Source organism: Prionailurus viverrinus, chromosome A1 (genome assembly GCF_022837055.1).
Source record: "Prionailurus viverrinus isolate Anna chromosome A1, UM_Priviv_1.0, whole genome shotgun sequence".
Taxonomy (NCBI): Eukaryota; Metazoa; Chordata; class Mammalia; order Carnivora; family Felidae; genus Prionailurus; species Prionailurus viverrinus.
The window spans coordinates 199304446-199374381 of record NC_062561.1 but is presented as its reverse complement, the minus strand read 5'-3'; the positions used below and the strand labels follow the sequence as shown (position 1 = coordinate 199374381).

Here is a 69936-nt window from a genome sequence, read left to right as displayed (position 1 = left end):
TAGTAAAGTGGAAGTTATGCTTACACCAGCTCTTTGAATTATTTATTCACCTAGACACCACCAAAAATGCCTGTGGAAGATCAGGCTCTCTGGTGCAGGGTATTTGGGGCAAAAACAAACTGAGTCTTAGAGCTGATGCTGCAGGCAAGATGTTTATACTGAATACAATGGCTCCCTTCTTCTCTGTATTTGTCAGCAGGGATTAGGATCAGGACTTCTCAGCAGAAAGCTTGCAGGACAGAAGACAGTGGATGATAAATTTAAGGTATGAAAGAAAAAAAAACCCTGCTAAGTAAGAATTCTGTATCTGGCAAAATTGTCCTTTGAAAATGAGGGAGAAATTAAGACATTCCTAGAAAAACAAAACATGAAGGTGTTCATCACCTTTTAGGTAGCTACCCTACCAAAAGACAAACAAACAAACAAACAAACAAACAAACAAACTGTGATGAAGAGAGACTTTCAATTTGAAGTGAAAGGCCAGTAGACAAGAACTCAAAATGATATGAAAAAGTTCTCCAGGAAACATAAAACTTGACTGGAATACGTGGACAATTATAAAACCTCATATTACTTTAATTTTGGTCCATACATCCACTGTTCATCCTTTGTATAGGATTGAAAAGGCTAGAGCATTAAAATTAATTTTAAATATATGTTAGTTGAAAAACTATCTAAGAAAGGTATAATTGTGACATCCATAAAATAAAGTGAGGGAGCAGAGCTGCCGTGAAGTAAACTTTATGCAATTGAAGTTAAGTAGTTATCCATTTGAAATAGATTGTTATAACAATAGTATATTTAAGTAGGTTGAATACTTGGGATTAAAAATTTTAAACTCCAATAGCATATTTATAATTGTAGAATGTCATATGTAATCCTCGTAGTAGCCACAATGAAAATATCTGTGGAATATACATAGAAAATCAGAAAGGAACTAAAATATGTCACTACAAAAAAATCAACTAAACATACATACAAAAAAAGGTAATAAGGAAGGAAATGAGGAAGAAAAGACCTATGAGACAGAGAACTCTAACACGTTTAGCTAATAATTTCTTCATTATTAGAAGCTTCTTTAAATGTAAATAGATTTTGATCTCCAATCAAAAGGCATAAAATTGGGACTTCTGGGAGAGACGGCATAGTAGGAGGACCCTAAACTCACCTCATCCCATGAATACAACTAGCTAACACTCACAATAACCCAGAAAAGAACCCAAACACTGGCAGGACAACTGCACAATTAAATGTAGAGAAGAGGCCACACTGAAGGGATAGAAAGGGCAGAAACGGTGGGGAGCTAACCCTGCATGTCTGGCCACAGGAGGGAGGGAACCAGGGTGCAGAGAAGGGCAAGAAACACTGTCACACCCCTGCATAGGGAAGATGAATCTCCATAGCATTGGGCTATGAAAGTTAGAAGTGCTGAATTTTGTGAGCTTTTACCAACCAATGAGACTTAAAGCCTGGAACTTAAAAAATCAGCGGCACTGGACTCTGGGAGAGCTCAGCTCTAGCATACTGTGGAGCAGCCCTGGCTGGCCCCGGTTCCCACAGCAGCTGCCCATCCCCTGTGGAAGAGGACCAGCGCCACCTTGGTAAAAGTGGCACCCACTACTTTTAAAAACAGAAGTAGCTGACTTTCCTAACACTCAGAAAGAGACACAGAGAATTAGGCAAAATGAGGAGACAGAGGAATATGTCCCAAATGGAAGAACAGGACAAAAATCACAACAAGAGACCTAAGCAAAACGGAGATAAGTAATATGCCTGTAGAGAATTTAAAGTGATGATCATAAAGATACTCACTGGACTTGAGGAAAGAGTAGAGGACATCGGTGAGACTTTTACACAGAGATTAAAAAAAGAAGCAATCCGAAATGAAGAACACAGTATGTGACATTAAAAATACACTTGATGGAATGAATAGCAGGCTAAGGGAAGCAGAGGAATGAATTAATGTCCTAGAAGACAAAGGAGCGGAAAGTAATCAAGCTGAGCGAGTGAGAGAAAATATAATTATGCAAAATGAGAACAGACTTAGAGAACTCGATGACTTTCTCAGGTGTAGTAACATTCACTTTAGAGGGATCCCAGAAGAAGAGAGAGAAAAGGTGGCAGAAATTTTACTGGAAAAAATAATAGCTGATACTTTGCCTAATCTAGGGAAGGAGACAGATATCCAGATCAAAGAGGCACAGAGATCCCCTAACAAAATCAATCCAAGCAGGTCCATACCAAGACACTTGGTAACTAAAATGGCAAAAAGCAGTGACAAAGGAAAAAAATTAAAAGTGGTAAGAGAAAGAAAGCAGTTAATACAAGGGAAACCATAAGGCTATAATGAATTTTTCAGCAGAAACATTGCAAGCTGGAAGGATGTGGCATAATCTACTCAAAATGCTGAAAGGGAAAAATCTGCAGCCAAGAATACTCTATCCAGAAAGGCTATCATTCAGAGTAGAAGGAGAGATACAAAGTTTCTCAGACAAACAAAAACTAAAGGAGTTCATGACCACTAAATTAGCCCTACAAGAAATATTAAAGGGGATTCTTGGAACGGAAAGGAAAGATGATAAGTGAGAGTATGAAAAGAAAGAAACACAAAAGCAGCAAAATTAAGTATATCTGTAAAAATTAGTCAAGAGATTCGCAAAATAAAACAGTGTAAGAGGGAAGAGCAGTAAAGAATGGGTTCAAACTTAAGCAACCATCAACTTCGTATACACTGCTATAGGCGTAAGATGTTATACACAAACCTAATAGTAACCACAAATCAAAAACCAGTAATAGATATGCAAAGAATAGAGAAAGGAATCCAAGCATGTCACTAAAGGAAGTCAACAAACCTTGAAGGAGAGCAAGAGAAGAAAGGATCAGAGAAAAACTACAAAAAACAGCCACAAAACAAATAATAAAATGGCAATAAATACTTATCTATTAATAATTACTTTGAATGTAAATAGACTAAACACTCCAATCAAAAGACCTAGGGTGACAAAGTGGATAAAAAAAAAAAATAAGACTCACCTATATACTGCCTACAAGAGACTCACTTTGGACCCGAAGTCACCTGCAGATTGAGAGTGAGGGGATGGAGGGAAATGTATCATGCACATGGAAGTCAAAAGAAAGCCAGGGTAGCAATACTTATATCAGATAAAATTGACTTTAAAACAAAGGCTGTAACAAAAGACAAAGAAGGACACTAGATAATAAAAATAAAAGGGGACAATCCAAAAAAAAGACATGACAATTGTAAATATTTACGCAGTCAACATAGGAGAACCCAAATACATAAAACAGTAACAAACAGAAAGGAACTCATCGATACTAATACAGTAATAGTAGGGGACTTTAACACATCATTTACATCAAGAGACAGATCATCCAAGCAGAAAATCAACAAGGAAATAGTGGCTTTGAATGACACACTGGAACAGATGGATTTAACAGATATATTCAGAACATTCCAACCTAAAACAGCAGAATGCACTTTTTTCAAGTGCACGTGACACATTCTCCAGAATAGATTACATATTAGACCACAAAATAAGTCTCAGCATATTCAATAAGATTGAAGTCATACCATGCATCTTTTCTGACCACAATGCTATGAAACTAGAAGTCAACCACAAGAAAAAACCTGGAAAGAGCACAAGTACATGGAGGCTAAATAACACAAAAAATGAATGGGTCAACCAAGGAATCAAAGAAGAAATAAAAAATTACATGGAAAGAAATGAAAATGAAAACACAATGGTCCAAAACCTTTGGGATGCAGCAAAAGTGGTCCTAAGAGGGAAGTATACAGCAATGCAGACCTACTTCAAGAAGCAAGAAAAATCTCAAATACGCAACCTAACGTTACACATAAAGGAGCTAGAAAAAGAACAAACAAAATCCCAAACCAGAAGAAAGAAGAAATAATAAAGATAAGAGCAGAAATAAATGATATAGTGGGGTGCCTGGGTGGCTCAGTCGGTTAAGACTTGGACTTCAGCTCAGGTCATGGTCTCACAGTCCATGGGTTTGAGCCCTGCACCAGGCTCTGTGCTGACAGCTCAGAGCCTGGAGCCTGCTTCCAATTCTGTGTCTCCCTCTCTGTCCCTCCTCCACTTTGTCTCTCTCTGTCTCTCAAAAATAAATAAATGTTAAAAAAAATTTAAAAAGAAAGAAAGGGTATAGAAACCAAAAACAAAATAAAACAAAATTGATAGAACAGATCAATGAAACCAGGAGCTGATTCTTTGAAATGATCAACCAAATTGATAACCTCTAGCCAGACTCATCCAAAAAATAAGAAAGAGGACCCAAACAAAATCACTTATGAAAGAGGAGAAATAACAAGCACCACAGAAATATAAACAATTGTAAGAAGATATTATGAAAAACTTATATGCCAACAAATTGAACAACCTAGAGGAAATAGATAAATTCTGAGAAACATACAGCCTACCAAAACTGAAGCAGGAAGAAACAGAAAATTTGAAGAATGACTATCAGCAAAGAAATTGAATCAGTAATCAAAAGACTCCCACAAAACAAAAGTTCAGGACCAGATGGCTTCACAGGTGAATTCTATTAAACATTTAAAGAAGAGTTAATGCCTATTTCTTTAATTTTTTAATGTTTATTTATTTTTGAGAGAGAGAGAGAAAGAGAGAGCATGAGCAGGGAGTGGCAGAAAGAGACTGAGAGAGAGAGAAAATCCGAAGCAGGCTCCCACTGTCAGCACAAAGTTCAACGTGTGGCTCAAACTCATGAACCAAGAGCTCATGGCCTGAGCTGAAGTCGGATGCTCAATGGACTGAACCACCCTGCTACCTCAAGTTAATACCTATTCTTCTCAAACTATTCCAAAAAGTAGTAGAAAAAAGAAAACTTCCAAATTCATTCTATGAAGCCAGAACTACTTTGATAACCAGATACAGATACCACAAAAGAGGCACCTGGGTTGTTCAGCAGGTTAAGCATCGACTCTTGATTTCAGCTCAGGTCATGACCTCATGGTCATGTGATTGAGCCCCCGCATCTGACTCCATGCTGGGCACAGCCTGCTTAGGATTTTCTCTCTCCCCCTTTTTCTCTGCCCCTTCCCCATTCACACACACACACTCTCTCTCTCTCTCAAATAAACAAACCTTTAAAAAGCCACCACAAAAAAAGAGAACTACAAGCCAATATTTCTGATGAACATAGATGCAAAAATCTTCAACAAAAATACTAGCAAACCAAATCCAGCAATACATTAAGAAATTCATTCACCACGATACAGTGAGATTTACTCCTGGGACGCAAAGTTGGTTCAATATTTGCAAATCAACCCACGTGATACATCACATCAATAAGAGGAGATTTTCAACTTCACTAGGCATTTGGGAAATGCCAAAAAAATAATTTTACCTATACCTCATGCCTACTAAGATCACTACTATTAAAAAAAAAACAGAAAATAACAACTGTTGGTAAGGATGCAGAGAAATTAGAATCCTTGTGTTTTGTGGGTGGGAATGCAAAATAGTACAGTCATCTGTGGGACACAATATTTGGGTTTCTCAAAAATTTTAAAATAGAATTACCATACGATCTAGCAATTCTACTTCAAAATATGTTTCCAAAAATAATGAAATGAGGATCTTGAACGAATATTTGCACACTCATGTTTATAGCAGCACTATTCTCAATAGTCAAGAGGTGAACATAATCCAAGTGCCCATCAATAGATGAACTGATAAAAAGAAATGGGGCATGTCCTACAATGAAATATTTCTCAGCCTTAAAAAGGAAGAAAATCTTGACACATACTATAACATGGATAAATCTTGAAGATATTATGCTACGTGAAACAAGCCAGTCACAAAAAGATGAACACTGCATGATTGCCCTCCTATAAAATTCATAGAAATAGGCAAATTCATAGAAATAAAAACTAGAACCCTGACTGCCATGGGCTTTGGGGAGGAGAAATGGGCAGTTGTTCAATGAGTGTAGAGTTTTAGTTTTATAAGATAAAAAATTTCTGAAGATTAGTTTGTACAACAATGTGAATATTTTTAACATTGCTGAATTGCACAGTTGGAGGAGGTTGAGATGATGAATTTTGGTTATTTGTTTTTTACCACAATAAAAAATAATTTTAAAAACTATTAGAGCAAATAAAAAAGTTAAGGAAAATTAGAGAATATAAAATCAATATTTAAAAAATCCATTGTATTTCTATGCTCTAGTGATGAATAATTCCCCCCTGAAATTAAGAAAAACAGTTCCATTTACCACAGCATCAAAGGAGAGAAATATTTAGAAATAAATTTAAACAATGAAACTACTTGTACACTGAACTTAAAAAATATGTATTACTAAGAATCAGACCTATAAATACAGAGAGCAAAGTGATGGATGCAAGAGAAAGACAAAGGGACAAAATGGGTGAAGACTGGGAGATATAGGATCCCAGTGATGGATGAATGAGTCATGGGAACAAAAGGCACAGCATAAAGAATACAGTCAATGTTACTGTAATAGTGCTGTTTCATTGAGAGATGGTAGATACACTTGTAATGAGCATAGCATTAAGTGCAGAGGTATTGAATCACTATATTGTACACTTGATTTTTTTTTTAATTTTTTTTAACGTTTATTTATTTTTGAGACAGAGAGAGACAGAGCATGAGCAGGGGAGGGACAGAGAGAGAGGGAGACACAGAATCTGAAACGGGCTCCAGGCTCTGAGCCGTCAGCACAGAGCCTGACGCGGGGCTCGAACTCACAGACCATGAGATCATGACCTGAGCTGAAGTCGGCCGCTTAACCGACTGCGCCACCCAGGCGCCCCTATATTGTACACTTGAAATCAATCTTGTGGGGCGCCTGGGTGGCGCAGTCGGTTAAGCGTCTGACTTCAGCCAGGTCACGATCTCGCAGTCCGTGAGTTCGAGCCCCGCGTCAGGCTCTGGGCTGATGGCTCGGAGCCTGGAGCCTGTTTCCAATCCTGTGTCTCCCTCTCTCTCTGCCCCTCCCCCGTTCATGCTCTGTCTCTCTCTGTCCCAAAAATAAATAAAAACGTTGAAAAAATATTTTTTTTAAATAAAAAAAAAAAAAGAAATCAATCTTGTGTGGCAACTATCCTCAATTAAAAACATTTTTTTTAAAAGAAGCATATACATACACACTGGGTTTTTTGAGAGACAAAATTTTTTAAGAAAATTAAAAGGCACTGCTAAAAGAAATTAAAGAAGACCTAAAGGAATGTAAAGAGATCACATGTTCATAGCTTGGAAGACTTCATCTTGTTAAAATAGCAATAATCCCTAAAACATTTAGGGACATTTAAGGTAATCCTAATCACAATTCCCACTGTCTTTTTTTTGCTGAAATTGACAATCTAATACTAAAACTCATATTGGATTCCAAGGGCCCCTGTGTAGCCAAAACGATCTTGAAAAAACATAAAGTTAGAGGATTTACATATCCAGATTTAACACACACTACAAAGTTATAGTGATAAAAAAGGTGTGGTACTGGCATAAGGATAGACACATAGAGCAATAGAATAGAGTAAGGACTCAAAATAAATTCATACGCATATGTTCAATTGATATCTTATGACTTTATTGTCTTAGTGCAGCTTTGGGTTTACAATGAAATTGAGAGGAAGGTACAGAGATTTCCTTTACATTCTCTGCCCCGACACGTGCATAGCCTCTCCCATTATCAACATCACTCACCAGAATGGTGTATTTCTACCAAGGGTAAGTCTACACTGACACATCGTAATTACCCCAAATCCATAGTTTTCCTTATGGTTTACTCTTGGTGTTGTACACTGTATAAGGATGGACAAAAATTTAGTGACATGTATTTATCATTGTAATATCATAACAGATTCTTTTCAGTGGCCTAAACATCCTCTGTGTTCTACCTATTTATGCCTCTCCCCTGATGACTACTGAACTTTTTACAGTCTCCATAGTTTTACCTTTTCATGAATGCCATATGGTTGGAATCATATAATATATGCCTTTTCAGATTGTGTTCTTTCACTTAGCAATATGCATTTAAGTTTCCTCTGCGTCTTCATAGCTTGACAGTTCATTTCTTTTTATTGCTGAATAATATTCTGTTGTCTGGATTACCATAGTTTTTTTTTTTAACTCCATTCACATATTGAAGGACATCTTGGTTGCTTCCAAGTTTTGGCGATTACGGATAAAGCTACTACATTAAGATGTTTATGTAGACATAAAATTTCAACTCCTTTGGGTAAATACCAAGGAACACAATCAATGGATCATAGAGTAAGAGAATGTTTAATTTTGTAAGAAATGGCAAAATTGTCTTCCAAAGTGGCTGTAGCATTTCGCATTCCCATCAGCAACGTATGAGAGTTCCTCTGGCTCCACATCTTCTTCAGCATTTGGTGGTGTTGATAGCCACATGCAAAAGTTTAACTGTGTACCCATAATTCGTTCCATATATAAAAATTAACTTAAAATGAATCAAAGGTTTAAATGCCAGTACTGATACTATGAAACTCTTAAAAGGAAGCCTAGTTGTAAATATTCATGAACTGGGATTAGGCAGTAATTCTTACATATTAACACCAGAGCGCAAGCAACAAAAGAAAAAACAGATACGTTGGAATTCATAAAATTAAAAAGAAATTGTTGCATCAAAGGACACTATTAAAAAAGTAAAAAAGACAACCCCCCATTGGAATAATGGCACATTTGCAAGTCATATATCTGATAAGGGTCTAGTATCTAGACTATATAAAGAATACTACCAAGTCGAAAACAAAAAAGACAAACAACTTAATTTAAAAATGGGCAAAGGATTTGAACAGACATTTCCACAAAGAAGGTACACAAATGGCCAATAAACATGTGAAAAGATGTTCAACATTGTTGATCACAAGGGAAATGTAAATCAAACTAGAATTAAATTATGCTTCAAACCGGCTAGGGTGAATATAATTTTTAAAAAAATAAACAATTGTGATTTGGATGAGGATATGCAGACATTGGAACATTCATTCAATCCTGGTGGGAATGTGAAAGGGTGTGCCCACTGTGGAAAACAGTTTGACGTTTCCTCAAAAATGTTACAGATAGTTATCACATGATATTCCACTTCCAAGTATATGTCCGTGAGAAATGAAAATTTATGGTCACAAAAAAACTTGCGCAAGAATGCTCAGAACCACATTATTCATAAAAGCCAATTAGTAGATACAATCCAAATGTCTATAAACTGATGAATGGGGAAACAAAATGTGGCATATCCATAAGATGGAATATTATTCAGTCATAAAAAGGAAAGAAGTGCTGATACATGCTACAATGTAGTTAAACTTTGAAAACACTGTGCTGAGGGCAGGAAATCATTCACAAAGAACCATACACAGTAAATAAATAAATAAATAAATAAATAAATAAATAAATAAATACGTAGATTTTCATATGAAAATCAAATACATATTGTAGGATTCCTGTATGTGAAATGTCCAAATAGGCAAATTCATAGAGACAAGAAATAGATGAATGGTTGCCAGGAATTAATAGGTGGGCAATTGGGAATTATGTGGTTGTTTTTTTTGTTTTTTGGAAGGAAGTAGATGATGGAAAAGTGTTGCAATTAGTGATGATGATGGCACAACATTGTGAATGAATATATGCTATATAATATGTAATCTTGTGTTTCCAAATGGCAAATTTTAAGTTTTGTGAATTTTATCTCGATATAAGAAAACACTGTGTTTTCTTTATCACATGCCAAATTTTAAATATTGTTAAATTTCCTGTGTCTCACTTTTGTTATGGCTAAAAATACAGAGCTGATGTCACGAGATTCCTTTAAGAACTAAGCTGCATAACATGGGGGATGTGGGGAGCTAACTTACAAAGCTTATGTGGAAAATAGTTATGCAGGGAGGCAGAATTCCCATCACTGATGGATACTAACTTCCACCAAGTAACCCAAAGTTCCTAGAAGACAGTAGGAGTATCTGTTTTGCTTACCCACTTTTCTCAAGATAGGAGTGATTTTTTTTTTTTAATTTTTTTTTTCAACGTTTTATTTTATTTTTGGGACAGAGAGAGACAGAGCATGAACGGGGGAAGGGCAGAGAGAGAGGGAGACACAGAATCGGAAACAGGCTCCAGGCTCTGAGCCATCAGCCCAGAGCCCGACGCGGGGCTCGAACTCACGGACCGCGAGATCGTGACCTGGCTGAAGTCGGACGCTTAACCGACTGCGCCACCCAGGCGCCCCAAGATAGGAGTGATTTTTAAAAAATAATATGTTAAATAAGAGGGAAAACAATACATGTGTGCATTTACCGGCATTCACTGAATGACATTTTTTATACGTGTCCTCTATAATGAAAAAGGCTATGAAAGCAGCTGAATGCACTTTTATGACATAGCTCTAATGTCTACATTCTACTGGACACTTTCATTAAGAATTAATACTAAAGACGTATGGGGTGCTTAGGCAGCTCAGTCGGTTAAGCATCTGACTCTTGATCTCAGCTCAGGTCTTGATCTCAGGGTCTTGAATTTCAAGCCCTATGTTGGGTTCCATGCTGGACATGAAGACTACTTTAAAAAAAAACAACAGGGGCGCCTGGGTGGCGCAGTCGGTTAAGCGTCTGACTTCAGCCAGGTCACGATCTCGAGGTCCGTGAGTTCGAGCCCCGCGTCGGGCTCTGGGCTGATGGCTCGGAGCCTGGAGCCTGTTTCTGATTCTGTGTCTCCCTCTCTCTCTGCCCCTCCCCCGTTCATGCTCTGTCTCTCTCTGTCCCAAAAATAAATAAAAAGACGTTAAAAAAAAAAAACCAGAGAATTAATACTAATGATGTATATGAATATGTGACTCCCACATAGATCACTCTTCTAGAGGTAGAAATGTTTAGCGAAAAGGAGAGCAGGCCTGATAATGTAGTAGATTGATACTTATCTTCTAGTAATCAATCTACATTTCTGCAAATGTACAGAATATAATTCTACATTACAATCAAACTTTATTATTTTTAAAAAAAAATTTTTTTTTCAACGTTTATTTATTTTTGGGAGAGAGACAGAGCATGAACAGGGGAGGGGCAGAGAGAGAGGGAGACACAGAATCGGAAACAGGCTCCAGGCTCTGAGCCATCAGCCCAGAGCCCGACGCGGGGCTCGAACTCACGGACTGCCAGATCATGACCTGGCTGAAGTCGGATGCTTAACCGACTGCGCCACCCAGGCGCCCCTACAATCAAACTTTAAATGAACACATGGCCACCCAAATAAAGCCTGCTTCTTTTGGGCTGAGAGATGAAAGAAATGGAGACACATCAGACTTGGACAACAAATGGATAGACTGCATTGATGAAGGCAGAGTTGCCTGGTACCCCAGGATCACCAACCTATCTCTTGACTGATTTGTAAGAGAGAAAGAATATAATTTTTCTCCCACACCTCAGAAATTTTATGATATCTTTGAATAGGATCTCCAAGTCATGCAATGATAGACAGACCTATGTTTTAGAATTTAAGTCCTTGTTGCCTAACGTTTGTAATCATAAGATTAACTGGGAGTACATATTAGAACTCAAGTTCTCAGATCCCTCTCCTGGAGGTTTTGATTCTTTAGGATATAGAGGAGCCCAAGTGTCTGTGTTTTTAATAAATGCACAAATAATGTATTATTTATTCATTTTTGAAAAGATTTCTTTAATTATAGTTACTAAAAGCATTCATGTCTTTTCACCCAGTAACCAAAGAAGGAAAAGGTATTTTAATAAGGATAATATCACTGAACATTGGATTGATTGAAATATTTATTAAGTTGTATTAGGTTTTATGTTAAGAAACACAAAATTAAGATAGTTTTTCAACTGTCATTGAATAATTGAACATAGAGAAGGAAAACCTTTCAATCATGGGCTCATGGAAAAATTCTTCAACATCCTATATTCCATCTTGTATGCCATAGAAGTCTTTGTATGATTATCTAGGAATTTAAAACTCTGACTGAGGATGTTCTAATTGGTTGTAGAATCTACCACAAAAAATTGGATCGCAATAAAAGGTATTGGAATGTGTAGCGCAGGCAGAATCAGCATCTACCATAATGACTAAAATCAAACGCTCCACCACTTTCGCTGCAAAGAAAGAAAAATAGAAAGAAAAAGAAATCATTAAAAGAACATTTAAAATTACCCAAGCATTTCACTAAGTGCTTCTTAATGAGGAGCATTTGAAAATGGGACAGTGTGGAGACGCTGTGCCACAAGCAGATGGGCTTCTGCTCTGCAACCCTGCCCATGTTCCCTCCACCTGAGGCTGCTTAGCTCTTCCTACACACTCAGTCCTGACTCGGTCTTGGAACCCGCAAAGAGCCAAGAGAGGAGAGGATTAGAGATTTTCAGATTAAACGAGAGGAAATATCTGTGATATTTGCCATTTTGGCAAGGCAGAAAGCTTGACAAAACTTCACTCCTTTTGAGTGAAGGATACATGAAGGGGGTTTAGATGGAAGGTTCCAGAATGCCCTGCTTCTAAGAAGGGTTTGGAGTAAGTCATGGAGGTCCAGAGACAGAGGAGAGCCTCAGAGGAGTCCTTCTTAGCATGAGTGGGCTAATCCACTGTGATGGATTTCAGAGTTCTGTCACTATAGGACATAATGGGATTTCTTGCTCAATTATGCTCAAGTTAGCTTGCAGCCACATCATGGAGATTACCATTTATCATCTGGACTTTGGAATTATATCAGTCATTAGACTGCCATTAGTAAATAATAATAATTAAATTAAGTTCAATATATTGATTTCTACATTTACAGAATACCAGCAGAGTTATATTTCAGAGGTCTAATACAAAACTACTTTTAGAAATGAGAATTTCAGGAAAAGGCACAAGTGTGTTTCTGAGGCTTTTACAGAGATAGTAGTTATTTTCTGTGGCGAGGCTATCAAAAACATGGGTTTTTTATTTTAGCATGGTTTCGTTATTATTTCGGAAGAGCCATATTTAGTCTTGTGTTCTTACAATAGTTCACTGCAGAAAACGCATGTATTGGAATAAGTTTGGCCATTGGTTGCACAGACTGGATCCATTTCTCTTGTGCAAAAATGTAATTGATGTACATACACGTCACAGTTTGGCTGTTAAACACAAAGAGACAACAAACAATGCATCAGGAACTTTTTAAATCGAATGTTCTTTATTCTTAATACAAAACGCCATACACCAAAATGAAATATATTCTATATTGAGGTTTAAAAATAAACATCAAGGTACCCACGGTCCACTTACACATAAAATATTATTAGTATATTTCTACGAACCCAACACTATTTTTATAAAAAAACATACAAATCGCTGAATATGTTTTTGGAATTCAGCCACTCTGCCTCCACTTCTTCTCATACTTGGATCAGATTTTCCCCAGTTGAACCTTGATCAATGAGGGTCTTAGAGGTATAGACCCTCCCCTCCCACACAGTTGAAAATCCACATATAACTTTTGACTCCCCCAAAACTTAGATACCAATACCCTACTGTTGACCAGAAGCCTTAGGATAATATAAACAGCCAGCTAACACATACTTTGTATGTTATATATACTATATATGATATTCTTACAATAAACTAAGCTAGAGAAAAGAAAATTTAAGAAAATCATAAGATTGCACTGTCTTGTAAAAAAAATGTGTGTATAAGTGGGCCCATGCAGCTTAAACTTAGGCTGTTTAAAAGTCAACCATATTTCACACTGCAAGAAATCATAAAACAATTTTTTACAATTCCCTTGTCTTTCTCAATAGTTTCACTATTAGATAATCTGGTAGTTTCAGATTATCACCACACTTGTATGAATTCATACATACGAGTGTTTGCATATTTGCATATGTGTATGTAACCGTATAGATATGCATGTAATGTGCATAATGAGGCAACACTGGCTATTTACATAAATAAACAATAATATGTGTATTCTTACACAACCTGCTTTTTAAACGTCTTTGTAACTTTTATCTGCTCACACATTTGGAACTGCAGCTCATTTTCCTCATTTCTATGTAAGAATCCACTCCGTGAATGTATGATAATTATTATTTTACCCACTGTTACGTGAAAAATTGGGTTGTTGGTTTTTTAATCTTCCTGTTTTGCTAGGATAAACAATTCTACTTTAAACAGCCCTTAATCCATAGCAGCCACTTGTCTATAACAAGGCTTATGGCCAGTAATGGAATTTTTAAGGAATGGGATATTTTTACCTCGTCTTTAACGTCAAATGATTTTATATGGCTGGCAAGATTCTGTTTCTTGAACTCAGCATAAGAAATAACACAGTTTGTTTGTTGCTTTTGAAAAATCATCCTGTTGTACATAGCATAACTTGCTGTTAAAACTTACAGTATAAAACTTAAAGGTTTACCTTTTCAATTCCCAAAGTAATGAGTATTAACTTACGAGTCTACGAATTTCTGGTGAAGGTTCAAAACCAGTTTCTGCAACCAACCCACAAACACACAAATTAAAAATAAGAAGAGGAAGAGGGGAAAACCATTAGAGTCTTTGGCGAGAAGTACCCATATATTTTAGTAGCAAAGTATTATGCAAATTGCCTAATAAGGACCCTGTAAATAATGAGATGAGCCTTTTACAGCAGTATCAAAACAGTAAATTCATAAAACAAATTCAAATATATAAACATAATCCCAAATTAATCTCACTCTGTGAAAACAGTCTTATGTATTATTTAATAATCACCAAACCCTCCTGTGAAGATACTATAGTTGTGGTTTGTTTCCATTCCCCGCCCCCCCATTTTTATAGATGAGACATCCTAGTTGGAGAAGACAATGGCTTGCTTGGTGCCATTTACATGCTTTGCAAAAAGTCACTTAATATGAAAATTAATTATTATTTAATTAATTAGTACTCAGGTATAATATCAGGGATCTACCCAATACCTCAAAGCTACTTTATTCTGAAATTTATGGGCCACCTTGGGCTTTAAGGAACATAAGTTGTCAGCAGAGGAATCAATGAGTTCTCCCCTTACACAAGGCCTTGATTTAGAGCTGGCAAACAACAAATTAGATTTTCAAGGAATGTCAGACCTAGAAGACATCATTACTTTTCACACTCTGCTTTTAGCAACCATGGAATCTGACCTCCAAAAAGGAAAAAAAAAAAAGGTAAATATCTTTATTTGTAGATGAACAAAATCTAAGTTCTACCACTCATTGTAACCCACCTCTTCGTCTCCACCTCTCTAAGGTGGGAAATGAGATAAAGCAAACCGCTGATGCAATTTTATAAGATATTTCTAACATACTCTGTTTCATTTTGTCAATGTAAGATTTATACACCCTAGGGGCACCTGAGTGGCTCAGTCCTAATATCCGCTCCGGTAATGATCTCATCATTCGTGACATCAAGCCCTGAGTTGGGCTCTGTGCTGACAGTTTGGAGCCTGCCTAGGATTCTCTGTCCTCTCAATAAATAAGTAAACATTGAAAAAAAATTTAAAGATTTATAAACCCTATAAATCAACCTCCTCCATTTCTAGATAATAGCAGTTGTTTGCTGCATTTCTAAGATAATGTGAAATGCTTCATCCAGTACTAAAAAATGTACTCACCAGAATAATGAGGAAATGCCAGGGCAGTGATAAAAATAGCTTTGATCCATGTCAAGAAGAAAGACATTTTACCAAGTCTGTGGAAGAAACCCATAGAGACGTTTATAACACACGGCACAGGGACAAACTGCCCATTTCCAAATGAAGCTTTCTTATAGGTGAAGGGGCTTTTCCACGTTCCTCAATTCCTACTTAGAGTGGACTTTTCCCTTTTTCCTTCCCACAGCCCACAGTATCAACAAGACATACATAGTAACAGAAGACCTTGTAGGGGATTGAGAGGAACACCAGGAAAGTCCTCTGTGCATACTTAAGTAGGAGCTGTTTACTCTCCCAACCCTTGGCTCAGCCCACAAGGAGCCGTGCTGCACTTAAGGAAATATGCGCTTTGGAATCTTAGTTTTTCACTAGAAAATAGAAACCATTATTTCGGGAAGGACTGACCTAGAGCAGTCCTCCCATCCATGCTACATACCACAACTCTCTTCACAGAGTCCCCACCTGACCCACCCGACACAGAGAAGACAGTGGCAAGTGGGATCTGCACGGTCAAATAGGGACTGTGCCTATTTGGTTCATCTTCCTTCTCAACTAGCTCCACCCAGCTGAGGAATCTTCTTTATTAATCTGATGGTAAGGACCTTAATGAGGATGAGTTGGCTCACGGCAGGTAAGATGCTGAGGTACTCTGTGTTCTGCCTAGAGGCTGTAAAATAGCTGTGAAAGATGCCTCACACGTGAATTCTCAATAGATCTTCTCTAAACAGGAGGTTTGGGACAATTTGAGCAGAGGTATCCCCAAATATGGGGAGGAGAGAGGAATAGTGCTTTGAAAACCCAAGATAGAGAAGAGATGTGAAAGCTTTCTATGCTATTGAGTTGGGAAGAAAAGGAGAATCAAAGCAAGAAGAGGAGAAAGCGTTTGGGGAGCTATAATTGGACACATAACCTAGCCTCTTAGTATTTTGCAATACCAGAAGCACATTGGACTTAATTGGATATTTGATTTGCAGTAACCTTTTTATTTTGACATCAAGGGAGATTCTTTCCTAAAGCCTTAGGAGTTCTCATGTTCCTTTTAACCAATTTCCCCTAATGGGAACATCTTGTAAAACTAAAGTACAAATTCACAACCCAGAATGTTCAAGAAGCTCCTACATGAGCATCAGAACAGCCTGCCTTAGCGACCTGGGCTAGAGGACAGCATGTGCCCTGAATTATATGATGAATAATTTGATCTTTACCTCAGAGTGAAGCGAAAGACCCTATAGGGTTTGAAGTAGGACGAAACTGAATCAGAGATATTTAATGAATCTTCTTTGCAGTCTGGCTCAGTGGCAAGAGTTTTGGCAGATGAAAGTCTTGAGTTCAAATCCCATTTACCACTGGGTAACCTTGACAAAATATTCAGACCTTCTGGTCCAAAACTTCCTAACTTTAAATGTGAGAATAATTTCTGTCTCATAGGTTTGTCATAAATATTGAGGATAAAGTATTAAAACAGTCTGCACACTGGTTGTGCGTCAGACTTAACATTTGTCACCCTAATCTAACCTGCCTTTTTTTTTTTATCAGTGAAGAAAGCCAGGATTTAGAAAAGAATCTTGGAGTCTACCACTGTTCCATGCCGGCTTAGTGGGAGGGTACAAAATCTGCTAAGTGCAAGAACTTTTCCCCTATTATAATAAAGTGACTATTTACATTAGTTCTTGGAAATATTTACATAGACACCATCAGAGATATTTGGGCAGGCAAATCCTTTTGACACATTTGTGGAGAAACTAAACTGAAGTTGAGTTATCGTGAAGCCTATGTCTCACCCACTGGACTTTTTCTCTTACAAGTATTGATCAGCAGAGATTAAGAGCCAGAGACACTGCCTATGATGCACAATAGGCCACACGTTTTTTAAAATTAACCGTGAAAGAGAATGCTAAAAGTATGGATTATTTAATGTAGATCTGTCTTTCTTCAAACTGTTTAATATGCATAAATATTTGAATATATGCATAATGTACAAATATTTTATATACAACTACACTAAAATCACACAAATATATATATACTTGTATATATAGCTAATGCATGTGTATGTATATTTATGTGTTCATGCATGTATCTATATCTACATATAATATATGTAAGAACACATATATAATAACACACATATATGCAATAATATGCATTGGTGTTATCTACATACCATATAGATGTATATATACTTATATACATATACACATACATATAAAAATAGTATATGCACATATACCATGTACTATACATACATATAGATGATACACAGTACATACACACACTATATAAATATATACACACAGATATACACATATGTCTACATAAATTGTCTAAGTGAGCCCTAATGTTATCCCAAGTATCTTTACAAAAGAAAGACAGAAGGATTTTTTTTTAATGTTTATTTTTGAGAGAGAGACAGAGCACAAGCTGGGGAAGGCAGAGAGAGAGAGGGAGACACAGAATTCAAAGCCGGCTCCAGGCTCTGAGCTGTCAGCACACAGCCTGATGTTGGGTTTGAACTCACAGACTGCAAGATCATGACCTGAGCCAAAGTCAGAAGCTTAACTGACTGAGCCACCCAGGTGCCCCCAAACCCACCAGATTTGAATAAAGACATCATCCAAAGAATTCAGACACAATTAAAGTTTGTTTTAAATATTTCTTTGGGAGAGAGGACACCTCACAAGACAGAAGAAGGTTGGATGCAGACCCACCAAAGAAGAAGGCCTTATGCAGATAGAGCTGAGAGAGAGTTGAAGATATTGGTCTTAAAGAATAGATAATAGATAGATACAGATGGATGATAGAAGGATAGATAAAAACAAAAATAGAAGAGTAAATAAAGATATTTCTCTGTAACTAACTTTCTTCACTTAGCAGTTCAAGGCATATCTTCATAAAAATGTACACAGATGTACACAATTCCTTTTAAGATGTTCTTGTTAAATACTTTGCTAACAATGTTGTAATGAACGTGATCATACAGGTCATTATATGCTCATTCAATTCGTTCTAGACTTTTAAAAGTCTCATTTTGAGTCCAATGACATATGCAGCTTAAAATTTATAGAAAAGAGAAAATTGCTGTCCAACATACTTGTAGTCTTTTACTATGGAAAATATAAATTACAAACATGACTGTTCCTCCAAACCTCATCAAATGAATGTCTTCTGAAATATTCATGTTTCCACATACACATTTAAATACACACAGACACACAAAATATATATATTTGGATGATTTTGTTCAGTTGCAGAATTTCGTCATTTGGGAATCAAATTAAAATTACAAGTTAATGAAGCCACAATTTCTATTTTTTTTACTTTTAAGCATTTTTGTCTGCCAACATGGTTTATCTTGTTATGAGAGTTCTGAAATGTGAAGAAATTATTCTTGCTAATTAATATAATTCATTGTGATTTTCTCCTCTGCAGAATGAGAAATTTTTGAAACTCTTTTCTGGAACCTCTTGTCATACATGGGATGTACCAGTGAACAACTTGTTTGGAAGTCATAATGTGTGCACTTTGGACACGCTGCCTGTTGTATCCATTTAGATACTCTGAATATTAAGTCTAGCTGGAAAATATTGACTACATGTTTATTTATGTCTCCTCTCCAATATTTATGGTGCTTAGGAGATCCTGTTAGATGCTGGAGGCAAAATATCCAATATATAGACACAAGAATTGACCATGGGATTGTGTAGAAGCAGGCAATTTCCAATATCTAGGAAGCAAAAGAAACTATAAACCTTACAATCAGAGGCAGGTTTGGTAATCACATCTTGTAGATGGGTACAATTGAAAAACTATGGTCAGTCAGTGAACTTTATCCTTGAAGAATTCAGAGGTAAACATGCTTAGAGTATCTCTTATGGGAAGGCATATGTCATTATCCAAATTAATAAAGTTGAAAATATTACTTTCTTCTGAAAAATCAGATTCACTGATGCTCTCTGTGGGATATATTGCCTCACTTTCCAACTGTGCATAAGTCTGAATTTGTCTTCAAAGCAAATTGCCTTGTCAAATAACAGGTAGTATAACAATGAATTTTACCATAAATAATTTAATTTAAAAACTAAATTAGAGATTTCCATTTAAAAAAAAACCAAGGTGATGCATTTGTTGGAACCAACTATTTGATCTTACCTGAAAACAACATTTAAAAATTTGTAGCTATTTAATAGAGACCACCTAATTTCAAATAGCTTTCTCATGGTGTCACTTAAAAAACAAAACAAAACCAAAAAAACCTGACATCTAGAACTATATAGGAAATACGTTAGATTTGACCTCAAAGGGCCCATATGTTAAATCACATTTCTTTCCCTTCATACCTAGAAATACAAATTTCAGTGACATATATAGGGAACCACCTCATTCGCTTGTGAAACTGTACCCACCGACCCAACCAATGCACAGCAGGGGGCAGAGAAAGCAGTCTCCCCTTCCCGCAGTTCTCCCCTTCTCTTGGAACTCTTGCCTCTACAGCAGAGTTGGAGGGATTCCCACATAGACACAGTGCTCCTTACAAAGCCAGTGATATTCAAGAATCTTCCTCCATTCTGGGAAATTAGTCTGCAGGTTAGGGCAGTGGTTGCTGGTGGCAGGGTCCATTTGGTTATTTCTTAGTAAGCCCGTAGGGTAGGGAAGTCTGACTGCCGTCTTTCTTTAGAATATGTGGTACTTGTGACTTTTTGACATCAGTTTCGCCTTGGTTATCAACAAGAAACTCCTACTTAGTGTCCTACTATATTAGAATAGCCTTGCAAAGCAATAGGACCACAGGAGAGGGACCCCACGACATCCTGCAATGCACGTGTTGTAGCCAATTCAATGTCAGCATTTGGTGGGGGGGGGGGTGGGTAGGGAAGGACAATGCATTAAGGAATTCAGGGTGCCAGCAGAGTCTCCTTGACATAGCTGACAAGTTCCTCAGACTGGATGATCCTTGAGGACAAGATCATATAGTTCATTTTACACTGGCACAAGGTGCTCAAAGTGTATGTGTGTTTGTGTGTGTGTGTGTGTGTGTGTGTATTCCAGCTTTATTGAGATATAATTGATATATATCATTAACTTTAAGTTGTGCAGTTTTTGATTTGATACACTTTTATATTGCAGAATGATTACCACTATAGCATTAGCTAACACCTTCATCACATCACATAATTACTTTTTCTTTTTTTTTTGGATGGGAATTATACTCTTAGCAACTTTCAAGTGTATAATAAGTATCATTACTGTATCACCATGCTGTACATTAGATCTCTAGAACTTACTCATCTTATAACTGAAAGTTTGTGCCCTTTGACTAACATCTCTCCATTCTCCCCACTCCTCAGCCCCTGGTAACTACCATTCTACTCTCTATTTCTTTGAGAATGAGTTTGTTTGTTTGTTTTTTTTTTAGATTCCACATATAAGTGATATACAGTATTTTCATCTACATTCTCATAGAAAACAGAATTCCTTCCTTTCTCATGGCTGAATTATGTTACATTGCATATATACACCCCACATCTTTATCTATTCTTTTTAATCTATTCATCCATTGACACTTAAGTTGTTTCATATCTTGGCTATCATGAATAATTCTGTAGAATGGGAAAAAATATTTAAAAATCATATAGCTGACAAGATATTAATTTCTAAAATATATAAAGAACTCATAAAACTCAATAACAACAAACTGAAACAAAAATAAAATCCTGCAAGCATCTGATTTAAAAATGGGCAAAGGCACCGAATAGACATTGTTCCAAAGAAAACGTAGAAATGGCCAACAGATACATAAAAAGGTGCTCCACATCACAAATCAACAGGGTAATGCAAATCAAAACCACAGTGAAGTATTGCCTCATACCTGTTAGAATGGCTATCATCAAAAACACAAGAGATAGTAAGTGTTGGCAACGTTGTGGAGTAAAATGGAACTCTTGGGCAAAGTTGGTGGGTATGCAAATTAGTACAGCCATTATGGAAAGTAGTATGCGGGTTCCTCAAAAAATTAAAAATAGAATTACCATACAATTGGGCAATCCCATTCCTGGGTATATAACCTGAATACATTGAGTGCACAGCACCATATTGTTACCTTAGCCATTAAGTTTCACAGTAGGCATCTAGAACTTTTTCATCTTGTCTAACTATAACTTTATACACCCTGAGCAACAGTTTCCCTTTTCTCCCTCCCTCAGTCGCCTGGCAACCACCATTTTCTTCCCTGCTACTACAAGTTTGACTACTTTAGATAACTCGTACAGGAGAAATCATGCCAGTATTTTGTTCTTCTGTGACTGACTTATTTCACTTAGCATAATAAGTGTCCTTATTATCTGCCAGGTCCATTCACGTTATAGCAAATGGTAGCATTTCCTTTCATTTTAAGGTTGAATACAATTCCATTGTATGTGCATATCACCTTTTCTTCATCCTTTTGTCTGTTGGTGGACATTTGGCTTGTTTCTATATTTTGATTATTGTGAATAATGCTGCAGTGAACACTGGAGTGCAGATATCTCTTTAAGATCCTGTTTTCAATCTTTGGGATATTTACTTTGGAGTAGAATTGCTAGATCATATGGTAGATTTATCTTCAATTTTTTGAGGAATCTTCATTCTGTTTTCCATAGCTGCACCATTTTACATTCTCATCAAACATCTTAGTCCATTCATGTTGCTATAACAAAATATCACAAACTGGATAGCTTACAACAACAAAATATTAACAGTTCTGGAGGCTGGGAAGTCTGATGTCAAAGCGCCAGTGTGGGTTCCACCTGCATTACTTAAGAACAATCCCAAAGGTCTCATCTCTGAATATCATCACCTTTGGGAGTTAGGATTTTAAATTCTTTTTTTAATGTTTATTTATTTTTTTGAGAGAGACAGAGACAGGATGTGAGTGGGTTAGGGGCAGAGAGAGAGGGAGACACAGAATCCAAAGCAGGCTCCAGGCTCTGAGCTGTCAGCACAGAGCCTGACGCGGGGCTCGAACTCACAAGCTGTGAGATCATGACCTGAGCCGAAGTCGGACACCCAACCGACTGAGCCACCCAGGTGCCCCGGGAGTTAGGATTTTAATGTGTGAATTTGGGGAGAACACATTCCAAACATAGGACTAACAGTATACAAGGGTTCCAATGTCTCCACATCTTTGCCAACACCTGTTATCTCAAGTGATTTGTTCATTTCTAAATCTTGTTATTTGCTTTTTGCTATTGAGTTGAAGGAGCTCCTTTTCTATTTTGAAAACTAACACCTTACCAGATATATGGTTGGCAAATATTTTCTCCCATCCATAGGTTGTATTTTCACTCTACTCATAGTTTCCTTTGTTGTACAGAAGCTTTCTAGTTGAGGTAGTCTAACTCATCTACTTTTGCTTTAATTGTCTGTACCTTTCGTATCGTATCCATGAAATCATTACCAAGACCAATGGCATGAAGCTTTTTTCCCTTATGTTTTTTTCTAGGAATTATACAGTTTCAAGTCTTACATTTTAAGTTTTTTAATCCATTTTGAGTTGATTATTTTGTGAATGGTGTAAGATAGCATAAAAACATAATACTTGGGGGAAAAGTTAACTGAGGAGGTAAAAGACTTATACACTGAAAACTACAGTGCATAGATAAAAGAAACTAAAAAAGACAATTAGATAGAAAGACATTCCATGTTCATGGATTGAAAGAATTAATATTGTTGAAATATCCATAAAACTCAAAGTGATCTACGGATACAAGACAATCCCTATTCAAATCCCAGTAGAATTTCTTACATACACAGAAAAAGCAGTCCTAAAATTTATATAGAACTACAAAAGACTCAGAATAGCCAAAGTGATCTTGAGAAAGAAAAACAAGGCCAGAGGCATCACACTTCACGATTTCAAGATATAATACAAAACTACAATAGTTAAAATGGTATGGTACTGGCATAAAGACAGAAATAGATCAGTGGAACAGAATAGAGAACCTAGAAATAGATCCACACATTTTCTGTGGAAAATATGACAAGGGTGGCAAAAATACACAGTGGATGAAGGATAATCTCTTCAACAAATGCTGCAGAGAAAGCTGGATATCTCTGCATACATACAAAAGGGTAAAATTGGACCACAAAATCCAGTTTTCAGTCTTACTCTATAGTTACGATAATCAAGACAGTTTGATATTAAAAAAGAGTTGGAGGGGCACCTGGGTGGCTCAGTCGGTTAAGTGTCCGACTTCAGCTCAGGTCATGATCTCACTGTCCATGAGTTCGAGCCCTGCGTCAGGCTCTGTACTGACAGCTCAGAGCCTGGAACCTGCTTTGGATTCTGTGTCTCCCTCTCTCTCTGACCCTCCCCGGCTTGTGCTCTGTTTCTCTCTGTCTCTCAAAAATAAGTAAATGTTAAAAAAAATTTCTTTAAATAAAATTAAAAATACTAAAAAGGAGTTGGATGTGTAGATCAGTGGTACAGGTCCAAAAAAACTGGTACAAAATAATTCAATGCAGGAAGGATAGTATTTTCAGTAAAGGGTGCTGAAACAATTAAATATGAATAGTCAACTAGCAAATGTATAGCTTATTAAAAGATTAACATAAAATGAAGCATATATTTAAATGTAAAAAGAAAAACTATAAAACTTTTAGAAGAGAACACAGGAAAGCTCTTTGTGGCCTAGCATTATTATACAAAGCATTACACAAAAACATGATAAAGAAAATTAAAAAAAAATCATTGGAGTGGTGGAAGTGTGTTTCTTTGGCTTTTAGAGAAATTTTACAGTTATTTTCTGTATACGCTGTGCCTAGATCATCAGCAAATGGATTATCTTAATTATTTTGTGATTTTTTTCATTACTTTGAAAGAATAAATATTTAGTATTGTGTTCTTACTTGAATACAAGGCAAAAATCACATTTACTGCAGTAAGTGTGGCCATTGGTTGCAGATTGGAAAATGTTCTTTTGTGCAATTTTTAAAAAGTATTTATTCATTTTTGAGAGAGAGGCAGAGAGAGAGAGGGAGACACAGAATCCGAAGCACATTCCAGACTCTTTGCTGTCAGCAGAGAGCCCCATGCGAGGTTCGAACCCACAAACCATGAGATCATGACCTGAGCCGAAGTCTGATGCTTAACTGACTGAGCCACTCAGGTGCAATTTTTTAAAAATGTTTATTTATTCTTTGTGCAATTTTTTAAAAATGTTTATTTATTCTTTGAGAGAGAGAGAGAGAGAGAGAGAGAGAGAGCGCGCAGGGAAGGGGCAGAGAGAGAGGGAGGCATAAAATCTGAAGCAGGCTCTAGGCTCTCAGCCATCAGCAGAGAGCCTGATGCAGGGCTTGAAATCATGAACTGCAAGCTCATGACCTGAGCTGAAGTCATTCACTCAACCGACTGAGCCACCCAGGTGCCCCTTGTGCAATTTTTTTGGATGACTGAGTGGACCACATTCTAGGTGTAAAACAGACAGACAATACGCATTTATTAGACAACGAATATTTGAATATGATCTTAAATCTTACTATGAAATGCCATACATCCATAAAAGGATAAACATAATCTATATTTAGGTATAAAGGCAAACACCTATGTAGTCATATCCCAGTAAATAATAAAACATTTCAATATTGTTATAAAATCTGAGAAAGGCCATGAAACTGGCTGACTGTATTTTTATCGTGTAACCAACTCCCTACCTCCAGCCCTTCCAGATCATATCTTTCTCACTCCTTCCCCCTACAGACACCAGAAGAAGTAACCTAACCAAATTTTCTATTTATTAGTCCCTATCTTCCTCTAGAATCAACGTGTATGTTCATAGTAAAATACATTATGTGTATCTACATGCTTTTCCTTTTACATTCTCCGTGACCTTAATATATACTGATGTTTAGAGATGTAGTTCATTTATTTTCACCCTATCTAATATTCCACCATGTAGATACATAGAAATCATTGCTATTTATCCTTCTACACACTGATACTTGGGGTGATACTTTTTTCCTATTGTGTTGTTGGATGAATAAGTCTACCCTCAATACACTTTCTCTCAGTTTTGTGTACAACAAATAACTACCTATGGAACAATTTGGAATTTGGGCGTCATAGGATAAATATACTATCACCTTGTATAGATAACACTAAATGGTTTTGTACTGCTTGTTAGATTCTGCTTCTTTTTTTTTTTAAGGTTTATTTATTTATTTTGAGAGAGAGAGAGAGCAGAGGATAGGCAGAGAGAGAGGGAGAGAGAAAATCCTAAGCAGATTCTGCACCGTCAGTGCAGACCCTGACATGGGGCTCAGTCTCATGAATCATGAGATCATGACCTGAGCCAAAATCAGGAGTCAGATGCTCAGCTGACTGAGCCACCCAGGTGCCCTGTTAGATTCTATTTCTTAACGTTGGTGTAATAATAATACATATAAAATTTTACATTTTGAAGAATTGTGGGGGTTTTTTTTTTGTACATTTTGCTTGGTCAGTTTTGCTGTTATTTTAAAAATGGAAAATGGCTGAAAATTTACATGCTTCAACATCCAAAGGAACCAATAATAACTTACCAAATGTCTGATACGTGATGACTTAAAAAAATAGTTTCTGCAACCAAAGAACAGTTTAAAAAGATAAAAAGGCCACACATATATCAGTAGTAGAACTGCACCTAGTGAGGTCAGAATTTTGTGGCAGTAACAAAACTACAAATTCTCAAATGTATCCAAATCTTAGAAAAAATTAACCCCCAAACTAATCTAGATCTATGAAAAATAGTGTTACATATGAGTTTTAATAACCCCTATACTTGAAGACACCATTTTTAAAAGTTTGTATCTAAATTCCAGTTAGTTAACATACAGTGTAATGTTAGTTTCAGGTGTACAAGGTAGTGATTCAACACTTCCATACAACTCCCTGTTCTCATCACAAAGTGCCCTCTTTAATCCCCATCACCTATTTCACCCATCCCCTCACCCACCTCCCTCTGGTAAATATCAGATTGTTCTCTAGAGTTAAGGGTCTGAAAATACTGATTTTGAAAAGCTTTATAAAAGGGACATTTCATTGTGACATAAGACAAAGCCTGTGTGAAGCCGCTTAAATATGAATCAATTCTGCTCTAATATCAGGGTTCTATTTAATACCTAACAGCTACTTTTATCCAAATGTTATGGGGCCACCTTGAACTTTAAGGAAGGCAACTGGTCAACTGAGGTATGCATGAGTTCTTTCCCTATACAAGGTCTTGATTTCAGGGACTCAGAGCTGATAAGTAAAAAAAAAAAAAAAAAAAAAAAAAAATCAGATTTTCAAGGAATATCAAACCTAGAAGAGATCACTCCTCTATATTTTTCACTGAACTGCAGTGGAATCTGGGCCCCAAATGGGAAAAGAATTTGGTTAAAGTTCTTGAGTTACAGATGAACAAAGAGCTAAGGTCTACTGCCCATTCTAATCCATCACTCAGTTTCAACTTCTGTAATGTGGGAAATGAGAAAGAGTAGCTCAATGAAGAGATATTTGAAAGAAATGTATATGCCCTGTGTCATTTTACCAAGTAAGAACTAAAAGGCCAATAAAACAACCACTCCATTCTTAAGTTACAGCAGAAAGCTTCCTGCTTTTCTAGGATATGCAAAGTGTTTTACCCAGGAATGGAAAATTTATGCACCAGAATAAAAGAGTAAAGGCCAAGATGAAATGAAAATAGCTTTGATCCATAATGAGAACAAAGTAATTTGATTGAGTCTGTGAAAGAAAACCTTCAGGATGTTTGCAACAATGGCACAGGGACACATTGCCCATCTCCTATGGATAGGCAAACAGAATTTAGGGTACGTTTTAGAAATGTCTTACTTGTAAAGGAATTACTCCAACTCCCCAGATTCCTCGTTAAGGTGGACTGTTAGCTCTGCTCTTCTTCCAACCCTATAATTCAACAAGAAATATGTCAACAGAAGGCTGTCCTAGAGATGTGAGAGAAAATCCCACGAAGGTACTCTGTGAACATAAGAGGAGAAGCTGATTACTTTCCCAAATCTTTACATCAACACACAAGGAACCTGGCCACATTTTTTTTTTAATTTTTTTTTCAACGTTTTTATTTATTTTTGGGACAGAGAGAGACAGAGCATGAATGGGGGAGGGGCAGAGAGAGAGGGAGACACAGAATCGGAAACAGGCTCCAGGCTCCGAGCCATCAGCCCAGAGCCTGACGCGGGGCTCGAACTCACGGACCCGGAGATCGTGACCTGGCTGAAGTCGGACGCTTAACCGACTGCGCCACCCAGGCGCCTGGAACCTGGTCACATTTTAAGCAAACATGCACAGTTCAATCTCAGTATTTTCTTCAGAAATATAGAAGTAGTTATTCCTGGAAGGATCAATCTGGAGCAAGACTCATAGCAATAGTATACACTAGGGCTACCTCCCTAGGTTCCATACCTGGCAAAAAAAAAAAATAAATAAAAAAAAAAAAAAAATATATATATATATATATATATATATATATATATATATATAAAGAGAGCATACTGAAAGCAGCAAGAGAAAAAAATGACCCATCACATACAAAAGAACAAAAATACAATTAACAGCTAATTCCCCATCAGAAAACACTGACGCCAAAGGTGGTGGCTTAACGTATCCCAAGTACTAAAAGAAAAAAAAAAAACCTTCAACCAAAAACCTTATACCCAGAATAATGATCTTACCAAAATGAAGGCAAAATAAAGACATTTTCAGAGAGAAAAATACTAAGATAATTTGTTGCTATAAGACCGTGGTCTTGACTTATAAGAAACATTAATGGAAATCTTTTTGGATTAAAGCAAGTAATTTGTATCCACATTAAAAAAAAAAAGTGCAGTCAACTTCTGGAATAATAGCATGAGGAATTCTGTTGACCCATTCTTCAGTGAAACTGGTATAACTTTTTTTAAGTCAAGTCTCTGGAAATGGTCTTAAGGGAAAACAGTAAATAAAGAAATATCTACTCAAAACAATTCTACTATAAAAATTCATAAGAAAGACAAGTGTCTACAGTATTTGAACCAAAGTGCTTCTCCCCTTCCCTTTGCCCAGTCAATAAGGTGGAGACTCCACTCCAGACTGCTTTATCTGATAACACAGGAATATCTCTTTACCCAGGTCCAAGATGGAGGGTTTTCTCCAAGGAAGAGCGGGACTTCAGCATTTCTCTTCTCACCTCTATTGTCCTGTTTCTAAGGTTAATTCTTGATTGAGTACATTCTAGGATTGAGGGTTTCCTTCTTCTACCCAACTCTTCCATTCCATTGTAGAATGGAGGTTCTGCCTTTGGTGTGGCATACAGTGAATATTATGCACACCGATGGTCCTTCTCCCAGCTCATGAGGAAATGGTCCTATGCCAGAGAGGCAAGCGAAGTGAATCTGAGGCTACTGCTATACCTCCACTGAGTGCTCAAGACTTACAGAATGTGTGTCACTCAGATAAAAGCTTGTCATTGTCCTCACACCCAGCTCCAGAACCTTGGTTCAGAGGTTTTGCCTTGGAGGAGAAACAGGCCATAAAACATAGCTCCAGATGTCTTCCCAAAAGAACTGATTTCATTTACAACAGAGTGTGAAGAAGTGTAAACCTCAGAGCTCGTTCAAAAACCATGGGGGTTATTGTAAAGGGAATTAGGAGATTTATGGACCTAATGAAGATTCAGCATAGACTATAGGTTAGCTAGTTTGCAGGAGCTAAATCAGGAATAAGACAGCTGGAAGGAGCCTTCCTATTATAAGAACAAACATAAAACACTGACCTCAGAGACTATTCCACCCAAGGAAATATTTTGTTTAGTTTGTATTTATGTCCCAAGACATCGTTGTAAACAATAGAGTAATCTGCTGGAAATCAGTGGAGCTTACAATTCAGAGAAAGAGTAGCAGAGGCCCAGTCTGTGCCATTGTCATTCAAGGCAACTGTAGGCATTCACAAAGTTGCGTCTCCTTAAAAAGCAGCATCAGGGGCGCCTGGGTGGCTCAGTCGGTTAAGTGTCCGACTTCGGCTCAGGTCACGATCTCACCGTCCAAGAGTTCGAGCCCCGCGTCGGGCTCTGCGCTGATGGCTCAGAGCCTGGAGCCTGCTTCCGATTCTGTGTCTCCCTCTCTCTCTGCCCCTCCCCCGTTCATGCTCTGTCTCTCTCTGTCTCAAAAATAAATAAAAAAACGTTAAAAAATTTTAAAAAAAGCAGCATCAAAACCTTAATATTTAGTGGGAGATGGGGGAATAAATGGCACTACAACTATCCAGCCTATCACTAAACAAATAAATAGGCAAATAAGAAAGACACACTTCATGGGGGGGAGCAGTAACCAGGAATGCTACAAGTCATTACAATATGTTATCTAAAATGTTTAGTTTCTAACAAAAAATTAGAAGGCATGCAAATAAACAGGAAAGCATGACCCATCACAATGAAAAAAACAGGCAACAGAACTGCCTGTGAGAGACACCAGATGTTGGATTTAACCAGAAAACATCTTAAAGTACTCATTATTAACATTTCAGAACTAAAGGAAAGCTCGAAAGGAGTAATGGAAAGTATGATAACAATGCCACCTTGAATAAAGGATATCAGTAACGAGAAGCAAATGGAAATTCTAGAAATTAAACGGTATAATTCCTGAAATAAAAAGTTCACTAGAAGTGCACAGTGGATTTGAACTGGCAGAATAAATGATTAGTGAATTTTAAGATATATCAATTGACTTTATGCAAGCCAAAGAACAAAAGTAGAAATACAGAAAAATGAACACAACCTCAGAGAAACGTGGGACGCCATGTAGCACATTCGACAGTTGTGTGATAGCAGTACCATAGAGGAGGAGAGAGTGGGGAGACAAAAACTGTTTGAAGAAGCAAAGTCTGAACACTACCCAGGTTTGTTTAAAAAAAAATCTAAACATCTAGGAAGCTCAACAAATAGCAAGTGGGTTAAACTACAAAGAGACCACAAATATACACATCATTGTAAAAATGCTGAAAGTCAAAGACAAGGAAGAAATCTCGAAATGACGAGAGAATACCATACTGTTTTAATTACTATAACTTTGTAATAAAACTTGAAATCAGGAAGCATGATGCCTCCAGCTTTGTTCTTCTTTTTACAAGATTGCTTTGGCTATTTGGGGTCATTTATGGCTCTACACAAATGTTAGGATTGTTTGTTCTGCTTTTGTGAAAAAAATGCCATCGGAATTTTGATAGGGATTGCACCGAGTCTATGTATTGCTTTGACTAGTATGGACATTTTAACAATAGTAATCTTCCAGTCCATGAGCATGGAATATACTTTCATTTATATGTGTGTTCTTTAATTTCTTTTCTTCATGTCTTCTAGTTTTCAATATACACATCTTTCATCTCCTTAAATTTATTCCTAGGTATTTTATTCTTTTTGATTCAATTGTAAATAGGATTGTTTTCTTATTTTCTTTTTCTGATAGTTTGTTATTAGTGTATAAGAACACAAAAGTTTTTGTGTATTGATTTTGTATCCCATGAATTTACTAAATTTGTTATTAGCTCTAATAGTTTTTTATGGATTTTTAGGGTTCTCTAAATACAATATCATCTCATCTGAAAACAGTGGCAGTTTTCTTCTTCCTTTCCAATTTGGATACTTTTTAATTTCTTTTTCTTGCCTAATTGTTCTGGCTAGGACTCCCATTCCATGTTGAATAAATGTAGTGAGCATATTAGTAGATTGGACATGATTGAGATAAAAATCTGACACCACACAAGGCTTGATTTTTGAAAGCAATAATTGATAAGTTTGAACTTCATGATAATTAAAAACTGCTGTTCTGCAAATGACAATATCCAGAGAATGAGAAGACAGGACTCAGACTGGGAGAAAATATTTCCAAAAGACACATCTAACAAAGAACTGTCATTCATATGATACAGGCACCATGCTTCTTGGTATTTACCCAAAGGAGTTGACAACTTATGTCCACACAAAAACCTGCACACCAATGGTTATAGCATCCTTATTCACAACTGCCAAAACTTGGAAGCAAACAAAATGCCTATCAGTGGATGAATGGATAAATTGGTACATCCAGACAATAGAATATTATTCAGATCTAGAAATAAATGAGCTATTAAGCCATGAAAAAACATGGAGGAAATTTCAATGTATATTACTAAATAAAATAAGCCAATCTGAAAAGGCTATATACTGTATGATTCCAACTCTATGACATTCCAGAAAAGGCAAAACTGTGTAGACAGTGAAAAGATTAGTGGTAGCCAGGAGTTGGAGAAGGAAGGGATGAATAAGTGGTACACAGAGGATTTTTAGGATAGTGAAAATATTCGGTGTATCATAATGATGGATACATGTCATTATACATTTGTCCAAATCCATAGAATATAAAACACTAAGAATAAATGTGATGTAAACTATGGACTTTGGGTGATTATGACATGTCAGTGTAGTTTCATCAACTATAACAAATGCACAACTCTGGTGAGGGACACTGATAATGAAAGAGGCTATGCATGTTGTAGGGGCAGAAGATATATAGGAAATCTTTGCACCTTCCTCTCAAATCTGCTATGAACCTAAAACTTCTCTGGAAAATAAAGTCTCATTAAAAAAAAAAAAGACAAAGAAACCTATTTTAAAAATGGGCAAATGACCTGAACACATATTTCTTCAATAAGATCTGCAAATGGCCAATAAGCACATGAAAAATACTCAACATCATTAGCAAAAACCAGGAAAATACAAACTAAAATCACAGCGAGATACCACTCGGATGTCCAAACCCATAGAATGCACAACACCAAGAGTGAACCCATTAAGTAAACTGTACTCTTTATGTGATAATGATGTGTCAGTGTAGGTGCTCTGGTGGAGGATGTTGAGAATGAGAGAGGCTTGGCATGTGTGGAGGCAGGGAGTATACGGGAAATCTTTCTACCTTCTGCTGAATTTTGTTGTGAGCCTAAAAGTATTCTAAAAGATTATATTATGTAAATGGGGGTTATACCTTCATCCTGGTCTGAGACCACATCCACTGGCTCTCATGTTCTAATCCTCACAACTCTTTACCAAATGGAGACTACGTTTGACTGCTTCTGATATCCAGATGTCTTATGTAGACATTAAGGCCATTCTCAGGTTCATCAATCTAGACATTCCATGCACGAAGGTCTACCCATCACTTCTGTGTCATTTTGGGCTCAGGAATTTTGTGAGGACTTGCTGGTTTCCAGCACCCTGAACAAAAATTGAGACACAGATTTTCAATACTCTTCAATACCCAAACATGTCTGAATTCAGCAAATTTCCTGTTTTTTAAAAAAAATCTTTTTAGGGGCATCTGGGTGGCTCAGTTGGTTAACCATCCAACTTCAGCTCAGGTCATGATCTCGTGGCTCATGAGTTCAAGCCCGCGTCAGGCTCTGTGCTAACAGTTCAGAGCCTGGAACCATGCTTCGGATTCTGTCCCCCCACCCCCCCGCCCCTCCCCCACTAATGCTCTGTCTCTCTCTGTCTCTCAAAAATGGATAAATGTTAAAAAAAAATTAAAAAATCTTTTTAATATTTATTTATTTATTTTTGAGAGAGAGAGACAGAGTGCAAGCAGGGAAGGGGCAGAGAGAGAGGGAGACACAAAATCCAAAGCAGGCTCCAGGCTCTGAGCTGTCAGCACAGGGCCTAATGCAGGACTTGAACTCATGTACTGTGAGATCATGACCTGAGCCAAAGTTGGCCACTTAACCAACTGAGCCACCCAGGCACCCTGCAAATTTCCTCTTGATATTAACCCCTCCTCATGGTTGATGGGACGGCAGAAGAGCCATAGTCATTCTTTTGAACTATCACCAGCATCGAAGTCGATCATTCTTCCCTGAAACTTCTCTCTGCTAAATCCATAAAGTATTGGCTTTAACAAATATAATCTTAAATTTTTGTTCCTTAGAAACAATCCTTGGGAAGTGATTTTATGAAACCAAAAATTCATCTCTGCGTGCTTTATCACTGACGTGATGACTTCATTCTGAGCAATGAAGCTCTTCATCTAGTTGTAATATATAGGGAGACATTAGGCTAACCGTGAGTGGAGGAGAGAGGGTGGGGCAGCAACAAAACAAAAATTAAAAACATATATTTTTTTCAAATTAACATCCCATGAAGTAATATTAATGCCTTCAACATGGAGTGGAGGACTCCCCATCATTAAGACATGGAGACTGTATATACAAGATCAGATTTGAGCAGGTCCTGAAGGCACAAGTAAATTCCATGAGTAAGTGCTTGTGGCCCTACCATGCCACAATGCCTTCTCTGTTACAATTAAGCTGTATGCCTGGTTATTATCTTCATCTTTCTTCCAGTTTCAGGAGATGAAGTTTTCTTTAAAGAGGCAGTGGATGCCATCTGACCCTATTTTCATCAAGTTGGTCACTGATCAACCTAAACCTAACATTTTCTCCCTTCAAGTATTCAATGAGTCTTAACAACCACCACCCAATTTCAGAGTCATTATAATTTCCATTTTCCTACATTTCCCAAATATCAGAGATATTGCATAAGCCAGAGGACCCCTTCCATGTATATCTGGTCACACTCAGCTCAGAGGAAACTTAAAAATTGCACTGTTGGGGGGCCTGGGTGGCTCAGTCAGTTGGGCATCTGACTCTTGATTTTGGCTCAGGTCATGATATCACGGTTCATGGCATCGAGCCCTGCATCGGGCTCCACACTGACAACAGGGAGCCTGCTTGGGATTCTCTCTCTCTCTCTGCCCCTCCCCTCACTCCCACTCTCTCTCTCTCTCAAAATAAATAAATAAACATTTTTTTTTTAAAAAATGCGTTGTGACAGCATGCTATGGGACATCAACACTACTTACTACCAGGTCATGAGGTAGTCATTGCAATTTGGTGGCTAGATGTCCAACTCCAGAATCACATCCTTTTAATCTACTCCCTATGATTAAGGATGGCAGCTATCTTAGGCTGGCTTATCTGGAAGATCTTGATATGTTGATTTACGTACTAAGGTTTATTGAGGACATGTTCCTGGAAGAGATTAGTTAAGGAGTGGAGGAGTTGAATTAGGAGGAGAAACAAGTCAAGCAAAGGCGCAATTTTATGTGAATTTCCAGATACAGCCTCGTTCCATGGGGAGTATAAATTACACCACAGTTTATTCTGCTGCAAAGCAAGGAATCTGTGCTGCTCTACTCCTGCACCACTCACTCAGTAGATAGAGGTTGCTGAAAGGTAATGTAAACTCTTAGCACTTTCAGTTTGGGGAACATCCAGAAAAAAATAGAACTAGTAGCCAGTAAGGGTAGTGCTGTAAAGAAAGTTGTACGTCAAGTCATAATGAGCAAAGTATACAAAATCTGGAAGAGGAGTAAAGATTTAATTGGTAAAAGGAATCTGGGTGAAGTATGCCAGTGTCCTCTACAATATTCTTGTAATCAAAAACCTATTCAACAACCAAAACATTACCATAATCCCTAAAGCCTTCCCTGCTCTTATCCCCTCCTGGTCACTAACTCCCCAGGCAACAACTATCCTGGCAGCAAATATCATAGATTGGCTCCACCTGTTTTGTACTTTCTATAAAAGGAATTATACACCATGTCCTCGCCTATTTCTGGTTTCACTTACTCATCATTGCATTTGTAATATTCGTCACGCTGTTGTATGTATCAATGGCTCATCTTTTACTGCTATTTTGTATTTACTAACTGAGTATACTGGATGTATCTATCTGTTTTACGGTGAAGAACATTTAGATTGTTTGCAGTTTTGGCCATTGTGAATAAACTTGTGACTAGCATTGCTATCCATGTATTTTACTGCACATATGCCTGCAGGTTTGCTGTGGGATTGCATCACCCTGATGTATTTTTCAGCCTGAGTAGCTAACACATCTTTCCAACTGAATTGAGTCCCTTTGCACTCATTAAGAGTAATGTACAGTTTTCCAGTTTGCACATATCCTCACCGAGCTTTGGTTTTATCAGTCTTGGATTTTAGCCACTCTAGTGAGGCTTAGTGATATATCATCGTGGTTTAAATTTTGTGTCTCTGATAATTAATCATGTGTGTTTCTCATGATTACTGTAGACGCCACCTGTTGAAGATTGAAGAGACTCCACTTTATCTCTCTGAATAATTGTGTGGAAGAGAACACTACTTCTGGAAACATTTTTGATTATTTATATGAACGAGAACCTATGTCTACTGTGTATGTTGAATCACTGCATATTTTAGGATTATTTTTTACAATGATTTGCTTACACTAATATGAATATTTCCATTGCCTTAAGTGTTAAATATTGTTCAATTCCCATCAAGATTCTCTTTTTAACTCAAAGGATATAATTAGTTAATTTGCAAGCATATGGATAACTCATATTATCATATGTATTTCAGAATACATGGTCTGTGATGCCTTGGAATTTACTGAGGCTTCCTTTATGACCTAAAAGATAGTCTAGTTTTATGAGTGTTCCCTGTGTGCTTAAAAAGAGAGTCTATCTTAAAAACTGAGAATAAACTGAGGGTTGATGGGGAATGGGACAGAGGGAAGGGTGGGTGATGGGCATTGAGGAGGGCACCTGTTGGGATGAGCACTGGGTGTTGTATGGAAACCAATTTGACAATAAATTTCATATTAAAAAAAAGAAAGAAAGAAACCTAAAAAACTAAAAAAAAAAAAAAGAGAGTCTATTCTTATCTAAAGTTTTAGTATCTAAAAATCAAAGCTAACTATATTCATTTAAATTGTTCTTAGCTGTGTTTGGTTTTTGGAATAAATGTTTTTTATTGGTTTATTGTATTCTGGTTTTTGTCTTTTTTTTTTTTACAGCGATTATGCTTCTTAGGAGTTTAAGTGATTTGGTGTGGGAACCTGGGTTTCCATGAATTCTATGTGATAATGTATACAAAGGAAGAGTTGAAGTCAGGCCCTCATGTGAGTTCTTCCTGGTGACTATAAAAGAGGTGGAGATAAATCTAAAGGCAGAGAGGCCTAGACAAAACCTCTGTTATCCACTCCCATTGCTACCACCAAATCTGAGACCCCCTCTCGTCAAAGTCACCTTTAACTTTTAGATATATATATAATATTGTTTTTAATACATACATAAAAATATTATTTGTAATAGTTACTTGTTTTTTCACTCATAGATAAACCAAAATATGAACAACCCCCTGTAAGTTGATTTCCATTTTTCAGTATCACAAAAAGTCCTGTTATGAATATTTATGGAAACAACTTTATGATGAATTCTCATTTGGGAGAGTTCGTAAGTTCTACAAATTTATGCACTCGCTGGCCGTTTTACCAACTTCAAATGTTTATGGTATCTTTCAAAGTTTTTTTTTTTTATCCTTTACAATTTTCCTATTACAAAGAGTATTCAAATACGGATAGAGATTGTATTCAATTCACTTTCAACATTTATAAATTATTTATTAGTCTCTTTTCACCTACTGATATAATAAACTATAGTAATACCCTTTTTATGGGTTTTATGCATTCATTCTTGGAATAAATCGTACTTACTTCACTGTAAACTATTCTTTGGCATACTGTTAAGGTTTTTTTGGACTAATCTTTATTATCTCAATGTATTTCTAAGATTTTTAATGTCAAATAGCATTGATGTTTCACATACATATAGCAAATTGCACAGATCAGAAGTTAATAGGTTGAGGAATTTCACAGTATCAACATACTCATTTAAAAATCACCCTGAGCAAGTCATCAAACATTCTCAGCACCCCAGAAGCCTCTCTAGCCATTAGAGTTATTAGTTCCATCCACTTGGATGTTCCCATGTTATTTCAAACAATATCTTCAAAATAAAACTCATCCTGTTCTCCAAAGCATTCCTCACCATCTATCATCAGGGTTGCTGGTAACTTCTAAATCATAAGATCGGCCTATGACTCTGGCTTAATGTCTGGAATTTTCAAGGTCTGAACCTATTCAATTGACCATCACAATCCTGACTGCTCATCCAAATAACTGCTCCCTTCCCTTAGCTAATATGTTAAACCTCCTTAATTTAGTTTAGTTCCACTCAAGATAAAGAGGCTTAGACTGATCCTAGTTATGGATTTTGAAAAACTGCTAGGTGCAGTTTAGATGATTCCAAATTAGATTTGCAGATTCTTCCGCTCTGGTTATGGGTCCTGATTTTGATAGCCATGTTTCTGATTTGCTTTAGGATCCAAATTACATACAATTTAATAGCTGCCTTCTTACTATGTTTCCTTGGGATAGAATCCATGCTTTGCTGACATTACCAGGAACCCCTTTTCCATGAAACTGTGGAACCCAGATCCTTTAATTTTCAAAGGTCATTTTTTCTCTAGCATAAAATGAGAAGGAAAACGTCTGTATTTTTGCCTCAATGCTTTCTTAAATTATTGTTTGTCCTTTCCTATCATCTCCATCCCTATGCTGCCATAGCCACCCACTTCACCAATCATCTCTGCCCAGAAACCCAGCACAGAGCATGCCTTTCCAACTTCCCTGCTGCCCCACTATCCATTCAAGTTGATTCAGATGAGGCCATCCTTTGACTTCATTGCATGGTCTCTTTAAGCCCCATCCTACCCATCACACTTGGAGGCACATGGATAAATGCCTTTCTTTATAAAAGGGTGATTTACTCTTCAAAAGAAAATATAGCATAGAAGGTTAAAGTTAAAACTATAGCATATACATGAGTTTCCTCAGAGAGAAAACCAGAAGATCCTGCACCAGGGTAGATTTATGCCCACTGTTTTTAACCTGGCTCCTCCTCCCTCTGGTTTATTTTTTCTTCCCTCAGAATTTCCACCCACCATTAATATCCCACAGACTACAGGAAGTCCAGAGCTGATGTGGTCTTCCTGGGAAATTTATCCTTTCAACATTCTAGTCAATGTGAGTTGCCTATTTACCAGGAATGAGCACATGTGTACATGTGTGTGCACATACACACACACACACACATACACACACACACACACACACTCACACACACACACACTCACACACACACACACACACCTACCAAGATCAAGTATCAATTCTTCTATTAATTCTCACAGTTTAAACCAATATCCTTCACACTAAAGGATCTGATTCATAAATATGTTGTGAAATCAAAGTGGGTTACAACTTGCATCTTAATGGAATAAACTCGAAGAATACAATATGATAGAAAATACCATAGTGCACTGCACACAGTATAACTATAATTTTGTGAATGTGTATTTGTGTTTTGGTTATAATATGAAATTTATTTCATACTATGGGCTGCATTAAAAATAATGTGAAGAAACATATGAACGTATAAGGAAGTTTTAAAAACTTCTAACTGCAAAATTCTCATCTTTTCCTAAGAGATATCACATTATTAAGCAGAGTATTGTTTATTTTATTTCAGGCCTCAAAAACATGCGTACTATTTCAATCCTGCCAGAAATAAAAAGAATCAAATATATTTTAATAAAAAGACCATTTTGGTAAGGACTCAATTATGTTATTAGACATGAGCCTTTGATGTCCCCAGTTTTTATTCAGGCCAAGAGAAGAAAGTGTTCTATTCTTTCAATTATCTCGTGTTGGGTGGATTCTCTCTCTTCTGATATTAGTTCCACACATGACTCAGGTTTTCCTCACCAACTGCCACATCTCCTAGCTGACTGACTTTGTACTTGTTTGGATTCCTGCTTGTCACCTGCTTTTAATAAAACTCTAAGATTTATGAGAGCAGTAATTTAATGGATGTCATGCCATCATTATGACCTAGCATAAAGCCTGACACTTAATAGGGAATCAATAAGATTCAAATTGGTAGAGTCAAATCGAATTCTGGCCCTCCTTTATTCTATCTGTTAGTGCCTGGTTAATGTCAATGACAAGACCCGACCTATAGGACAGTATTACATAGAAATAGTAATAACGAATGCATTACTTACTTCCATCAGGATAAAGACCTTATAAGTTAAACAAAAAAAGGATAAATATGCTGACAAGGCATTAGTGCCTCATGGAGGGTCCAGCTACATTTTTTTACCATTTGTGAAACAGATCCTATAAGAAACCCAGCTGCAACCCCAGGCTGGTGAGAATGATAGCTTCTCCGATATAATGTTTTGAAGCGAAAAGTCATTTGTGTTTCTTTCTTGGTCCTTTGGCTACAGAGAGCAGCCTTTTGCCAGGGATTTTTTTTTTTTTGTCTGTGCCTCCTGGTATTTCCAAGTTGTTATCTTCCTCACCTCAAAATCTAGGATACATAAGGCCAAAAACAAAAATAAAAACAAACCCACAGGAAACTCACTACCATGCTGTTCTTCAAGTTCCCAGGTCCCTAGCCAATCTGATTTCTCTACTCCTTACAGTCTTATGTTTGTTTTATATGTATTTCATTTGAATTTAGTGGTGAAAATAGGGAAAGTATACCTACCACGTATATCCAGAAGCATCTGTAGTGTTTTAGCATTTTCAGTCATGTCAAGTTGGTAAATAGTGTTATTTGGGTCATCTGTAACCTTTCTAACTTTCTTTCTTTGTGCTAATGCTGCTGGTATTGGAAGTGTACTTCCCCAATCACATGGAATTGCAAAGTGGATAATATTGTCCGTTTTCCAGTTATACTGCTGACACGAGCATCGGGCAATTTTATGTACCCTCCAGATTAAGCTCTATTTTCTTTTTGGGGGGAAGATGTGTGAAGATATCTGATTTTGCCAGCCACCATTTTCCTATAAAGATCAGGAGATCTTCTTCTTCTTCCTCCTCCTCCTCTTCTTCTTCTTCTTCTTCTTCTTCTTCTTCTTCTTTTTAATGTGAAAGAGAGACAGAGAGCATGCAAGTGGGGGAGAGGGGCAGAGGGAGAGAGAGACCGCGCGTGCGTGCGAGAGAGGGAGAGGGAATCTTAAGCAGGCTCCATGGTCAGCACAGAGTCCAACTCAAGACTCGATCCCATGACCCTGGGATCATGACCTGAGCGTAAATCAGGAGTCAGATGCTCAACCAACTGAGCCACCCAGTCACCCCAGGAGGTCTTCTTCTTAATGTTAGTGCCTTTTCTATCTGGAAAAACTAAAATTATGCTAGTACACAAAGGATCTCTTACGTTTCTGAAAACAAGGGAAATGGAGTTCCATGGAAGCAACAGGTACTTAACGGCCAAAAACCTCTGAATCTTCAACAATTAAAACTGTCTTGGGGCGCCTGGGTGGCTCAGTCGGTTAAGCGTCCGACTTCAGCTCAGGTCACAATCTCGCGGTCTGTGAGTTCGAGCCCCGCATCGGGCTCTGGGCTGATGGCTCAGAACCTGGAGCCTGCTTCCGATTCTGTGTCTCCCTGTCTCTCTGCCCCTCCGCCGTTCATGCTCTGTCTCTCTCTGTCTCAAAAATAAATACACGTTAAAAATTTAAAAAAAAATAACTGTCTTTAGTTAGAAGGTGCATGCAGTTTTCTTTTCTCGCTTGAATTTTTTTTTTAATTTTTTTTTTCAACGTTTATTTATTTTTGGGACAGAGAGAGACAGAGCATGAACGGGGGAGGGGCAGAGAGAGAGGGAGACACAGAATCGGAAACAGGCTCCAGGCTCTGAGCCATCAGCCCAGAGCCCGACGCGGGGCTCAAACTCACGGACCGCGAGATCGTGACCTGGCTGAAGTCGGACAATTAACCAACTGCGCCACCCAGGCGCCCCTCTCGCTTGAATTTAATTTCTAAAGTAAGTACTTGTACAGACACTGGAAAGGATGACACTAGTGCTGAGTCTATCCAAAAACCTTCTAATGATCTCTTTCCCTTATCTTCGCTCTTCATTCAGCCTCCATCTCTTGTCCCCAGAATCACAGATCCCCAAGATACTTGTTGCCTGTTGTCAGTAGAATTTGCATATTCATGAGCAAGTTCGTTTCGGTTATACAAAATAAGATGTTAAATTTCTTCACATTCAAGTTTTACCGTAAATAATAACTCATAACATAACCAAGGAAGAGTCAATGGAAGATTTGAATTGGGCAACAAGATCAGATTGTGTTTTAAAAATAGCATTCTTGGAATTCCTAGATATTGAGAAAGTGGATAAATTACCCGCCAAGTTGAAAATAAGGTATATGATATTCATGTGTGAAAAGTCTACATTTTATTTTAATTTATTTTAATTTTTTTTGTTTTAATGTTTATTTTTGAGAGAGAGAGAAAGAGAGAGAGAGAGAGAGAGAGAGAGAGAGAGAATGGGGGAGGTGCAGAGAGAGAGGGAGACACAGAATCCTAAGCAGGCTCCGGGCTCTGGGCTGTCAGCACAGAGCCCATTGCAGAGCTCGAACTCATGAACTGCGAGATCATGATCGGAGCCAAAGTTGGGTACTTATCAGACTGAGCCCGCCAGATGCCCCAAAAAGACTACATTTGAAACATGTTACTTTCATCAAATTTAGGTGGCTACAATCGAAATTCCAGTAGGATTATATTTTAGTGGATTAGACACAACATTTCCAAAATACATCTGGGAAAACATTCTCAAGAATATCCAAGAACAAAGTAAAACAAACAAATATAATGAATGGATTCCTTCTTTTTTTCTTTGTGCACATATTACTGAATACCTATTAAGTGGCTAAAAAATAACCTTTGCAATGCACTGCAACTACAAGGTTGATATTAGGTACAGATAAGATCTTTTCCTCTGTGGGGTATACAATCTAATTACCTAGGAAGTGGTATTAGATAAAGATGAAGAGTCCTGGCTTTGGAAGGAGGGACAAAAAGGGGGGAAATCAAAGATGCTGCCCAGAAAGCGTAAGCTATCACACAAGACACTCATGGTGTCGGCCTAAGAAGATTGATGGATAAGTTAAAGGGCAGATTCATTCTCTAAGATGAAAGAAAATGTGGAAAAAATACGTGAACATGGGCGTTGTAGTTAAATATACCTGTGTTTTGAACCCCATCTCTGACTATTAGTAGCTAGTTATTTCATTTCTACTCATTAGTAGCTAGTTAGTTTCAGCAAATGAATTTAGTCTCCTAACCTTCAGGGTTTTTTTTTTCCTCTTATACAAGCCTCACAATGATAGAAACCTCATGGGGTTATTGTAAGGAATAAATGTGATGAGGAGTGTAGACCACATAACCAGGTACTAGCAGAAAGAAAGGGATGCATGAATGTGTGGATCCCTAGGTAAGTGGATCTGGAGAGAAGCATAAAACTAGAAAGGTAGATGATAAAATTTCCAGAATTACAAGGCAAAGAGGAAAAAATGTGGAATTGGTTCATCCTGGAGCTTCCCTACTTAATAAAGAAGAAGTGAACTCTCCTGCTTAAAGTAATATGGGGGAGGTGTGGTCAAACAGTTGAAAAAAATGGATTAAAAAAAAGAAATGACATGGATACGGGTGGCATAGTTAGTAACATGACATAAGAGGTTTTCTTAGGAGTCTAGCAGGCTTAGGTAACCCGCCAATATTAACTGAGGTCTGGAGTAGAAAAATAGGAAGCTGGGTTTATCCTGGCTTAGAAGAGGGAAGAAGAGAATAAAGGGTAAGATGTCATCGTCATGTCAAGAGGCTAAATATAAATGGCAGACTATGAAACTCGGGCTGAGAAGAAAAGACAAAGCAGCAAAAGGATTGCTAACTACTCGAGGAGAGTTTAAGGTCTATGTGATACATATTTTCCAGTTAATGGCAGATTTTCAGGCTCTTCTAAGTTGAAGTGGAGGGGAACAAACGGAGAAATGGGGAGGCTTGAGCGCTGCGAAGATTACTGGCTGCAGTGCTCGAGTTTCCCAGGTGGATGTCAGAAATCACGTCCTAGAAAGACAAAACAGATAAACCTTTTGAGAAGCAGAATGGACTAAGTGACCTCAGGGGGCAGAAGAGACCAGGAACACGAACCTGCCTTGAGTTAGCAAGAAAGCCCACCAAATCATCGGGAATGTGGTAGGCAATTGACCTTTGTAAAGGTCATCAAATATTCACGATGCCAGCCTTTCTTGTTCTCATGATCTGCAACCAGAAACCACAAGTACAGAACCTCCAGATCTGTCCTTGCCTGCTGGAACATGAAACACCAGAGGAGGTGGTTCAGGAGAGGGATCAAAGTAGGTAACAGCCATGACAGCAATTTCATGCCAAATAAGTGGTTACTCAACTGAGCAAGGCAGCTTCTCCCTGCGCTCAGCATATCCCTGTCCACAGATTCATGGGATAGCAACTTTACTCAAACCTAGCTGTGACCTCAGAGTGACTAGAGCAGGCTCACATTCTGCAGCAACCTCATTCAGGTAATATTTCTTCACCTCCTCTATCCTTAGTTCAAATCAGTGATAGGATCTCTGGCTTTCTTCTCTGTCCGTAGGTTTTCCCATATGTTTGTTGGCCTCCAGTATCCTCTTTATTTCCTCTGCACATGAAAGTAGGGAAAATTTCACCACTAACAGGGTTCTCCTTCTGTTCTTTTCATGCCCACCAGAAGAGACAGAGTAGGACAGGAGGAAGTTGAGCAAATGATTTGGAAAGTGTCTTCTCTCTGGGCCTAAATATCCCCATTCCTACAAAAGAAGAGTTTGGCTAAAGAAACTGGAAATTTAATATAGTTAAACTCTTTACTATGTGTTGACCATCTCAATATGCTTTGAAGTTCATATTTTTTCTGAGGCTCAAACTTTTAGATGTTGAAGCTAGAATGTGAACTCAGATCTCTCTGGTGCATATATATAAAAATTATGTGTACATACACATAAAAATTGTGTGTACCTATCTAAGAATCAAAAAAATCACAAAAATTATTTCTAGATCTAAATATATATCCTTATTCTTGCATCAGGGAAGGTAGACATAATTTTTATGACCCAAGACCAACAATTCCATTTTCAAGTCATTCTTTGTATTTGAACACATCTAAGTGGACTGGAAGAAGACACTTCGCTAGTAAATGAAGGACTTCAGAAGCTGGTCTATCTCAGGAAATCAAACGACTCACATTATAAGGTGACATGTCTCTGATAATGCAGGACAGCAGTCAGTCCGCATCTTTTTTATCAGAATATTTAATAAATTCTTAGAATGTCCATATTCACTGACATGTATGTTCTGGTATAGATGATCTATTATAGGGGGAACTTATGTAAAAGTAACAGGTCTGGGGACAGCCCTGATGAGAGCCCTGAGCCCAGTTTCTCTTCTAACCAGGACTAGGATTACACATTGGTTATTGGAAGGGGGAAAAAAAGTTATTTTAATGGTTTACTTTCTCTAGTTGGAGCAGAAGGGCCTTCTCAGGTCTGAATCCCGGGGGATCAGGCCAATATTGAGACCACCATGTCAAGTTTATAGGAATGGCAGCACCTCAGGGTAATAGGTTCTCTCATGTTTGGAAATCTAGCTGTGCAAGATGTTAGGAATAAGCTGTCTCAAGCCTTTTTTCCCAGGCTTCACCAGAGCAGGACATTGGATGAGATTAAATGGCTGCCTTTTCCAACCTGACCATATTTTTCCTGGTATCCTCCACTTTGGCACATACTGTTTTTTCAGGTAAGCAAACTTACAAGTCTTGGGAGAGAGATATCTGACAGCTTCTTAGCTGTAGAAAAGAAAAATAGTCATGTGTGACTGGGTGGGGAATATTAAATTTTTTTTTTGAACGTTTATTTATTTTTGGGACAGAGAGAGACAGAGCATGAACGGGGGAGGGGCAGAGAGAGAGGGAGACACAGAATCGGAAACAGGCTCCAGGCTCTGAGCCATCAGCCCAGAGCCCGACACGGGGCTCGAACTCCGGGACCGCGAGATCGTGACCTGGCTGAAGTCGGACGCTTAACCGACTGCGCCACCCCGGCGCCCCATGGGGAATATTAGACTTAACAATGCAAAGTAGGTATGAATTGGGTATCACTGTTAGAAAAGGGAGTTATTTGGAAAACCTTCCAAAATTTGAAAATGAAACAACATGCTTCTACATAATGCACAGGTCAAGAAAAATCCAAAAGGCAATTCAAAAATTTTTTTAAACACAAGAAAAATAAAACAAAATGAGTGAAAGGTTTGCTTCAAAGGAGTGCCATTACCTTCATATCCCTTTTCTTTTGATTCCATCTCATAGTCATCTTTATGGAACCAGCCTCATTGGTCTGTATCTTTCCTGTGTTACTTTTTGCTTAAACATATGTGTGCACATTGTGTCATTCCTCCTACTTTCTTGAATAGAAGACAGCACACTACAAATACCTGTTTTCAACTTGCTTTTCTCAATTTACAAATATCTTGAATATTAATACATATCAACTCACAGGGATCTCCCTCATTCTTTTTTTTTTTTTTTTTAAATTTTTTTTTTTCAACGTTTATTTATTTTTGCGACAGAGAGAGACAGAGCATGAATGGGGGAGGGGCCGAGAGAGAGGGAGACACAGAATCCGAAATAGGCTCCAGGCTCTGAGCCATCAGCCCAGAGCCTGACGCGGGGCTCGAACTCCTGGACTGCGAGATCGTGACCTGGCTGAAGCCGGACGCTTAACCGACCGCGCCACCCAGGCGCCCCTCCCTCATTCTTTTATACAACTGCATAGAACTTCACTGGGTGGGTGTATCAAAGTTTACTCAACCAGTCTTCCATGTATGGGCGTTTAGTTTGTTTCCAATATTTTTCAATCACAAACAATGCTGCAATAATCTTATGCATATGTGTTTTTGTATTGTTGGAGGTACAGCTTCAGGGTAAATTCTTTAAACTAAAAGGTATCTGATAAACTGGAAGAAAATACCTGCAACACGTATCACAGATAAAGGACTAATATACCTAATATATAAGAATACTTAAAACTGAGGGAACAAATAAAAACCCAATTGTCAAATGAGTAATATGCTTGCATATGCAATTCACACACACACATACACATACCCCAAAAATACAGAAATGGATCTTAAATCTGTAAAAGATATTCAACTTCACCATGAAAAAAAAATGCTAACCAAAACTGTCTTAAAACACCATTTCTCACTTATTAGAAAGCCTTTCCTACATCAAGATTAAAGAGAAATCCAGTTGGTCCTGGCATGGTTTTGTTTCTTATGTTCAGATGCATTTGAAGTTTATTTTCATATGTGATATGCAGTATGTATTTTCACTTTATTTTATTTCTACTAGATGAAAGTTTTTATGTTTCTTTTCTCTTCACTATATCCAGTCACTTTTGTCATTAAAAGATTCTGGTTTTTTTTTAGAATTATAGAGAAGCATTCCATCTTTTTTATTCTTTAAAAGATTGTATATGCAACTGGCATAGTCTATTCCTGGGAAGGTTGGTAGGCTTCGTGCTTCCTTTGGGAAAATTTGTAAAATATAATTCAAGTTTTCTCTTCAAACTTTAGAAATTCCAGCTTTTGGAAAGCTAGAATTTTCTAGAATATTTAAAAGATCATTTTACAATGAGAGATAAGGAAGAGCAGAACTATGATGTCTTTTCTTATTTCCCTCCCCAACAGCCAGCTGGCCACCCTGCATCCCCTGGCGACACTAACTTCTTCACACAAACTGGTTTCCCAGAGCCAGTCAGTCTCTCCAGAGCCAAGGAATCTCTAAAGTTTCTGACCATCACCCATAGTATCCTCTTTAGCTCAGCATCTTGGGCAAAACTAGCCTAATGTTTTATTTACTTTATCATATTTAATATAAAAAATAACTTTAGGGTTGCCTGGGTGGCTCAGTTGGTTAAGTGTCTGACTTTGGCTCAGCTCATGATCTCACAGTTCGTGAGTTCAAGCCCACGTCAGGCTCTGTGTTGACAGCTCAGAACCTGGAGCCTGCTTCCGATTCTGTGTCTCCCTCTCTCTCTGCCCCTCCTCTGCTCACTCTCTGTCTCTCTCTCTCTCTCTCTCTCAAAAATAAATGAACATTAAAAAATATTTTTAGGGGCGCCTGGGTGGCGCAGCCGGTTAAGCGTCCGACTTCAGCCAGGTCACGATCTCGCGGTCCGTGAGTTCCAGCCCCGCGTCAGGCTCTGGGCTGATGGCTCAGAGCCTGGAGCCTGTTTCCGATTCTGTATCTCCCTCTCTCTCTGCCCCTCCCCCGTTCATGCTCTGTCTCTCTCTGTCCCAAAAAATAAATAAACGTTGAAAAAAAAATTTTTTTTTAAATAAAAAATATTTTTAAATAACTTTAAAGTACATATATTCATCCCAATTGTAGTGAAAAGGAAACTAAAGCCAACAAAAGTCAAGTAACTTAATGAAAATAACATAGTTTGCAAGTTATGCATATAACCCCAAGTGGTTTTTACTCTTTTCTCAGTGACATAGAAAACTTATAAATAAAGTAAGGACTGTGAAAATGAATGGAAGAATGAATAAATGGATAAAGTAGTTAACAAAAAGAATGCCACCCACAAATTCCATCGCTACAAGTTCTTTTGTATACTTTTGTGCAAAGGAGTAATTAGATTACATTTCTTTATTCAGTTAGTAACTTCAGTGGGTGAAATCATATTCCATGAAGAACTATTTTTTTTTAACCTATTGTGTATGTGCTTTATCTGCAGAAGCCTTCAAGCCAAAAAATATAGCTAAATGGCCTAAGGTAAATTTAAATTTCTTGTTCTCAATTCTGTTTTGTTTTGTTTTGTTTTTTAATTTTTTTTTCAACGTTTTTTATTTTGGGGACAGAGAGAGACAGAGCATGAACGGGAGAGGGGCAGAGAGGGAGACACAGAATTGGAAACAGGCTCCAGGCTCTGAGCCATCAGCCCAGAGCCTGACGCGGGGCTCGAACTCCCAGACCACGAGATCGTGACCTGGCTGAAGTCGGACGCTTAACCGACTGCGCCACCCAGGCGCCCCTCTTGTTCTCAATTCTGATGCTAATCTGATCACTCTTTTGACCTGACAGACCAAAAACTTCATGGGGGTAAATAGAACAAAAGTTTTCTATGTGACCTTGGACATGCATCTTACCCTTTCCAGACTTAGATTTAATCTCATGCAGCACAAACATTATAACAGTAAAATACATTTCTGAGCATTAAATGAAATAACACCTGTCACTTGCTCAAGGTCATAAAATTAAACAGTGGTAAATACAGAATTTATTCTTAGCCTCAATACAGAATCCTCACTCTTATCAATTTCATTTGAGCCCCTTCCCCTAAAATTTCACAAACACATAAAAATCTCTATTCACAAACTTCTTAGAATGAGTTACTGGCATTGGGACTCTAAGTTTAAATAAAAAGTTTGTATTTAGGATTTAAGTGGGTATGTGATAATGTTTATGACTTTAAGAGATGATGGATGGGTCACTGCATTTCCTGACATGGCAGTCCACCAAAAACCTGCCTGGTCAAAGCCCTGTCTTTGTAATTCTTGAAAAAGAATCAATTCACTAGTAATATTTGATATTATTTCTGTTAGGGGCAGAAGTGATAGGCCAGGAATAGACGAGGGTAAATCTACCAATTGTTATTCATATGATATTTTGTGATATTTGCAGCCCCCATGTAAAATGTACTACCCACAGGGTCCTTTTTATGATTCAAAATGTCCGAATATAACGTCATTCGTCTGTGCTACAAACGGCCACACTTACCAGAATGAGTGTTTCTTTTGTGTCGATCAGTGGTAAGTTGAAAATAAAATAGCATTATTTTTTCCTCTATACTTATTCACAGAAATATCAAATAATCTTAGCCCAGGAGCTGGATTTACTGATGGATGAGACTTTTGAAAATAACCTCTATTGTTGATAAAAGATTGGGGACAGACTATGTATAAAGACAACAGTCTTTCTGAAAAACTTCAGTTAACATTCAAAGTTTACTCATTAAAAAAGAAAGAAAAGCTTATGTGATGCTTTCGCAAAATTGTACAACAATCATACTAATAGATATCTATAGATTATATTCAAATAATGAATAGAAATCCATTTTTTCAAATCACTCAAAAATGTTTAACAAGTCACATTGACATGCCGATGACTAGCACTCATAAATAAATTTTCATGGTAGACATAAATAGATATAGATATCAATACAGACATAGGCACAGACATAGATATAGGTCTATAGGTCTATATAGGTCTATATAGGTCTATATAGGCCTATAGGTCTATAGCACATAACAAAATGCTTACGTGCTCTTACATCAATAAAAATTGACAGTGACATATATTTATTTGCCTTTCAAGTAAGTTCAATAGTAAATTTAGATTTTAAAATTAATAATATTCCTTGTGATATATTTTAAACTCCATTTGAAATTGTTTTTACAAACAGATTTGTATCTAGTATTAGTAACTTTTAGTAACTATTAGTAACTTTTCCATGACCTATCAGATCTTCTCTGTTGGAAATCCCCAAAACTATCCTCATGTTTGATGATTTGCTAGCAGGACTCACAGACCTCAAAAAGCTATTACACACATGGTAGCAGTTTATTACAATGAGAGGATATGAGTAAAATCAGCAAAGGCAGAAAGCTCCTAGGGTGGAGTCCAAGAGAAAGCAATCACAAGCTTCCAGATGATCTTTCCCAGTGGACTCACACAGGCAGTGTTTAACTCTCCTAGCTATGATGTATGACAACACATATGAAGTACTGTCAACCTGGGAAGCTCATCAAAGCCTTGGTTCCCAGGCCTTTTGTTAGAAGCCAGTCACCTAGGCAGGTAGCACCTGCACAACTAACAATTACTTAGTCTCCAGCCACCCCACATTCCCAGAAGTCAAATTGATACGGGGTGGCTCAGGACCACAGTGAACAACAACAGACATTCACTTAAGTATAAACTATGTGGCATGGCCTATGACCCCAGGTTATAAATATGTCACTCTTATCAGGAGGGATATTCTAAAGGCTTATGGCTACTTCCTAGGAGCTAATTTGAACATCCCAAGTCTGTTGAGCTAATTCTTTAATGCATATCTTCCTTTTAAAGCAATCTCATGGGCTTCCAGTGTCATGTTTTGATCCCATGAGGATGTTATTGCTGAGCACTGAAGGAAATGGCTGTAGAAATTATTGAATAAAGGAAATATTTGCTCATCTTCAGAGAAAGTTCTAGACTCAGAGGATGATTACAATGTCGTTTAAAGGAAAAGAATGGGAACTGAAAAAATGGGAATTAACCAAGTATCTACCATCAGTTTCAAAGCAAGATTAATGAGAATTCATGAATGTCACCAGACTATGTAGAATAATTAAATCACATTAACATTCCTTCCTAATAGCTGCTGTCACTTTCTCAGGCAGGGGCTAATTAGGCAAGACACTCAGAAGTGCCTTCTTAGCTCTTCCACATAATCCTTTTTCCACACCTGTGGTATTTGGACACATACCACTAAAAAGAGCAGTGTAGGAGGAACTGAATCACTGTGGCCTGGGCTTCTGGAAACTAGCATAGACTGATGCAGAGCTACAGTGCAGGTCTCTCTCTTGCACAGGTGACAACCCAATGACTTCTCAAAGTTGGTTCTGAGATTTCTTTCAGCCTCATCTAGAAGACTTGAGAAAGTCTCAGCACCATTGGAATCATGCCTCAGACCTGTTCTGACAGAAATGGGAAAAGACTGAAGAAACTATCTTCCTTCCTTCCTTCCTTCCTTCCTTCCTTCCTTCCTTCCTTCCTTCCTTCCATCATGTGATTCTCCTAAATTTACTGCAAACACCATAGCTGTTATTTCTTAATCTAAGAATAAATAACAAGCCCTTGTTGGTTGAAAAAGCAAAAAATGGTTCAGTAATGTCAGAGCCAGTATGAGACCAGATCTTACCAAATACATCTACTTCTGAAACACATTGATGCCAATGGCAGGTGTGGTGCAGTGGCCTGTGTATTTGCTTCAATTCTCAATGCAACTTGCATGTATAAGCTTGGTCTTCATGCTGTTTCTATTTCTTGGGGCAAAAATGACCATCGTGATATTCTTTTGAGTGATGGAAGAAGGAGAATAATCCCTCCATCTCTGCTTTTAGTGGCATTGTGAAGAAAAATCCTGAAAAACTGGGACTCACAACCTTGAGAGATACTCACCATTTGTGAATGATGTAAATCCCTTGAAGAAAAAGAAAACAAAAGTGTTTTAGGAGGCTGAGCTAAGATGATGGAGAAGTAAGAGGACCCACCTCGTTGCACAAACACAACTAGACAAATATCAAATTATTCTAAATACCCAAGAAATTGATCTGAAGACTGACAGAACAAACTGTACAACTAGAGGGAGAGAAAAGGCCACATCATGGAAAGCAAGGAGAAGCTCTGCATAGGAATAACCTGAGAGAAAGAGCAGCCAAAACACAGCAGCTGAGTGAACATAGCTTACAGAAGAGACACTTCTTGAAGCACCAAGCTCTGTAAGTATATGACTTCTTCTTTATAAAGCCATTACTTGCAGGATCAGGAAACATAACACACTTTCCTGACACAGAAAAGGAGACAGACACCTAGACAAAGTGCCAAGACAGAGGAATTCATACCAAAAGAAAGAACAAGAAAAGGTCATGGCCAGGGATCTAATTGAAACAGATATAAGTAATATACCTCATCCAGAATTTAAAGCAGCAATCATAAGGATACTAGCTGAGCTTGAAAAAAGCATATAATACACCAGGGAGTCCCTTACCACAGATATAAAATACCTAAAAACTAGTCAGACCAAAATGAAAAATGCAATAACCGAGATTCAAAACTGATCAGACGTAATGATCACAAGAATGGAAGATGCAGGGGAATGCATAAGTGATATAAAAGATAAAATTATGGAAATAATGAAGCTGAAAAGAAGAGAGAAAGAAAAATGTTAGGTCATGGATATAGACTATGGAAACTCAGTGACTCCATAAAGCATAATAACATTCATATCATAGAAGTCTGAGAAGAAGAGAGGGAAAAGAGGGCAGAAGGTTTATTTGAAGAAATATAGCTAAAAACTTCCCTCATCTGGGGAAGGAAACAGACATGCAAATCCAGGAGTTACAGAGAACTCTCATCAAAATCAACAAAAGCAGGTCAACACCAAGATATATTGTAGTTAAATTTGCAAAATATAGAGATGAAAAACTCCTAAGAGCAGAAAGACAAAAGAAATCCCTAACTTACAAGGGATGGCATGATCCATTTAATGTGCTGAATGGGAAAAGTATGCAGCCAAGAATATTCTATCCAGCAAGGCTATCATCCAGCACAGGAGAGATAGAGTTTCCCAGACAAACAAAAACTAAAGGAGTTTGTGACCACTAAACCAGCCCTGCAAGAAATATTAAAGCAGAATCTTTGAGGAAAGAAAGACCAAAAGTGACAAAGATTAGAAAGGAACAGAGAAAATCTCCAGAAACAATGACAAAACAAGTAATAAAAGGGCACAAAATTCATATCCATCAATAATTACTCCGAATGTAAATGGACTAAATGCTCCAATCAAAAGACATAGGGTGTCAGAATGGATTAAAAAAAACCCAAAGCCCATCTATATGCTATCTACATGAGATTCATTTTAGACCTAAAGACACTGTCAGATTAAAAGGGAGGGGATGGAAAATCATGCTAATGGACACCAAAAGAAAGCCAGAGTAGCAATACTTATATCAGACAAACTAGATTTTACATAATTTATTTTTTTATTTTTTTTATCATTTTAATTTTTTTTTAAAATTTATATCCAAGTTAGTTAGCATATAGTGCAACAATGATTTCAGGAGTAGATTTCTTAATGCCCCTTACCCATTTAGCCCATCCCCCCTCCCACAACCCCTCCAGTAACCCTCTGTTTGTTCTCCATATTAAAAGCCTCTTATGTTTTGTCCCCCTCCCTGTTTTTATATTATTTTTGTTTTCATTCCCTTATGTTCATCTGTTTTGTATTTTAAAGTCTTCATATGAGTGAAGTCATATATTTGTCATGGAATATAGACAAACTAGATTTTAAACCAAAGGCTGTAATAAGAGATGAAGAAGGGTACTATATCATAATAAAGCAGTCTATCCAACAAAATCTAACAATTGTAAATATTTATGCCCCCAACGTGAGAGACCAAAATATATAAAACAATGAATAACAAACGTAAAGGTATTCATTGATAATAATACAACAATAATAGGGGATTTTAACACCCCACTTACATCAATGGACATGTCATGTAAGCAGAAAATCAACAAGGAAACAATGGCTTTGAATGATACACTGTACAGATGGACTTAACATATATTCACAACATTTCATCCTAAAGCAGCAGAGTACACATTTTTTTTTTCAAGTGCACATGGAAAATTCTCCAGAATAGATCATACACTAAGTCACAAATCAGGCTTCAACCAGCACAAAAAGACTGAGATCATACCATGCCTATTTTTAGATCACAACGTTATGAAACTTGAAGTCAACCACAAGAGAAAAATTGGAAAGACCACAAATACATGGATGTTAAATAACATCCTACTAAAGAATGAATGGGTCAACCAGGAAACTGAAGAAGAAATTAAAAAGACAAACAAACTGGAAACAAATGATAATGAAAACACAATGGTCCAAAACCTTTGGGATTCAGCAAAAGTGGTCATAAGAAAGAAGTATATGACAATATAGGCCTACCTCAAAAAGCCAGGAAAACCTCAAATCTGTAACCTAACCTTACACCTGAAGGACCTAGAAAAAGGACAACAAATGAAGCCTAAAGTCAACAGAAGAAGAGAAATAATAAAGATTAGAGCAGAAATAAATGCTATAGAAGCAAACAAAAAACAAACAAACAAACAAAAAACAAAAACAAACAAAAAACCAGTCAAACAGATTAATGAAACCAGGAGCTGACTCTTTGAAAGAATTAATAAAATTGATAAATCCTAGCCAGATTTATCAAAAATAAAAGAGAAAATACCCAAATAAATAAAACACAAATGAGAGAGGAGAGATCACAACCAACACCACAGAAATAAAAACAACTATAAGAGAATATGATGAAAAATTATAGGCCAATAAATCAGGCCACCTAGAAGAAATGGATAATTTCCTAGAAATATATAAAATTACCAAAACTGAAAAAAGAAGAAATAGAAAACTTGAACATACTGATTATCAGCAAAGAAATTGAATCCGTAATGAAAAATTTCCCAAGAAACAAAAGTTCAGGGTCAGATGGCTTCACAGGGGAATTCTACCAGACATTTATTTTTATTTATTTTTTAAGGTTTTTAAATTTATTTTTGAGAGAGAAAGAGAGAGAGAGAGATTGAGAGAGAGAGTATGAGCAGGGAAGGGGCAGAGATTGAGGGAGACACAGAATCCAAAGCAGGCTCCAGGCTCCAACCTGTCAGCACAGAGCCTGATGCAGGGCTCAAACTCACAGACCATGAGATCATGACCTGAGCCAAAGGTGGACACTTAACCGACTGAGCTACCCAGGCACCCCACTATCCGATATTTAAAGAACAGTTAAGGGGTGCCTGGGTGGCTCAGTCGGTTGAGCGTCTGACTTTCGGCTCAGGTCATGATCTCACAGTCGTGAGTTAGAGCCCTGCATCCGGCTCTGTGCTGACAGCTCAGAGCCTGGAGCCTGCTTCGGATTCTGTGTCTCCTTCTCTCTCTGCCCCTCCCCTACTCATGCACTGTCTCTCTCTCTCTCTCTCTCTCTCTCTCTGTCAAAAATAAATAAACATTTAAAAAAATGTTTTAAAAAAGAACATTAATACCTATTTTTCTGAAACTGTTCCAAAAAATATAAATGGAAGGAAAACTTCCAAACTCATTCTATGAGCCTAGCATTACCTTGATTCCAAAACCAGATAAAGACCCCACTAAAAACAAAAAAAAGAGAGAGAGAATTACAGACCAACGTTCCTGGTGAACATGGATGCAAAAATTCTCAACAAAATACCAGCAAATAAAATCCAACAGTATAGTAAAAGAGTCATTCACTATGATCAAGTGGGATTTGTTCCTGGGCTGCAGGGCTGGTTCAATATCCACAAATCAATCAATGTGATGCACCACATTAATAAAAGAAAAGATAGGAACTATATGATTCTCTCAATAGATGCAGAAAAAAACCATTTGACAAAATACAGCATCCATTTTTTATAAAAACCCTCAAGAAAGCAAGGCTAGAAGGAACTTACCTCACATCATAAAGGCCAAATACGAAAGACCCACAGCTAATATTGTCCTTAATGGGGAAAAATTGAGAGACTTTTCCCTACTGTCAGGAACGAGACAAGGATGTCCACTCTCACCATTATTATTTAACATTGTACTGGAAGTCCTAGCCTCAGTAATCAGATAATACAAAGAAATAAAAGTCCTCCAAATCAGCCCAAAAGAAGTTAAACTTTCACTATTTGCAGATGACATGAGACTCCATGTAGGAAACCTTAAAGATTCCACCTAAAAGTTGCTAGAACTAATACATGAATTCAGCAAAGTTACAGGGTACAAAATCAAAATGCAGAAATCTGTTGCATTTCTATACACCAATAATGAAGCAGCAGAAAGAGAAATCAAGGAATTGATTCCATCTATAATTGCACCAAAACCCATAAGATACCTGGGAATAAACCTAACCAAAGAGGTAAAAGATCTGTAAGCTGAAAACTATAGAATACTTATGAAAGAAATTGAAGACGATACAAAGAAATGGAAAAATATTCCATGTTCATGGACTGGGAGAATAGATATTATTAAAATGTTTATATTACCCAAAGCAATCTACACATTTAATGCAATCCCTATCAAAATAACACCAGCATTTTTCAGAGAAGTAGAAAAAACAATACTAAAATTTGTATGAAACCACAAAAGACCCTGAATAGTAAAAAAAAAAAAAAAAAAAATGTTGAAAAAGAAAAGCAAATCTGGAGGCATCACAATTCTGAGCTTCAAGTTGTATTATAAAGCTGTCATGATCAAAACAGCATGATACTGGCACAAAAACAGACACATAGATCAATGGAACAGAATAGAAGACCCAGAAATGGACTCATGGCTATATGGTCAACTAATCTTCAACAAAGCAGGAGAGAATGTCCATTGGAAAAAGACAGTCTCTTCGACAAATGATTGAGAAAACTGGACAGCAACATGTAAAAGAATCAAACTGGACCACTTTCTTACACCATACACAAAAATAAATTCAAAATGGAAGAAGACCTAAATATGAGACGGAAAACCATCAAAATCCTAGAGGAGAACCCAGGCAGCAGCCTCTTTGGCATCAGCTGTAGCAACTTCTTAGTAGATACAGCTCCAGAGTTAAGGGAAACAAAAGCAAAAATGAACTATCGGTACTTATATCAAGATAAAAATCTTCTGCACAGTGAAGGAAACAACCAACCAAACTATAAAGCAACCTTTGGAATGGGAGAAGATACTTGCAAGTGGCATAGCTGATAAAAGGTTAGGATCCAAAATCTCTAAAAACAAAACAAAACAAAACAAAACAAAACAAAACAAAAAACACCCCATCAAACTGAACACCCAAAAAACAAATAATCCAGTTAAGAAGTGGGCAGAAGACATGAATAGACATTTTTCCAAAGAAGACGTCCAGATGGCCAACAGACACATGAAAAGATGCTCAACATCACTTATCACCAGGAAAGCACAAATCAAAACTACAATGAGATATGCCCTCAGCTCACACTTGTCAGAATGACTCCAATGAACCACAAGGGGAACAACAGATGTTAGCGAAGATGCAGAGGAAGGGGAACCCTCTTACACTGTTGGTGGGAAAGAAAACCGGTGCAGTCACTCTGAAAAAAACTGCATGGAATTTTCTCAAAAAGTTAAAAATAGAACCACCCTATAATCCAGCATTGTACTACTAGGTATTTGCCCAAAGATCACAAAAATACCAATTCAAAGGGGTACATGCGCTCCAACGTTTATAGCAGCATTATCAACAATAGCCAAATTAGGGCAACAGCGCACTGCCCATCGACTGATGAATGGCTAAAGAAGAGCGCCTGAGTGCTCAGTCAGTTAAATGTCTGACTCTTGATTTCAGCTCAGGTCATGATCTCATGGTTTGTGGGATCGTGCCTGCATTGGTCTCTGCACTGACAGCGTGGAGCCTGCTTGGGATTCTCACTCTCTCCCTCTCTCTCTGCCCCTTCGCTGCTCATTCTCTCTCTCTCTCTCTCTCTCTCTCTCTCTCTCTCTCTCTGTCCCTCTCTCAATAAATAAATTTTTAAAGAAGAAAATGTGGTGTATATACACAATGGAATATTACTCAGACATTAAAAAAAGAATGAAATCTTGCCATTTGCAACAACGTGGAGGGAGCTAGAGTGTGGTATGTTAAGCGAAATAATTCAGTCAGAGAAAGACAAGTACCATATGATTTCACTCATGTGGAATTTAAGAAATGAAACAGATGAATATGCAGCGGGGGGGGGGGGGGCAGGTGGAGAGGCAAACCATAAGAGACTCTTTCTTACCTATAGAGAAAAACTGAGGATTGTAAGAAGGAGGTGGGTAAAGGATGGGCTAAATGGGTGATGGGTACTAAGGAGGGCACTTCTAATGAGCACCGGGTGTTACGTGAAAGTGATGATTAACTAAATTAAAATCCTGAATATAATATTACACTATATGTTAACTAACTGGAACTTAAGTAAAAACTTGAAGCAAAAAGAAAGAAAGAAGAAAGAAAGAAGAAAAAGAGAAAGAAAGAAAGAAAGAAAGAAAGAAAGAAAGAAAGAAAGAAAGAAAAAGAAAGGAAGGAAGGAAGAAAGGAAGGAAGGAAGAAAAGAAAGAGAGGAGTGCAAGTTTTGGCCAGAATTGATACAGAATTATAGTCACTATCCTTAGAAGAATCCCTCAAGGCTACTCAGTGCAGGACCCATATAATAACTACCAAGAAAATAGAGAGTTGTAGGAAATAGACCCCGGACTCTTCAGAAGTTTGTAATCTCATTTGGCAAAATGAATATATGCCTAGGAAAATTCATGATAACAACAAACAGCATTGGTTTTGTTCAATCAAAACAGTATTTTAGTAAGTCTTGAAGTGGTCGACAGCATTTCAAAAATCTTATTTTACCTAAAAATATACATTTCCAACGTATTTTGAAACGTCAAGGTTATGCTAATAGTAAGCTAGGATTTCACATGAAAAATATAAGCAACAACTGCCTAGTAGTAGCTGCCCGTCCAAATGGAGTTCAGACATTTCAGACAGCCCCATCTCTCCATTATGATGAAAGTGGCCCACTCCATTACCAGCTTGCCTCTTACAAGTTAACATGTCTGCAATCCCTTAACCAGGCGAGTAGATCAGATATACATCAAAGGTAAACCTGAGATAGGAGTCAATGTGGGGAGTCTCTTGAAAGAAGCGAAGGGTACAGCGTTCTTTGAAAAAATTCAACAGGAAATAGAATGGGCAACTTATCCAAGGCTCTCTGCTTGAGAAAACATTTGAAATTGAGAAAATGTGCCATGTCTTTAGGGAAATAATGAGAAAAATTATGTTGAAATGCCCATTATGTATTTAGGAAACAGTAATACATAAGGGTGGAAGGTTAGGCAGAGGCTAGCTTTCTGGGGGAAAATATAGGTCCAAGTAAGGAGAGTAGACTGTATTCTGTGAGCAGTGTAAACCTAGTGAAAATTTGAACAGGGCGAATTATATGAATGACCATGCATCACACTCTTCCTATGATTATCTTTTACTTCTTGGTAAAAAAGAAAATCTAGCATTGCTATGTTGAATGGAAAGGTATCAAAATGGGAATGAGTTAAGGGATGAAAGATTCTTTGTTGAAAAACTTCACAGAACACCTCTTTGAATAATTAAGATACAGAGGAAAGGGGGGTGACGGGCGGGAAAAGAGATGGGTATAGAGGGAATTGCAAAGCGGCTCCCTTTCTCAGGGGTACATTGGGAAGATGAGAGAATGTGAAGCAATACCCAGTTTCTTTATGATACTAACCTCCTTTTTTTTTAATCTCTTCTCTTTAGGGAATTTGGTCCTCATATTAAATTTGATAAATATGGAAAATGTGACTAATAAGTAATGGAGTCCTACACTTGCTTATTCGTTTCACTACTTGATTCTGAAAATTATTTCTTTCGGAATGTGAGGGCATGTAATAAACAACACGTCTGTGCTACAGCCAAATTTGGAACAAAACTGAAAACAAAGGAATCAAGTTAATGGAGAACCAAGTGTCACATTTATTACAATTAAGCATAATAATGAAAGAGGTGGTAGACATTTATCTCTGTGTACTGATTGTTTAAAATGAGCTTTCAAAAAAATAATAAAAATAAATAAAATGAGCTTTCATTTTGCTTGGGTCTAAGGTCCATCATCAAATGGTATTCCTAACGCGCTCCTGAATTAACTCACCCCAAATTTCAGGTTCACCTGCAAGATCTTACTGTGCCCCATTAATCTCACCTGAACAATGAGTGAATACACATCACACACACACACACACACACACACACACACACACACACACACACACACACAAATAGCTATTTGAGCCTTTCTACTTCATACTCATGAATGAAGTTCACTTTAATTAGAGGGAAAAAAATGCTCGTGTGCTAAGAGAAGGAGGGAGAAGGAGCACCAAGAACTTCTGGGGGGGTAAGTATGTTTTTGAGAGGAAGAATGGATATCATACGACCCCTGAGTTGTAGCAATTTTAATCCTTACTCCATTCTGTTGTCCCTATTCCATCAGTCAATAAATTCTTTTTTCTTTTTGGTTTAATCCATCTTACAAGCTGTCACTTATAGCTGAAAGATCTTGACTAACACAGGGAGATGAAGCCCTTACTGTATTTGAGGCTGAGGGAATGAAAAAGAACAGTGATCAGCCTTCGGCTTCTGTGCGCTCTGTGCCATTACCTATTGCTGCCACTAGATGTCAGCCTCACTCTTCTACCTTAAACCTACCAGTTGTTCCTCAACCGGAAGGGTCCGCACAGCTCTGCTTTCTCCGTCACCTTTCCAGCTAATACACAGCTCAGTTCTGCTGGCAACAGGGCCTTTGGCATCTTACATCATCCTTCCTCCCTTCCCCGGGACCCCTGGTCAGGAGGGCCCATTAGGGTGACTCTCTTTGGAGCTGTGGAAATAGTTTCTGGTCTTTCTGTTTACTCAAAGTAAAGAAATCTCCTAAGATACAGATCTCTTGTTAATTTTGAACATATTGTGTAATTTAACATCGTTTTGTTATTTCACCTTTCCATCTCTGCTTTCAAAAATAATAAAAAGCAGACCAAAGAAATGGAACAGGAGAACAATAAATGTATTTATTTAATGAATAAAAATTAAGAAATGGAAATTAATTACCCTCTAGGCAGAAGAGCCAGAGTGAGACAAGTTTGGTAAGAGAAACAAGATGTGGACATAGTTATTTCCTGCTAGCCTGGCCATCTGATCCTGACATGCTACATTTAGGTAGTAACCATCTTAAAGAATGTAGGTATAACCTTAAGTCATAGAGACTTTTGCTTAGCTGATAAATCTTTTTCTAGATTTATGGGCACTACAAGATAGCAGCTAAGAATCAGGCAGAGGCTCTCTTTCAGCTCTAATGGGTACCTTTATCCTCTGGCCTTTTCCACCCAAGGGAGCTCTGCAGAGGGGCCCTTGTTCCATCAGACAACTGTGATTTCAACTGAAAGGAAGATTCTGAGTCATAGAGGAAACGAGGTCGAGGACAGACACTGTGTTAAACATTTCACAGTTTCCTCTTCTTATTGAAGTTAAATTCAACCTAAAATGATGAATTGCATCTAAGTTCCAATGAGGTATGCTTTATTTCTTTCTAAATTCACTGATGTAAACCAGATGATTTCTCCCCAATGCTGGATGAATTCTGTTGTTACTCTACCTGTGACTAATGACGTGGAATCTTAAAACCATTAATTTAGTAATTACTTGTGGAGTAGTTCTTATTCTGCAAGGGACCGAACTTGAGGCCAGTAGAGGCAAACAAACAAGGTAGGCGAGATCCTGTTCTTGTGGAACCCACATCCCAGTGATGAGAGATGAGTAATATACAAATTAAGGAACAGGAAATATCAGGTAACAATGAATTCTGTGATGAAAATGAATAAAACAAGGTCATATAATAACAAGTGAGGCATAGGAGTTCAACAGGTAGACACTAAATGAATGTTTGAGACCATAAACCCCTAGACGCAGACTCTAAGTGAAGTCACGAGAAGGAAAGTTTGTAATAGGAACTAATAAGAAGAGGGATTCGTGGAGAAAAGACCAGCTAAAGAAGAAAAAAACAGATTCAAGAGTTTTGTAATTCTAGCTTACATAGAATTCAGCGCAAATCAAGTCGTGTGGTCTAATCGCAGAAGACATGGGCTACAGCCTGAATGATTTACATGTTGAATGCTTCAAGGAAAAAGCAGCCATTTAACGTAATCCTGGAATTGGAGAAAATGGAATCCTTCAATAGGCTTGATGTTGCCTGCGGCCATCTCTAGCTCTTCTCTCTGCAGCCATTGTTTCCCTGGCTTTCCCAGAATGGCTCCTTGTCATCATTCAGGTGTCTGCCCTCAGCATTCAGATCCTCAGAAGCCTTCTCTAATCACTCAATGCAATTTGTTCCCTATTTCCATACTACTCACTATTCCAACACCATGATACAGTTTCTTTGAAATACTTGTCAAAATATGAAATCATCTTTCTATATTATTTATTAGTTTCCTTATTTTACTATATAAGAAAATAAGTTCTAAGAAGTAGAGTCTTTGTCTGCCTTATTTATCTCTGTATCTCCAGTGAGGATAATAGTGACTGGAATAGCAAGCAGAAAAGGTGAGTTTGATTATGACTCGTGTTTCACTGTTATTAAGTAATGTAACATTAATATGTCGGGGTATGGAGGACTGAAGGGATTATATACTGTAAAGGAATCATTAAAGAAGTTGATCTGTATCATTTGGGGAGAAAAGACTTTGAGTAGTTCCTCCAAAGCTGCCTTTGCAAATCTGGAGGGATACACTTGGAAAGAGAAAGCAGATTCATTCTATTAGACTCCACTATAAAGAACTAGAAAGTCATATAGAAGTGGAGTTCTATTCAATATGATCAAGAACTCCTGAGCAGTCCAAACAGAAGAAAAATTCAATGATCTTTGATAACAAATCTTTATATTGGACATCATGACTTTATATGAAATTGGAGTAAATTCTTAGTTCTCAGTGTTGAAGAAAACTCTAACATCTCGTTAGATGTTATCTAATGTTTGTAAAATAATAACTATGGAGAATTCAGTTTGAAGAAAATTGAGTTAGAGTAATGCAGAAATTTTAATAGAGGCTTTAAGAAAATAAAGTTCATTGTGGATCTTCCCAAAAGAAATAGTGTTCCCTTTGGCACTGAGCACAGTAGACACGATTTTGTCAATAGGAGCTGGAAACTCCATGTGTGTGTAAAATCTAAATCCAGATAGCATGAGATAACCTAGGAGCAACGTGAACCAACAGGAAAAAGAGTTGCTACTTTTCATTCACACCATCTTGTCCCATAATCAAAACTATCTGACCTCATCAATTCAAAGGAAATTAAAGAGAACCAAAGCACAGGATCCTTGGATGTGATAACTCCCTGTTCCCATGAGAAGCAAGGAACAAGGTCCTGCCAGACACAAGATCGAAATGCAAATAGCCAGATCTCTATGTCACTGTGCCCCAGTGCACAAAAGGGCATGAACACAGTGAGGGCTACATAGAAGGAGGAGGAGGAGGAGGAGGAGGAGGAGGAGGAGGAGGGAGGAAGAGGAGAAGGGAAGGAGAAAGAGAAGGAGAAAAAAAGAGAAAAAGAAGGAGGAGGAGGAGAAAGGAGGAGGGGAGAAGCAGAAGCAGGAGAAGGAGGAGGAGGGGAAAGGAGGAGGGAGAGAGGGGGACAAAGGAGGAGGAGGAGGAGAGGGAGGAGAGGGAGATGGAGAAAAAGAGCTAGGATGTGAAGGAGCCACACAGGGAAGGGAGAGGAGGGCAGACAAGAGGCAAGAACTGGTCCTCCCAAATCTAGGTCATTGATTTTAAAACTATCCCAAGAAGGCCTTAAGGGTATTGGGTGGAGCCTGGGATGGATGCCAAGAAGGATGGAGTCGGGGGATTAGAAATGGGCTGATGCAGCAATTAGGAGGAAAATACAGAATTAAATAGTAGAGTCCCAAGTGCTTCTCACCTACCTCCAATCCTCAGCTCTATTTATCAGTTGTACATATTAGTGTTTCAAGGAAGGGTTTTACTTGAAAACCTGAAACCCCAACTAGGCTAACGTCACTAGATGTGAGAGAAGCAGAAAGCATAAAGTAGGAAAGGGACTGTCACAGCATTGCACCTTGGCTAGATGAGGATGAGGGGACAGAGAAGGAACCCTTGTCCCTTGACTCTAGAGGTTCCCTGTCCCCCCTGGAACCCTCCTTCCTTCCATCTGATCCTCACACATGAAAAGGCCATGTACTCTGAGCACTCAGCTCCTTCTGCCTGCTCATTTAAACATTAGCTGCTGTTCCTAACTGCTCTGATTTTATCAGCTTCACTCCTATTATTCCAATTTCCAACTTGTCTTTGATTTGTCTTAGATTTACAGTTAAAGGCCATACACCAGAGTGATTAAAAAACCTGAAACTAGGTATGTCTCAAAGTCCCTGTTGCCTCAGCTAAATACCAGGACAAATAACCACACAGATCATAAGATAATTTTAAGTCAGATAGTGCATATACCAGGTGTAACAACAGTTCTAGCACATAGCAAGTACACATGTGGTTAATTTTCTTATTGTACCTTTCCCTTCCTACAGCCATTATTCTATACCTGGATTACTGCCCAGCCATGGTGCTGGCTTGCTTAGTTCCCTCCAGCTAACTGACCCAGAAACTCTTTATTCAGGTCCTGATCCAAATGAATTCTACCACTGTTCACTAACCTTCTAATGGGTCACCTTTCTCTTCCCTGTGATTCCTTAAATCCACTGGGGAAAGAGCCCTAATATTCTCAAATTTTTGTCTCGTTTTATGTTTTTCTGCATTAGTCCTACCTTGCCTTCCCTAACATGGAGCCATGGTCATAGTCTGACAAGGCCTCAAGTTTCCCCTCCCCTTACAGGAAAGTCAGGAGGAATAAAGAAACTTCCCTGAGCCTAAAGGGACTGCTTTTTGTCTTCTTGGCCTTCATCTTTCACCTTCAAAGGATCCTCCCTCTATAATTCATGGCTCATTGTACAACTTAAAATTTTCTTCTTCCTGTAAGCAGCTGTCCAAACCAAAGCAACCCATGTCTGATCATTTTATCTCACTTTTCCTGAACTTTTTAAATCCAAAGAACTCTTTTTTTCACCAATCTTTTATCTGCTTTACATCTGGATACACCCTTGAGGATTATTATGTCAGCCCCACCCCTGAGAAATTAATTTGACATTTTGCCCACTAGCCATAGCCTCCGTAAACAATTGTTCATATTTCCTACACCTACTGCTACTACTAAGTTCACATGTATTCTGAACTGTGACCTCTAAATTCGTAACTGCTCACATCTTACATAGTCTATCAGAACCTTCTTGAACACTTGACTTTCTTCCGGGCCTATGTCCCTCTTTATGGTTCCCCTCCAGTCTCTGACGTACACACTTCCTATCCAGAAAGTCATCTTTTTTTTTTTTCATTTCTCACTCAGTGTTGTAACATATTTTGGGAGACAAAATCTAGTGCTGCAAAAATCTAGTGCTAGTGTTGTTCAGTGGCCATTAATTTTTTTTTAATTTTTTTTGTAATGTTTTTATTTTTGAGACAGAGAGAGACAGAGCATGAGCAGGGGAGGTGCAGAGAGGGAGGGAGACACAGAATCCGAAGCAAGCTCTAGGCTCTGAGCTGTCAGCACAGAGCCTGACGTGGGGCTCAAACTCACAGACTGTGAGATCATGACCTGAGCCGAAGTCGGACGCTTAACCGACTGGACCACCCAGGTGCCCCAGTGGCCATTAATTTTTATATCCATTGTTGACTGTCTGACATTCTCCCATTGACGTCTGTACCAAGCCTCTCCATCCTTCTCCAGCTTCCAGACCAACACAGTTTTTTCTGCAAACGGTAACCCCAGAATTTAACAGTCTGAGCCAACCTTACAATGGGTACCCTTTCATCTTTCTTCCTCTCCCTTTGAAATATGTCTCTACATTTACCTGCTCTTCTCTGTCTCCTATGACAGAGGGAATGGTGTTTCACCTTGTGTTCTTAACCTTATTTACTACTTCTCTATCCTGCTCCAATTAGCCACCGTCCACCATCTATCTTAAATTCCTTCTTCTTCCCTTTGGCTATGAGGCATGTTCAGTGTTCCCTAGACTTCACTGAAGCTTTGGCTTCTTCCACTCCCCTCCTCTCTTTGATTATCAAATGTCCAAAAAACATTAGAATGCTATTCTCTACTTCATCCTCATCTCCCTTTGAACCCATTCTCATTTCCCTTTGCTAAATGCATTTTCAAACCTCAACAAAGACACCCATTCTTGAAACATAATGGCTTTTTCTCAGTATTCATTCTCTTCAGATGTTCACAGCAAACAATAAAACTCATAAGGAACCCTCTTTATTAGGGCATTCGCTTCTCTCCTTTTCCATTACTGAACTCATCATAGGCTCCCCCATTAATTAGTTTCATGATCTCGTGAGGATTACTTAAATACTCTGAGTCTCAACTTACTCACTGGTAAAATTAGGGTAATAAGAATTCCTTCCTCAATGAGTTGTCCTGAAGCTCACATTCCATATTCTAACTACCATGTATGAAACTCTAATTATGATGTTCATTTCTTCAAAAATAATCAGTGTTTTCTGAGGACGCAAAATATAAAACTAAGTGTGATCGGTGTAATCTGAGTCTAATATTCTTTATTTGGTGAAAAAAAGTTTGATGTTTTAACTTATTTCATAACCAGGCCAAGCAGCCTATACTTAATTTCTTCTACTATGTGAAGTTTAGAATTCTAAATAACAGTCCCCACCTCTGGTGCAGACAGGAAAATTCTTCTCACCTCAAATAATCAATTTGTCGGTCAGGTATTAAGTAGCAATTAAGTGACAAGAACCGCAACCACCCAGGGTGTGACATTGTGCTTTGAGAGCCTCTGGGAGCCAGCACTGACTCTGGGTGACCTCACAGGAAAGGTGGAGAAACCAAGCATTGGCATATAAACATGACCCCTTCCCTGGGGTATGGCTGATGTAGCGGGTGTGACAGCCTAGAGAGCGTCCGCATCACAGCCGTCTCCACCATGAAGATCATTGGGGGTTTGCTCCTGTTCTGCACAGTGACCCATTTCTTCAGCAGCTCAGGTGAGTTAAAGGTAGAGAGCACCCTGTAGAGTCATTAAGCGTGTCTTCTCAAATAACCCGTTCTCAGCATTTGAGAGAAATGTCTGGTCATGTGGATTTAGAGCGTACTGGTTTGTGGAGCACCTGGGTGGCTCAGTTGGTTAAGCGGCTGGTTCTTGATTTGGGTTCAGGTCACGATCTCACGGTTTGCGAGTTCGAGCCCCGCGTTGGGCTCTGAGCTGGCAGCACAGAGCCTGCTTGGGATTCTCTCTCTCTCTACCCCCCTCTCACCGTCCCTTCCCCACCTGTGCTCTTTCTCCCTCTCTCTCAAAATCAATCAATAAATATCAAAAAAGATAAAGTGTACTGGTTTTTAACACAAACAGCCCTGGCCTGGGAAGGGAGGATCTTGTGTACTAGCTGGTATTGGGGGATTTGGCTCCAGGCTCTTTGATTTTAAGGATTTTTTATTTTCATCCATGGAATCATAAAAAAAAAAAAAAAAAAGAACTAATTTCTTCATAAGTCTACCTAATTTCATAAGAACACTGGAAGTGGTTGGTGTTATTAGATACGATTCCTCAGTGTAGCAACACAGAAAACCTTGTGTATGTCTCCAAATCAGTCCAGGAGGATCAAAATACAACCCAATTCTCCAAAGCCCAGGAGTCGACAATTAGACTTTTATATGGTGAAAATTACTTAAATAAATTAAGATTCTAACACCTTAACAATATTCCATTCCATTTCTTTTTTAATCTTTATTTATTAATGGGGGGGGAGGCAGAAAGAGAGGGAGAGAGAGAATCCTAATTTGCACTGTCAGTGCAGAGCTCAACGAGGGGCTCAATCTCATGAACCACGAGATCATGACATGAGCCGAAATCAAGAGTTGGATGCTTAACCGACTGAACCCCCCAGGCGCCCCTCCGTTACATTTTTTTAAAAATTTTTTTTAACGTTTATTTATTTTTGAGACAGAGAGAGACAGAGCATGAACAGGGGAGGGGCAGAGAGAGAGGGAGACACAGAATCTGAAACGGGCTCCAGGCTCTGAGCTGTCAGCACAGAGCCCGACGCAGGGCTCGAACTCACCAATTGCGAGATCATGACCTGAGCCAAAGTCGGCCGCTTAACCAACTGAGCCACCCAGGCACCCCTCTGTTACATTTTTTTATGTCACTTTGGAGGCGAGAATATCAATGATGGCAGCACTTCATGCTCTTAGGAGGGGTGACTGCAATACCTTCTATTGCTATCTGACTTTGAACCATCATCATGAGCTCCAGAAAATATCTCGTGGTCAATAAAGGGAAGAAACTGGCTAATTCTCTTGACTGAATAAAGGGCTTACCTTATTGGCCATTTGGCTTCTTCAGCAAACAGCTGGAGTTTTATATAAGAATAAAGCGTGCGCTGAGATTTCTTGCCATAGCAAATACAGAGTCTTAATCTATAGGCCCGATTTTACATTGATCAATGAGACTTCAAGACTTTGCTTTATTTTTAACGTTTCCATCTCTAACTCTCTTTCAGAAGCTGCTAGGCTATCTTTAGCAAAAGTGAGTATATTGAATTACGTTTAATTTCAATTTCCATTGACATTTAGTCAACAAACATTTTTGCAATATATATGTAGAATTAATTAAGCGTGTTTGGGGGGCTGAAGGGGGAGGCAACACAGATTAAAAACTCTGCTCTCCAGAAGGCAGTTGAAGCAATGGGATATACATATAAATAACTGTAGCCTAAAAAAAAATCCCAAGTTAAGGGAGAGAGAGATGACTTCCAGCTGAGAGACTGGTAAAGTCTTCATGGAAAGGGCAACATGTGAGAAGCAGGGCAGTTACCTTGGTTAATTAGGTGGGCTCTAGATTCAAATCCCAAACCCATTATTAACTGCGTTTATGTTATACAAGTTCTTTGTTTTTAAGCCATAATTTCCCCCATCTATAAACAGCCTACCTTATTCAGTAAACAAACAAACAAAAAACTCATGTACAATTCAAGGTTAATGCCTAGCATGGAAATTCTCAGGAATTAATAATAGCAGACTATCCTAGCAGTCACAGAAGTGGTGATAGCAGTACGAGTATTTGTCATGGTGGTAATATTATTACTAATAGAAGTAGCCATAGGAGCATCAGATTATCTGATCTGGGATTCCCAGGATGGTATTCTGCCTCCTGCCCAACAGAGGCCAGCGTAGCCTACCTTGGGGGCCCGAAAACAGCAGGACATTCTCTTGTGTCCAACACAGGGGGACTGCAGCATTTACAAGAAGTACCCAGTGGTGGCCATCCCCTGCCCCATCACGTACCTGCCTGTCTGTGGCTCTGATTACATCACCTATGGGAATGAATGCCACCTATGCATTGAGAATTTGTGAGTACCTCATGGGAAGAAAAAAGAAGTTGCGGCCAGTGTCCTCCACAGCAAACTTCTCCTCTTTCTATGAGCCTGTTTCACTCTCCATAAGCTGTGCTTATTCCCACCCAGAAGCATCTGGGAGAGAGAGAAAACTGGCTGTCTTGTGGTCAGGCTAGGCTTGGCCCCCTGCTCTGCCAGCTTGAACTCGTTCCATCCATCCCCCAACTGCCAATTCCTGTCTCAGTTGAGGGAGTCCAATAAGACCAGGAGCCTAGAGGTTCTACAGAGGCACCAGAGTCACCAGAGGAACTAAGGGGATCATTTGGGGGTGATCTCCAACCCCAAGTTCAGCTTTTGGCTGTTTTCGGTAATGGGGTTGCACACAGTATTTTGTTAGAGACAAGGATCTTAAACCCCACACTAAGAAATCATTGAAACCCACTGTCCCACATGACTTCTAAGAGACTTATGGCCATACTGCTTGATTCTTAGACAAACTGGCTGGAAAGCCTTTCCGCTCCTCAAATTCCTAGCAGCTCTATCTGTAGCCTTAAGGGGGAGAAGGGGAATAAGGCTATGGCAAT

The 69936-nt window shown here is 38.0% G+C and overlaps 2 protein-coding genes and 1 long non-coding RNA gene across 4 annotated transcripts in view; 2 read left to right on the top strand and 1 right to left on the bottom strand.

The window, feature by feature from the left end:
* Positions 1–11837: 11837 nt before the first annotated feature.
* Positions 11838–32831, bottom strand: LOC125171307 (sperm-associated acrosin inhibitor-like). 2 transcript variants are annotated; one of them, XM_047868628.1, is made up of 6 exons: positions 32704–32831; positions 27527–27598; positions 15643–15719; positions 14466–14503; positions 13035–13150; positions 11838–12148 (listed from the first exon to the last, which is right to left on the bottom strand). In XM_047868628.1, the coding sequence occupies exons 3-6, from the start codon at positions 15707–15709 to the stop codon at positions 12103–12105; spliced, it is 267 nt and encodes an 88-aa protein (XP_047724584.1). In that variant the 5' UTR covers positions 15710–15719; positions 27527–27598; positions 32704–32831; the 3' UTR covers positions 11838–12102. The 2 variants fall into 2 exon arrangements, with proteins under 2 accessions (XP_047724584.1, XP_047724593.1); XM_047868637.1 differs by lacking the exon at positions 32704–32831 and adding an exon at positions 27908–27991.
* A 26066-nt stretch (positions 32832–58897) lies between these two features.
* LOC125167618 (uncharacterized) lies at positions 58898–59973 on the top strand. The gene is made up of 2 exons (XR_007152860.1): positions 58898–58974; positions 59646–59973. It is a non-coding gene; the product is annotated as an uncharacterized LOC125167618 (long non-coding RNA).
* Positions 59974–66942: 6969 nt separating this feature from the next.
* The window catches only part of SPINK7 (serine peptidase inhibitor Kazal type 7), a 3826-nt gene continuing 832 nt past the window's right edge, over positions 66943–69936 (top strand). The window contains exons 1-3 of the mRNA XM_047856604.1: positions 66943–67003; positions 68519–68544; positions 69243–69367. Of these exons, the coding sequence (XP_047712560.1) occupies positions 66943–67003; positions 68519–68544; positions 69243–69367 (212 nt within the window). The remainder of the gene's footprint in view (positions 67004–68518; positions 68545–69242; positions 69368–69936) is intronic.

Bases quoted from the DNA above. Each gene is read 5' to 3' on its own strand.
- LOC125171307 (XM_047868628.1), bottom strand. From the start codon at position 15,709: ATGTCTTTCTTCTTGACATGGATCAAAGCTATTTTTATCACTGCCCTG. The intron at 14,504-15,642 runs GTGAGTACATTT...GGTTGGTTGCAG, and splicing joins GGCATTTCCTCATTATTCTG to AAACTGGTTTTGAACCTTCA. The intron at 12,149-13,034 runs GTAAGAACACAA...CTTTCTTTGCAG, and splicing joins GTTTTCTGCAGTGAACTATT to CGAAAGTGGTGGAGCGTTTG.